The sequence below is a fragment of the Ochotona curzoniae genome, unplaced genomic scaffold, assembly GCF_017591425.1.
Source record: "Ochotona curzoniae isolate NIBS_2020 unplaced genomic scaffold, NIBS_Ocur_1.0 contig_4632, whole genome shotgun sequence".
NCBI classification, from domain to species: Eukaryota; Metazoa; Chordata; class Mammalia; order Lagomorpha; family Ochotonidae; genus Ochotona; species Ochotona curzoniae.
Genome location: NW_024466348.1, coordinates 12,978 through 85,066, shown reverse-complemented (window position 1 = coordinate 85,066; position 72,089 = coordinate 12,978). Strand labels below are relative to the sequence as shown.

At 44.5% G+C, this 72,089-nt stretch overlaps 1 long non-coding RNA gene and 2 pseudogenes across 1 annotated transcript; 1 reads left to right on the top strand and 2 right to left on the bottom strand.

Annotated features, from left to right (window-relative positions):
• Positions 1-19,623: 19,623 nt before the first annotated feature.
• On the bottom strand, positions 19,624-21,425 carry LOC121161117 (annotated as a pseudogene).
• A 2,580-nt stretch (positions 21,426-24,005) lies between these two features.
• LOC121161116 lies at positions 24,006-27,264 on the top strand (annotated as a pseudogene).
• A 9,804-nt stretch (positions 27,265-37,068) lies between these two features.
• On the bottom strand, positions 37,069-55,514 carry LOC121161115. The gene is made up of 3 exons (XR_005884632.1): positions 55,415-55,514; positions 48,669-48,674; positions 37,069-37,079 (listed from the first exon to the last, which is right to left on the bottom strand). It is a non-coding gene; the product is annotated as an uncharacterized LOC121161115 (long non-coding RNA).
• Positions 55,515-72,089: the final 16,575 nt, after the last annotated feature.

Here is a 72,089-nt window from a genome sequence, read left to right as displayed (position 1 = left end):
TTGGCCATGCCCACAATAATGAACAAATGACTATGCATGAAGAACTATGCTATATAGTAATGATACAAGGGAACTCAGCGAGGCAGGAGGGAATTGGGGAGGGGATAGCAGAAATCCCAGGGTAAATGGAACTGCTTCCTAAAATGAAAATGATAAAAAGAAGTAAAAATTTAAAAAAGACAGATCTGAGGCAAACAAACAATCAAATGGAGCATTTACAAATGCATATAGGATTCAGTAGGTAGAGAATGCAAAGAGATGTTTCTTCAAGAAATACAAAATGCAAGTTTAAAATCAGGCAAGACAGTGGGTGCAAATTTGCAAAAGAGGCATAAATGCTAACTACAATTCTAAGGGGCTGACACTTACACCAAAAGCAAAAGCACAGTATACTCATTTTGTATTAATTTTCTGAAGCTATAATAAAATGTACCTGGCTATTTTGTAGGAAGATTTGGAACTCACTCCCTTTGGCATCTATGGCAACTACAAAAATGGGTTTTCATGGGTTATGGATATTCTCCTTGTATTCACGTATTTCACTTTTCTTTTCTGGATTTACCAATTTTGTGTGTTTAATACAGGCTGCTTTATCACAGCCACTCTCCCTGTACTTCACCTTAACCATCAGCATTTAAATAGGAAGTTTCCACTAGATGTCACCCGCAGAAGCCCACAATGTGCTAAATGCACTTAATGAAGCAATCTGTTCATTTGTCCTGTGTATTCAGACTGCTGAATGGAGTTCTCTGAATGTCTTCTCATGTTGAGATTGGTGCGACTCTCAAATCGCTTCATGCTTAACTAAACTCTGTGAAAGAGATTTTCTGGAATGTTTGTGAACAAGAAAGTCTGAGAAATTCTACCCTACCATGTTTCGGTGGAAAGGAGCCCTCTCCCTCACCCTCCGTCAGAGGAAGTGAAATCGGGAGACATTTTCTTTTTGAATCTTTCTGAAAGTTTTCTGGAGGTGCCTTAGGAGCATTTCACAGAATGCTGTTCACGCTGGCATTTTATCTTCCTATCACGGTGCAGGCTGAGCAGATACAGCAGGCCACAGCAGCATACAGCAACTCATTCCCACACCACCATGAAGCCTAGTGGTGCCTTGGATACATGCCAAGCCAGTGGAGACCCCCTAAACATGCCATACCAAACACAAGGAAGACAAGCCACCACAAGGATAATCTGTGTCTTGTGAAAATTAAAAATTCATAATTACAGTCTACTTGAAATTATTCATTATTAATCAATATTCTGCATTTCATTTCAACCTGCCAGTCATGTTCACAGCCCTGGTAACTACGCACCTCTTATCTGCGGAGGACAGCATCCAGTACCCGACTGGGTTTTGACTGTGACTTGGATTAGACAAAGCACCAAGGTACCTCCATCATAGAATAACATCCTATTTTTCTTGGTTTTAATATTACTCTCAATTATCCAATCCTATTTTGTCCTGACTTCCCAGCTAACCGTCCCCCCTCTCCAACTTTGTATTAAACCCAAAGACACTATTTTTTCTTTCACACAGTTTAGGTTCCCACCCAATCAACTAGAAGTCCTAACCTTAGAATTCACAGCAGCATATTGTGAGTCATCTATCAGAGTGATTTGTTCATGGCCTCGGTGGTTGTCCTCCAGTCATCAGCTAGCAGGTGGGCACTAGGAAGCGCCCTGCAAAGAAGCAGGGTGCTCAGGGTCCAGGAGGCGAAGCCTTCTGCCTCCTTATTCCTTTAGCACTCCCAAAGTGCAGTTTCAGAAGCAGGTTCATGCGCCAGAGATGCCCAAGGTGTAACTGATAAGGCAGAGTCGTGACCCTGCTGCCCCACGTAGGTCAGATACCTGCAGGCTGCACCAGGTAAGCAGGAGTCCACCTTTAGGAATGAGGCCTGTGGACACATCGAGCAATCTCGGGTGGTCCTGGCGGCTGCTGACCATTGAGGTCTGATTCTGAGTGGTTGCTGTGAAGCCACAGGCTGTGTGTTCCATAGCTCTTAACCTAGAGACAGGGATTGTGATGCTCGGGAACGGTCACTCGGATGTCCAGTAGCTGGATGCCCAGATCCTGGCTCTGGGAGGACTTGACAGTCCCAGCTCAGCGCACCCGCTTCTGGTCAACCATCCTCTACATTTTGCTGCAATTGGATTCAGATCATGAGAACTGCCATCTCAGGGCAGGATGCAAGCAGTTCGTGTGATTTCCAATTGGACTAAAATTTGGAGTGTGGTTCGGTGGAACCATGTTAAGATGAACGCAGACTTCCCCTCATCGCTAGAATGTCTCTGTGAAAAAAATTAGGATAATCCTGCTTTCCAGTGCCTCAGTAACTTTAACAAAGCTTTGAGCACTCGAAAGGACTTCGGGGCAAGTTTCAAAGTGCTTGCCTCTCTTGACAACGGTGCTGCTGCTTGTCCAATGATTGGCCCATGGGATCCCCGGGGGCTCACAGATTTTTGGAAATGAATTTGAGTAAAATCAAAGTCCGGCTGCCAAATTCTGGGGCTGCAAGTGAAGGTAATTTTAGGGAGGTATAAATTGGGATTACAGGAGCAATATGTATTTCTACAATATGTTATTTTAAAAACCAGTGTGCTGATTTAACTTTTCAGACATAGTAAGTGACAAGCCTATGGTGATTTTTTTGGTGTGAAACTTAAGGGACCGATTTTTAAAAGAACTTCAAAGGCTTTCTACGTGTGTGTGTGTGTGTGTGTGTGTGTCTCTGTGTGTGTGTGTGTGTAGGCATATACTAAAATATGTTACTGACTTTAAACTTAATAGGACAGTTTTGAAAGAAGTTAAAACCTAATCTGATTGTCCTCCTCCTAGACCCCAGGCTGCTTTCAAATTCAATTTGGTTAGTCCTTTTAGTTAGTTATTTATTTTAAACTTACTGTTGACTAATCAGAGGAAATTTGCACTTTACATTGTAAAAGTAAATACAGTTTTCTGAAAGTTGTTCCTTTTACAGTAAAGGGCTATTTTTAAAAATGCGTGCATCTGACATTGTGATTTTTTTTAAAGATTTATTTTTATTATTTTTTCATTGGAAAGGCGGATATACAGAGAGGAGAGACAGATCTTCCATCCGATGATTCACTCCCCAAGTGAGCGCAACGGGCCGATACTATGCCGATCCGAAGCCAGGAGCCTCTTCCGGGTCTCCCACATGGGTGCAGGTTCCCAAAGCTTTGGGCCATCCTCGACTGCTTTCCCAGGCCACAGGCAGGGAGCTGGAAGGGAAGCGGGGCTGCCGGGATTAGAACCGGTGCCCATATGGGATCCCGGGCGTGCAAGGCGAGGACCTTTAACCACTTGCGCCACCGCGCTGGGCCCTGACATTGTGATTTTAAAGCGTCTTTATCACACAAATGGCTCAAGCTTAGAATTTCCAGAGTCTCATTTTTCTGATAAAATGAACCTTTCTGCTTATAACAATTTCAGAAAATAAAATACCCAAAACCTTGTATTATATATGACATCAAAATTAGGAAGTTAATGCAAAAAGTTCTTGAAAACATAGAACTAAATAGTAATTGTGTATTGGTATAAAAGTCTTTTTGCAATCTATATTTTGTTTGGTAATGACGTATGATTTTTTTAAATTTTAATAATTCTTGAAAGTTAAAGAGGGAGAGAGGAAGAAAAAAGAGATGAATAATAAGATATAATGAGAGAGAAATCTTGTTAGTCCCCAAATGGGTGCAAGGACTTGGGCTAGCCCAGGCTGAAGCCAGAAGTCTGAGCTGCTTCCAATTTTCCCACGTGCTTCTGACTCCCAAGAACATGGGCCAGCCTCTCTTGGTTTCCCTGGAACGCTATCACAGAGTTGATCAGTGGTGGAGTAGCTGGACTTGAATCGAGAAGCCAGCTTCGCAATCAGTGGTATTACCTACTACATCAACCACCATGCTGCTCCCTGTCAGCATCTTAAAGAATGTGTCATGGTGATTAATTACTCCTGTCCACTCTTTGGGACAGTGTGGTAGTGCATTGCTTCGAGGTTGCTTTCTTTACATGGCTTAGGCAAGGGTTGCTGAGTTCACGCTGTTTTCCATATGGAAGACACAGCAATGAACATCACTATGAAGGAGGAAGTTTTAGTTATTGCAAAGAGGTGTGATCTGTATTCCGTTTTCTAAAACCACGCGCCTAACTTTCTGTTATTACGTTGTTTCTTTGGGATGCAATTCTTGTCATTTTACACCATGGTAAGCAAGTTTTCCCTGAGTGTGCTCAGTTGGTCCTTCATTCCCTCCTTGATGTTCTCAACTGCTGTTCGCATTTATTCCATGATGGATGAACTGCCATGCGCTGCAAAAAGGACTTAGGAATAGGCAGACATGATCGATCCTCTATTATATCAATAGTAAGTCCTAGAGTAGGAGTGCAAAAGACATATATAGACAAATACCACATTTGCAATAGAGAGTAAAGACCGGGAATGGAGGGAGAAAGTTAGAAGGTGGCGGAAATCCTTCTCCGAGAGACGACTTCTGAGTAGACCTGAAGAGAAATTACAGGCACCCACGTGCAATCCTGGCACATGCAAGGTGAGGGACTTAGCCACTAGGATACCACACAGGGCTCAGAAAAATCTTTTTAAAATTATTTGTTGGGTTTGTTTTCCATTAGACTGTTTTGGGGATATAGTATTTCCCCTGTCCCGATCATGTTACTAGTTCCTATTTTTGATTTGCAATGAACTTCTTCCACAAAAGTAGAGCAACTATTTTGAGAGTCCTCCCCCTTTGATGTATGTAACACACTTCCAGTTTTAATTATATTTTCCATTCCCCTTCATCAGATGAATTTTATGCGTACTAATATTTCCTGCATTTGTTTCTGTCTTTCCCATTATCCATGAATCTTGTCAGCAAATTCAGTGTCCATTTGCTAAAAATTAAAAAATAGTCAGGCAGATTTCTACTGATACATATATTTACATAGCTGATGTTCAGAGAAGAAAGTGAGATTGTATTCTTTTAGAACCCCATGGGATATATAGGAAAATGTCCATGGGGTTTCATAACTGTAATCAATAGTCTTCTACATTGGTGATTGCATTTAAGAAGTGGGAATCTCAGGTTGGTACAATAATGCTTATTATGTCTCCTTTGATAATGAATCAGCAAGAATTCTTAAGAGGAGTGGATTGGTTGCTTAAGAAGATCCAGGTGTGACACTTCGGATATTTCACATCCCTTTCCTGTTTCATATCAAATGTTAATGTCATGTGGCAAATCTTCTTGGAGAAAGCAACTGTTTGGTGTCTGTCAGTCTGGGCGCCCAGGAGCTGAAAGGTTCCAATTTCATTTTCCCTTTTCCAATTCCGGTAGTCCTTTGTTCCCAGCCTGAAAGCCACAAGAGCTGTGAGATCAGCCCCTCAGTGTCTAGCTGTGTCAGCTTTGACTGTTGCGACCTTTCGGATTTCTGCTTCTTTATTGGAACAAGTCCTGACTGCGTTAGGTGACAGCTTCTCAGTTTCTCCAGCTGACCCACATTTCAGGAGATTTTTTCACAGCGATCTGATGTCCCTGGTCATCACGAGATTGTCACTGCCTTGAGGGTGGGCGTTGGATGTTAACAACTTTAGCCCTTTTTTCTCAAGCCTCATATTCTCCATGAAATTACCTGGAAGATTATCTTCACAGCATCACAGATACATTCTTGAATAGCGTGTTTTTTACTGATGTCTACGTTTTACTTTTGAAAAGTTTTAAGGGAAAAAGGCTTGTTTTTTTTTTTAAAGATTTATTTTATTATTTTTATTGGAAAGGCGGATATACAGAGACGAGAGACAGAGAGGAAGGTCTTCTGTCCGATGATTCACTCCCCAAGTGAGCGCAGTGGCCGATGCTATGCCGATCCAAAGCCAGGAGCCTCTTCCGGTCTCCCATGCCAACGGCCGATGCTATGCCGATCCGAAGCCAGGAGCCAGGAACTTCCTCCAGGTCTCCCACGCGGGTGCAGGATCCCAAGGCTTTGGGCGATCCTTGACTGCTTTCCCAGGCCACAAGCAGGGAGCTCGGTGGGAATTAGAGCTGTCAGGATTAGAACCAGCACCCATATGGGATCTCGGGGCATTCAGGGTGAGGACTTTAGCCGCTAGGCCATGCCGCCGGGCCCAATAACCTGAGCTTTTTTTTTTTTTTCATATGTATCAGCCATTTGAATTTGCTCTTTTGAAAAATATCTGTTCTTTTTCTTCGCCCATTCCTTCACAGAGTTATTTGCTTTGCTGTCATGAGTTTCTGAAGCTCTTGGTTGGAAAATTCCCTTTGAGGAGACCTGGACCCAAGGTGTGATGACTGTGCCAAGAAAGATCTGTACGCAGGGGATGCCAGGCAAATGAATCAATATGCACTTTATTGAACTCAACAGGGTATTTAAATATACTAGGCAGGCTCCCTAGGCAACCATGTGAAGCTTTGATGCAAATAGCAAACAAGGAAATGAAGTAACAATTACCGTAGCAGCAAAGGAATAAATATGTTTTTGAGGAATAGATTCTAACAATCAAACCAATTAACTGCGGAGGGGGATACACTTGACTACAAGCAACCAAGGAGGAAGGAGGCATTTGGAGGTGCTACTTGTCCCCAGACCCGGTCCATATACATACTGAGATACACTGCAGTCATGTCCAGCCCAGATCATCACCTCAATGCTGCCTCTCAAGCTCACCAGTGGGATCAACGACCCAACCTGCCCGTCCCCTTATCTTCCCAACTAGGCCTATTCCCAGCTACAGTTCTTACACATGCCAGCGATTGCTCTGACCCAGCTTGGCATTCCTTCTCTTGGCCTTTGCCACCAGAAGCTGCAGCCTGGCCTGGCCTGGCATGGCCTGTCCCCAGTCCCAATTCTTGCTAATAAGTGCTACAACCTACCCCTACGCAATCTGCTCCCATCCCTGGCTCGTGCAAATTGGTAGGTGTAATACCATAGCCCAGCATGACTGCACTCCATCCTGGATGCTGCACTTACCAGTGAGCAAAGGTTGACCTGCCCCTACCCACTCCAACCCCCTCAAGATCCAACTCACACACTTGATAGTTGGAGGAGATGCTATGCCTGGCCTAACCAACACCCAGGCCTGAATCACATGGTCACCAGCAGGATCTATGGTCCACTTGGGGAAGTTACCCTAGTTCCCCCCCTCCCATTTCCAGATCTTATATGTGTTGGCAGGTTTTAGAGCCTTACATGGCATAGTCTGCCCCTTCGAACCTTGCCTTTATACAAGCTGGTGGATATTGTGGTCCAGCCCACCCTATACTCTATTCTTGGGTTTTCCTGCAGGTGCTGCATCCTGAACCTGCCTGGCTTGTTCTCAACCCCATGAGCATCAGAAGGTTTACAGTCAAGACAAATCTGTCCATCACTACCCCCAGCTTTAATCAAACCAGTAGAAACTGCAGATCTACAGGGTTGGGCCCACATATTCCCCCAAAGAATCTATCCCTCAGACATGATTCCCTTACATGTTGGTCAGTGTCATGGCCCATCCCTGTTCTGACTCACTGGCAGGTACTATAATCTAGCCCTGCCAGATAGGCCCCAAGCCCTAGTTTTAATGTGTACCAGTGAGTGGTGTTAGCAGTGATTCATGCTAACTAGCCCAGTTCTTGTCTCCCATATGGACTGGTTATTCACTAAGCCATGAAGATCTTCCTGGTTCCCCCTCTCTAAACCACTCCATGTCAGCCACCCAGCAACCTGTAAGTACAGTGGCCTTGTCAATGTAAGTCCCTCAGAAGTTGTTTCTCACCAACAACATACTCCCTCTGCTGTCCTCCCTCCCACACATCTCCTTACTGCAATCCCTAATCAAACCACATTTCCTAGTTAAGGCTTTCTGAAGCCCAATCTTCCCATTGGGTGGTGTGCTGGCCTGGAGTTCTGGCCGCCCTCTAGGCTGCCCTGCTCCTGGCAGGTGCTCTGGCCTGGGAACTTATCCCTTTGCACATCTGAGATCTAAGCATATTTAAAGTTTTTCAAACCTTTTCTGCCAGCACACCAGGCCAGCATACTAACTCAGGACTCTCCCTTCCCCTCACCGGACCCTGCCCAGAACCAAGCACATGGCAAAACCTCAGAGCTCTCTCTCCACCTGCCTGGATGTGAACACCCTTATCCATTCATGCCCGTGCCAGTCCCATATAAGTCCTACTTCATTCAAAGTTGCCCTAGTGGCACATGCTGCTGGAAAGTTCAAAGGCATCAGGATGATGCATCGCTGGAAAGCACAAAGATCAAGGTTGAGAACATTATCTTTCCTTCGCATTCTACATTGAACTGTTAACCTGAGTCCCCTGGAATGCAATGATACTGGATTGATACATACAGGAAGCATGAAATAATTATCCTCCTTATCACATGTGGTTACCCTGTGCAGGCATTGTTTTCAAGAGTATTGGAAGATATATTGTTTTAATTCCTTGTTCCTATTGTGGAGTTAAACTTGGCAATGCAGAGTAAGCAATAATTCTCTTTGTTGTTTTTACATTTATATGTCTTCTTTCTTTTTTCTTTCTCTTTCTTTCCTTCTTGTTTTATGATGCCGTTTAATATGCAATGCAGTCTCCCCACCCCTCCCCATGTTTCTTCCCCTCCCCTCTGTTCTCCTCTCCAGTTTTTTTTTTTTTTTTTGCTTTATGAAATAATGGGTTTTATGACATCACAAATAGTGTAAGACTATTTCACCCAAGCTAGTGATTAACAGAGAGCTTTGAAAGTCTGGCTTTTGGGATATAAAACTCAGCGTGTTTTGAGACAAGCATGTCATACTGCACATGTGGATGGTGGCCACAGTGAGTTACCAAAATCATTTCTCTATTAAGCATATGCTCATTATTTGTTCAATCCATCATGACAATGCTCCTTACTGTTCCTTCTATTGCTGGCATTTTTGATATGAAAGTGTTGGATTTTGTCAAATGCCTTTTCTGCATCTGTTGAGTGTGTAGTTTTTGTCATATATATAATATATTATTATTATTATTATTATTAATTGCATTGCATTATGTGACACAGTGTTATGGGCACTGGGATTCCCCCCACCCCTCCCTGAACCCTCTCCCCATGGTGGATTTCTCCATCTTGCTGCATTATCACAGTTCAATTCAGTTGAGATTCTTTCCTTGCGAGCATCTACAAAGCATAGAGTCCAGCATCTTATTATCCTAGTGGGCTCAACGATTTCTTGGTGAGTCCATCTCTGGTCTGAAGGTAAAGCTGGCAGAATATCATCCCAATCAATTAAAAGCCCCAACATAGCATCAACAACCATTTACAACCTTATGGCATTAATTGACATGGTATTGATTAACACTATGTTAATAAGAAAATGTGGTTCTTAACTACATCTTGTGACTTCTTCATAGACATTTCAATTTTTGGTTTATATTCAAACAGATTCCATAGACCTCAAAATGGCTATAGATTACTATTCAGCTATCTCGTCTATTTTTATTTTAGTATTTAGCTGTTTATAGTGTTGAAGCATGATTTTTGGATGGTCTGAACTGGCTTATAACTCTAGCAGGACATGTGTCATCAGTTTAGGTACAGAACATTTTTTGTTTGGAGGGGTGTGCAGAGAAATCCCCAATACCCCAGTGAGGCATAACTAATCTTTGTGTCCCATCTAGTGAGATATAAGTGAATCCACGCTGACCCTTTCCTGTCTGATTCTAAGCTTTCCTTGTCGTTGTCTGTCCATTCCAGATTTTTGTTTGTTTGTATGTTTGTTCGTTTGTTTTGAGGGGTTTCTGGAGTGATCCTAATGGTCATCGTGAGAGAGGGTGGGGATCCAGAGCCGGAGCTATCCTCTGTGGAGTCTCTAGATGGGGGTGGGTGACCTCAGAGTTCTCAGCCTCTGAAGGCACTCCTATTCCCCGTGGTCTCCTTGGCAGTTGGGATGTAGTCCTTGGTGTCCGTACTGATAGTCCTTGGTGAGGATCTGGGAGTCTTCAGGGTTAGGATACGAGCCTCCTCCTGACCTCCCGCTCCACTCTGGGGTCTCCCCACTGCTCCATATGCACGAACTCCTGTAAAGAGGCTTTCAGGGTCGCTCCCGATTCTCCCCCTATGCCTGTGTAGCTTTACTATTGTCTAGTGCCAACTTGAGTCTATTGTCTATGAGTTACCAGATTTGATCCTGATAGGCTATATTTCACGGCTTCCTCACACTTTTTGGGGAGATGGAAGATTTCTCTGCATTCCTTCCCCATTACAGAGTAACATAGGGTATTAAGAGTGTTTTAGGTTTTACAGTTCTTTGATGTAAATCATAAGCAGTCTGACTCACATTAATTGTTGTTTTATAGATTACAACGCATTATCTTATTGCATTGGGTACATGTTGTCAGGGATTGCAATAATATTACAATATACAGGTATTATTTTCCAGATTAACATCTTTTCATCTCAGATTAAGGCAAACATGTGGTATTTAATCTTTTGGGATTGGTTCATTTCTCTTAGCATAATGGCTTCCAGTTGGGCCCATTTGGCCACAAAAAACTGCATTTCGTTTTTTTAATAGCTGAGTAGTATTCCATGAACCATAGCTTTCTTATCCAGTCTTCTGTTGATGGACATTTCGGTTGCTTCCAAGTTTTCGCAATTATTGATTGTGCTGCTATAAACATAGGGGTGCATGTTGGTTTCTCGTAAAACATCTCCTCTCCAGTCTTACAATGGGTGTTTTTGGTGAATTTTCACAAGTCCATTCCTTGTAGTGCATACATGAGGACTCTTCTCTCTGTTTACATTTATGAACGTATTCATTTCTGCTACATTTCCATAATGTGTCCCATTGAGTACAATCCACTTCTGGGAGAAAAAAAAAACCAGTGAACAGTCATTCACATGAAGTTAATGAACATATAACAAAGAAATCAATGTGATGCTAGTGTGATGAAATAAGTGTCCAGTGTCTTATCTTAGGATTAAACACATGTGTCCTATGTGGCAGTGATGAAGGTACAAAGAGGACTAGATCCTTGTTACTTATGGGCAGTAGCAATAACAGTGAAAAAAGGGACATAATCTCAGGTGATTACAAGTAATCAGTTTCATAAATAAGGTCTTATTACTAAGAGTACAAATAACTAGAGAGTGCAATAAGGTAGAATTCACAATAAAATCATTACTTTAGGCATCATATTATCTGATATTAGAGCAAACATGATATCTGACCTTTTGGGATTGGTGCATTTCCCTTAGCATAATGGTTTCTAGTTTAGCCCATTCGGCCACAAACAATTGCATTTCATTTTTTTAAAAATAGCGGAGTAGTATTCGATAGTGTAGATGAACCAGTTTCTTTATCCATTCCTCTGTTAATAGGCATTTAAGTTATTTCCATGGGATGTGAGGGTGATCTGGCTGCGACATCTGTCACCCCATTGATCGCCAGGGTTGATTCGGCTGATCTGGCTGGCTAGGCAGGTGTCCCCTTCCTCCCTCACCGCTCCATGTGCATCCCTCCTGAAGCTGCGTGCTCGGTCGAAGAAGACGACCATCCCCGCTAGAGGAGGACCAGTCTTCGGTCAAGGGTATACAAGTAGCTGCGCTCCCCTGCTAGAACCTCCAAACAAGCTCTCAAGTTGCTTCCATGTTTTTGCAAGTATCTATCATGCTGCAGTGAACACTGGGGTGTACATTGCTTTCTTGTTTAACAAGTCTTTTGGATAAATCCCTAGAAGTGGTATTGCTGGGACATATATATGGTAGATAGATTTTTCTGTTGCCTAAATATTCTCAATATTGACTTCCATAGTTGCTGCACCAGTCTGCAATCCCACCGGCAGTGGAGTATGGCTCATTTCCCCCTGCAACCTCACAGTCAGGTGCTGTTGGTGGTTTTATGTCATATTGACCACTCCTAATGGTGTTGGGTGAAACCTCAGTGCATTTTATTTGCATTTCCCTTATCGCTGGAGAGCTTGAGCATTTTTTTCCATATGCCTGTTAGCTATTTGGATGTGTTCCTTTGAAAACTGAGTATTTCCCTTGCCCAGTTCTTGACTGGTTTGTTTGTTTTGATATTATTGTTGTTCCGGAATTCTTTGTGTATTCTGGAAATTAGCCCTGTGTAGTGTGTGTCCTGTGTAGTGTGTGTGATATTATCCTTTGAACCCAGAACATCATTTTCAGGTTCTCCCTATAATTATTTTTGGTGGCCGATTTATTTCCAAGAATTCATTTTGTAGCTTGGATATTCTTTTTAATGCATCATCAAGTGTATTGCTGTTAAGGAGACTTACTGAATTTCCTTCATTTCTTAGATTTCAGTTTGATTTAGCTTCTATATATCTATCTCAGCAAATATTTTTTTACTACCTAATGTCCAATTTTCTTTTGTCTCAGTAGTATGTTTCTGTTTATTTTAAAGTAATCTCATATCACTTTCTGTAACTAATTTTCAGGCATATCATCAACATATTCTTCAAACTCTAATAAAGAATTAACATGTTTTCATTATTTTTGTTTCTCCCATTTCTACACTTAATTTTTAGCATTTGCACAAAGAATTTCTTTGTGTTCTTCTCTGGTAGCTTTCATTTCTTTAACTATGATCCTTCTGTGGATATCCAATGGGAACTCTGGGACATGCTCAGGGTGGAGTGAGAGTCCAGGACGACACCCAAGTTATCTTGTTAGATTTCTGTTTTCAACAGCAGAGTGACAAAGTGATCCATGTCTGATGTTAGTCAACAGCGAATACACATGTACCAAGTCTTGAGTGATTTATTTAAAACCTTGTCCAAGTAAACATACAAGAAAATGGTGTCATAAAAATCCATTCTGATGACAGGTGCCATCATTTTGAAACCGTATTCAGTTATGATAGAACAAACACAAATTAGGGTGGAATAAACATTGTGTCTTTGAAACAAATTATGAGCTCATAAAAACCATTATGTGTTCATCACATGATTGTGATGAGAAAAATCGACATGGTAATGTCAGTTTCAAAATCAATGTGATGTATTATGATATTATAAATAAAATCTGCAATGTCATCCACCAAATATTAAAATGATGCAAAACATTGCTTTTTTATAATGAATTTGATAGCATAAACCATGATTTTGATATAATAAATCAACATTATTACATCATAATCAATTGGTATGTTATAAAATGTCATGAAGTGTCACAATCAATTATTGTGTGAGGTCATAATTTATAATTACTTGAAAATCATACTGATACTATGAACTAAATATTGTGAACTCTAATTTAATAGAATCCTTGGAGTACAGAGTGTGGACCCAGATGCTGAGTTGTGGGAGAGTGCAGAGCCCCAGCTGCACAAAGCAGTGGCAAATCAGCCATAGCATGACTTCCTCTTGCTTGCTCCAGCCACAGCTGTTGGTCCTTGCCCAGTACACCTGCACTTGCCCATGTGCCCCATCTGCTACCTGAAGCAGGCAGATCAGAGAGAAATCCTCCTCAAGAAGTGCCTCGGTAGATGGGAAGTAAAATGAGGGAGCTAGTGCTTCCCTCAAAAATGAACAAAAATTCATATCAATCTTAGAGCTGCAGTATGAAGACATTAGGAGTTTCCAGACAGGAAATAAACACAAATCATCATAAAACTCTTCAGAGATACAGATTAACAGAATGAATCAAAAAGTAGGACCCATCTATGTGTTGCCTGAAAGAGACACTTCTAACCCACAAAGATACAAGGAAGCTGAGAGTGAAAGAATGGAAAAGGACATTTCGTGCCAATGGAAAAGAAAAAGATCTGGTGTGAATTGAAATGCCAGACTCAGAACCCTAACCATGAAAGGACAGAAGATGGAACAAGTTAATCAACCACCTCAGCTATAGGTTGGCAACAAAATACCAGGCAAATAGAGATGCTGTGATGGACAATGTCAATCAATGGATTTTTCAACAACCTCATCATGTTTGGAGAGGCGTGATTGGCAGCAATTTCAAAACTGGTGAACCATTGAAGCCACTTGAGCCAGTATCTCAGAGCATGCAGGACTTGGGGTGGGTGGGAAACTGGGTGGGGCTTCTCCCTCAATATCCCCCTTTACCTCAGATACAAGAAGGAAACAATGTGGAAATAATAGTCTTACCCACTTTCCTGTAGCCCTTGACCCTTTTTTACCCAAATTAACTATGTAAAGATTGTCAAAAATAAATTTTAAAAAAAAAAGATAGATCTGGTGTAGTCATTCTATTATCAGATGATACAATCTTCACTGTGAAAAACATTAAAAGAGATAAAGAGGAACACTACACAATGATACATCCACCAAGAAGAAATAATAACAAATATGTGCATACTAAATAGAAGAACACATAGCTACATGGAACAATTATTGACAGATGTAAGAGGAGAGATACATTGAAACCAATGAAAACTCAAAAACAACATCCCAAAACCTGTGGGATTCTGCCATGTCCGTGTTAAGAAGTAAACTTATCACAATTTGTGTCTACGTTTTGGGAAAAAAGAAAGATATAAGGTAAATGAGCTACATATACACCTGAAGAAACTAGAAAAACAACAGCAAAATAATCCCAAGAAAATAGGAAAAAAGAAACAATTGAAGTAAGAGAAGCAATAAATCAAATAGAGATCCAAAGCATAATAAATTACATCAATGAATCAAATAATTGCTTCTTTGAGAAAACAGAGACATCCCCTATGGTTGAACATACACAAATCTAAAAATGTGAAGCACCTCATCAGGAAACTGAACAAAAATCCTGAGAGTCTCCATAGATGCAGAGACAGCATTTGATAATAATTCATGCTAAACCGTCTAAGCAAGATAGGCATAGAAAGAACATCCAACAACAGAATCAAAGCAATTTATGAAAAGCACAATGCCGACATCATACTGAATCGGGAAAGATTGAATGCTTTCACACTAAGATTTGGAACTAGACAAGGATGTCCACTATCACCACTGCAAATTATCATATTGCTGAAAGTACTCGCAAGTGCTATTAAAAGAAAAAAAAATAGGGGAATTGAAATTGCAAAGAGGAAGTCATACGACCCAGCAAATCCCAATTCTGGAAATATATCCAGATGATCCAAACATGAGAAAGTGACACGCACGCACATATTCATTGTAGTAAAATCAGCCATTGCAAAAACATAGGACTCTGTGTGCGGGTTTAACTTCATTGCCCGTTTTTGGGGGGAGCAACCGAGGGAGACTACTGAAGGAACAAAGTAAGTACAGTCTTCATGAACTTAGCTTATAGCTCTTCAGAGCATAGATATCTTGTCAGTGGTTTTGAATATTTGGTCAAGCATAAAGAGGTTGGTTTTGAGGAACGGGCTGGAAAAAAAATGTGCAGTTGTTCAACTTTTTAAGAATCCAAATAGACGTGCAACATTTTGTCATGTTATTTCATTGCTAAGTGTCTTGAATGAAAGCTTTGACAGTGGGTTTAGAGATTACCTTTGAATAATCATCTGCTTCTATTAGAAGGAACTTGTGTTTGGCAAGTAGCTGTTTATTTTCTAATGCTCTGTTTCACAGGCTCAGGTGAAATGAATTTTAAGATTTCGTGTGATCATGCCAAGAACTGGCCTTGTTCCTCTGCTTGAAACACCATTCTTTTAAACAAAACCTAGATTCAGTCACAGAGATGCAGGCCTAGAGTTCAATAGGCCTGCCACACAGCACAGCCCATGTTCTCTGGGATGATGGTGCTAAGAACCTCTTCCCAGAGATGCCATGTTGACTAGATGCTCTTTGTGCTTGTGTTGTATCGTCAGAATCCAGTCCTCTGAATCAGGGTGGTGCAATAGGAAAGCGCTTTGTCAAGTCAGAATTTCACTCACCTCCAAGATCTTTGCAGTTGTGGACTCTGTCGGTCTAGTGCCTTTGTAGCGAGTATGATTTTCACCTGCAGGTCACGTTGAAGTCCATTTGTCTACTGATTGTGTAGAGCTACTGCTGTCTTCATCGGTGTCCATCTGCGGAACTAAGGCACTCAAATGGAGCCAAGCGATTTAACGCCATTGGGACAAGCATTCCTTGGAGTAAGCACATAGCTTGGCGTTTCCATCACAGTGACGCCTGCCTTCCAGATTGGAGTATTTGATTCAAGCACCAGCGACTCTGCCTCAGATCCAGTTTCCTGATGATGTCCGTACCATGATAGGCAGAAGATGGTGGTTCAGGTGGGTGGGACCTTGCCACCCATGGTTTCAGCCTAGCCCATTCTTGCCTGGTGTAGGCCTTTGGATGTGATCCAATGGGAGGAAGATCTGTGTGTCTGTCTCTGCTTTTCCAGCACAAACTGGAAACAAAAAGAAAAAAGACCACTTGTTCGCATAGACCTGGAAATGAGTAGAGTGCAGTTCGCATAGACCTGGAAATGAGTAGAGTGCAGTTGGATCACATATTTCTGTTGTATTGTTTGAGAGCTTGTAAAAATTGGAAGAAGTATTAGAGTTATGTTTAAGGAGATTTTCTTTTTTCTACAGATTTCTTTATTTTTACTGGAAAGGCAGATGTGCAGAAAGAAGAACCAGAGAGATGTTCCTTCTGCTGGTACACTCGCCAGATGTCTGCTTCAACAGCTGGAGGTGAGCTGATCGGAATCCAGGAACCAGGAACTTCCTCCCAGGCAACTCCATGGGCAGAGGTTCCCAAGACTTTGGGCCATCCTCAACTGCTTTCCCAGGTCATCAGCTTGGAGCTGGATGGGCAGTGGAGCATCCAGACATGGACTGGCACCCATCTGGGATGCCAGCACTGCAAGACTGAGGATAGCCACTTGAGTTGTCACACCAGCCCCTAGACTATTTTTTTTTCCAAAGCAGCATTTTTTGAATGCTAATGGAAAAATGAAAACCCAAATGCCCATGCCCTAGAACATTATGTTATATGCTTGGTATGAACATGTATAAAGCAAGTGTGTGTTAGGGTCAGTATAAAAAGGCTAGGAACTTGTCTTCTGCCGTACCCCCCCCCACACACACACACCCTCTATGCTTAGGTTCTACCCAGTGTCAGGGCTTATTCCTGGATCCCCATCAGAGTGTAACTTGCCAGTTCTGTGTACTCCTAGAGGCAGTCGGTGATGGCTCAAGTCTCTGACTCCTGCCACATTGGTGGGAGAACATCTTGGTTCCTGTCTCCTGACTTCTCCTTGCCCAGTGTGAGCTGTGTCAAGATTTGGGGAGTGAGCCCTCAGCTGCTGAACTCTCTGTTGTGCTTTAGAAATAAGTAGAAGTAATTAAAAAAAAAGGAAAAAAGAAAACAAAAATTAAGCCTAATCTTGTGTTGTCCTACCAAAGCTTTTTTTAGGTTAAATGCAAATAATACAGTTCCATGATGCAAATTTGCTATGCGTAGCTAATAGAAGCTTCTCTTGCTGACATTTATTTTCTTCTATGCAGTACATACTGGTATGTTTCATTTACCATCCATGTACTCCAAATCTTACCTGTAGATGTTTTTAAGCTTGAAAATAGCTATGTAAAATGTGTTTTTTGAAGGTTTTTTTAAGATGATCATCTGTTCCAAAGTCATGTTTACAGAGACAGGTAGGGAGAACAAACCTCCACGTACTGATGTATTCTTACAATGGCTGTAATGACTCTTGCCCATGCCAGTGTGTGCTATGTACTGGCCTATTCCAGCCCAACCCAAGGCCTGATCCACATGTGTGCCAGCAGTTGCTGCAACTTTATAATGCAAAACAGATTGTCCCCTACCTGCCTTCCCAGAATTATACTTAAGAATTTTAGCTGCTACTTCAAATTGATAAACAAGCTAGCATTGATTCTTTGTTTTTTTTTCCCCCCCCTTTCATTTCTAGACTTTCTGTAGACCTGTCCCTGGCATTAACCATTTAATTTTTTGCTTTCTTATCCCTGCCTTGACCCCTACTGAAACCTCTTCACAGAAAGCCTCTTCTTCATAGTTTCTAGGTTTGGGGGGACATAAGTATTGAATTTACATTATTATGGCATTGTTAGCTTGAGCCATGTAAGATTCTGTAAACTGCTTTTTACATGATTCCGAATTGTTTTCTGCAGTTAGTAATTGTGTTTTCCTCAGTAGTTGATCTCTTTTTCTCATCACGTAACTGTAAACTCTAAGAGCTCTAACAATTCCTATTCCTATTCCCTAGTATAGTCACACACCTCGCATCAGGATGAGCTCTGCTTTCTCCCTGTGTCTTCTTGTTCTCACTGGGACCAGTTGCCTTCCAGGGCTGTGCCTGGGAATAGCATTGTGAAGTTATAATTCCTGTCATTCTGGAAGTTCTCTTCCTATATCGAATGTCTGGAATCCCGGTTCCTTTTCCTTGCTGCACCTTCTCCAGGAGCTTTGTAAGGGAGGTTGTGTGGGACACCAACTGTGGAAACACCTCTTCCCTTCACAATTGAGTGTCAGTTTGGCAAAGTACAGATTTCTGGTTTGGAAATCACTTTGCCTCTCTTTCAGAGGCATTGCGTCACTGCTTTCCGGCTTTTAGAGTGGTGGGGGATGCACGGACTGGCCTGATTCCTGGTGCTACAGATGGCCTAATCATTTAATTACTGGAAAGTATATCATTTGAAACTAGAGTGACAGGTGACTTAAAATAACAATGAGTTAATAGCCCGTTTTTCTGTCTTTTCGAAAAGGTCTAGGTATGTCACCTCGAGCAGGTGGAAGAAACTTGATATTCTTCCATCTTGTTCTGCTACGTGTGGTTTTGACCAGTATGGGAATTTCTTTAAAAATTTGGAAAAGCAAAAAAAAGGAGGCAAAATGGATAATGAACATACTTCTATGTAAATGGATAATGAACAACCTTCTATGTAAAAAAAAAAAGTTTCACATAGATTTGTAGAATTGCATTGTGACAACGAAAATAAAATTGAAAATAAAATGAAAATAAATGGGGCATCAAGACAACAGAATAGGGGTAAAGACATTTAAACAGATGGAGAAATATTAGCCAGTGTGAAGCAAAGAGGACACATTTTTAAGAAATAGAAGAGGACAAAACAATAGCAGAGGACTGCCTAGAGACTAACACAGGAAGGCAACAGATACAACGGTGTGGTGTTGCAGTGACTGATACCCCAGTAGCATTCATTGAACAACTATCTGAACTCCATCAGCACACGGAATGCCACCTGCAACAAGGTGGGAAGTGATGTTTACAGAGAGTTCCAGAGCTGAACCCAGACTAGGAACTGCCCGTCCTGCTGATCTGTTTGACCAGAAGCAGAGACAGAGCAGAGACCCAGAAGGGCAGGACAGGAACAGGGTATATTTCACAGCTCTGTCTAGTTATAAGTGGAGCCAGGAGTGCCAGCACACAACTTTGCATGATGTGGGATGAATGATTCAAACATTTTAGCCCAAGGAACCCTGACCCAGCGCATCGCAAGCATTGACTCAATGGCACCACTTTTCAATTCCAACCCAGCCTACTAACTTAGGATTTATATCACCACTCATCAACTCCATTCTAAAACAATCCATTCGACATGACACACCTGAGTATTTCCATGAAAATATCACTGTTACTTTTATTGACACATACGGACACAATGCACAGCAACACAGGACAGAACAGTCTCAGTACAGCAACCAGCGGTTGCAGACAGGTTAATACTCCTCATCTTCATCCTCTCCCTCTCCATAGTCTGCTCCCACCTCCTCATAATCCTTCTCCAGGGCAGCCATGTCCGCACGAGCCTCAGTAAACTCTCCCTCCTCCATGCCCTCATTCACATACCAGTGGACAAATGTACGCGTGGCATACATTAGGTCAAACTAGTGGTTCACACGATCCCAAGGCCTGGGCAATGACTGTGGTGTTGCTGAGCATGTATGCAGCTCGTGGGACCCTGGCCAGTCCTCCACCGGGCACCACAGTGGGAGGCTGGTAATTAATGCCAGTCTTAAAGCCAGTGGGGCACCAGCCCACAAACTGGATGCTCTGCTTGGTCTTGATGGTAGCAATGGCAGCACTGACATCCTTGGAAACTACATCACCACGCTATAAGAGGCTGGAAGCCATGTATTTAGCATGGCGAGGGTCACATTTTACCATCTGGTTAGCTGGCTCCAAGCAAGCATTGGTGAGCTCTGCTACAGAAAGCTGTTCATGCTAAGCTTTCTCAACAGAGATGAATGGGGTGTAAGCAGCCACATGAAAGTGGAGGCGGGGATGGGGGACAAAATTGGTCTGAATCTCCTTCAGATTAACATTCAGGGCTCCCTGAAACCGCAGAGAGGCTGTGATGAAGGATACCACCTGGCTCATAAGGCGTTTTTAGGTTAGTATAATGGGAGCACCCAATATCAAGGTTTCTCCTACAGATATCATAGATAGCCTCGTGTCCACCATGAAGACACAGAGTGTTTCACGGTTGTGTGGGTGGAGAGGATGGTTTTGTATGCTGGGGTCCATGTGATGGATGTGGAAGACAGGAAGGTGTGAAGAGTATCGTTCCTTTGCAGGCAAGGCCGCAAGGAACTTCCCGCTGTGTGGCAAGGCCAGGCGGATGTCTCTACAACACCTGAATGCAGCTCTGCCTCCCTTTGCATGGACACTGGACAACACCATTGAGATTTCTGTAATCTATTTAGGCATTGTCTGCCTCTGCGGAGTTACTGTTAAATATCAATAGGAGCTGATTTTGCTGTTGCTGTTTTTAGCCAAAAAACTGTTATTGCTGTTATGGCTGCATCCTGTGGCAATATGCTAATCAAGGGTGCTAACTCCCCTTTTGATCCTATGCTAATCAAGGGTGTTCTGTCTTCAGGTGTAGTGGGAATCTATTCTTTCCCTCTTTCTTTGATCTTTTAGGGCCCTTCCTTCCTTGACTGTCTCAAGACCAAGCTGTAGAGTAATTGTGGCAAAAATGTGTTAGTGATTGATATCACCATCCATTGAGAACTTTTTCCTAGCCAGGTGCCAGGTGCCAGGCACCAGGTGAATACCATCCTAGCCTTAGGTGAAACAAATGGCAGAGTTATCTTTAGAAACACTCACTTGACCATGACGTAAAAAGTCTGAGCCAGAGTTTGACTGATTTTGTATAAATAAAGTGGACAGCTTTTGTGCATTGTCCATTATGATGATGCAGTCCTAGTGGTCCGTCTCTTTCTTTCTTTGCACCTCATCCACGCACGCTTCGTGAGTTCCGAACTCAGCTGGAGCTGGACTCCGGCAGTTGTAGGATTCCACCACAGCTGTGGAGACTTGGGGAGCCACGTAGATGAACTCCAGCTTGGACTTCTTGCCGTGGTCGACAGAGCTGTTCCATCAGAAGCGAGGTGAACCCGGAACCAGTACCTCCACCAAAGCTGCAGAAAACCAGGAGACCCTCTAAGCACGTGCACTGCTCAGCCTGCAAAAGAGGTTTATAGATTTTAATGTGGAGACCTTTGATAAAACTCATAGTGCATTTCCATGAACCCCTGACTATGCACACAGGGACTTAAATTCTGCTGACCATTTGCCAAGAGCAGCCAAAGAGCTTCTAGGTGCTATACATCAAAACTCAGTCACTCCTGGGAAGGAGGGCAGGCAGAGGAAGGGCCTGCTTCAAAGCCGGTTTCAACATGAAGTTAACTCTTCATTGCTTCAGGCAGAAGAATCACAAGTCCTGCAAGAGTACCTGAGAGACTCCTCTGGTGCCCCTGCTGTGCCCACAGACTAAGGGCACCTACTTGTCAGCTGCCAAGCCACTGCATGGCAGGCATGGGACTCACAGCCTTGTCCCTGAACCTCACCAGCTCTTGGCAATTTTCTTCCCGGTCCAGGGAATAGAGGTGCCCCACACCTGGACCCTGTTGCTGGGTCTAGATCCATCTCTGCCAGTTCCTTACTATGCAACTGTGACCAAACTCACTCTGCACCTCAATGCTCATTCAGTGAGAACTGCAATCTCCCTTCCTCAGGATTTGAGAAATTAAATGTGGCCTTAGCATAGCAGGTAGCCTGGTCCTGAGGAGCCTACTAATGCTGGAAAGCTGGCAAAGAAAGTAATTAGCATTGAGGCCCTGAGACCGCAGGGGGGCTGCTCTGCTGCAAGCACAGCACCTGACCCCTCACAGGAGAGTCATGTCAGTGAATGAACGTGACCAGAGAGTCAATAGATAAATACCTATTACTAAATATCTGTAGTAGAATAAATAGATAAAAATAAGTATAGCAGTGCCTCCAGGGAGGTCCTGGTTTCCAAGTCAATCTTGTGGCTGAAGCTTTTTCCAAGCATAGGAACCAAGAGCCCATGGCATCCAAGTTGCTGAGAAATATCTGGGAAAAGCAGGACGCTGTGAACTTGTGATCTGCATGTTTTTGGGAACTGACTGGCTGCCCCTGGGCCTGGTCCAATATGCTTCCCAGGCCTGGCTTTACATGTGATTTTGGTGAATTGCTTCCAAGCTGATCACATACCCCCAGGAGCATGGAGTCATTGAATTGCAAAGCTCTTAATGAGCATGATCCTAACTGTAAGTTCATATGATTGAGACTGCCTGCAACAGTCGGCCTCAGCCAGGTCACCCTGCCTGGAGCTCCGGAAGAGGAGCCAGGCCATATTTCTGGAAGAAGTTTCAGTGACACACTTTCTCCTATCCAGAGAAGGTGTCTGACTCCACTCCCGACTTACTTAGAGTGAGTGAAAGTTTTGGGCTCTTGCTGTTTCTAATGAGGGCTGTGCCATGTCTGTAAGCCTGGGACTTTCTGCTGAACCGACACAAGCCCAGATTCTTTTAATGAGCTTGATCAACAAATTAAAGTGTAGAAGTCAGGCACCCCCCCCCCCCAAAACACAAGCAATAACAAAGACGCTCCATAAAGGAGCATCTCATGGTCACACTTCTCAGGAAAATTTAAGGGCTCCTTGGATCTCCCCTTGATTCCAAGTAAGGCAGAAGGGACTGGGGGCCTGCACAATGGCTCAACTGGTTGACCCTCCGCCCTGCAACTGCCTGCATCCTATATGAGCATCAGTTTGGGTCCTAACTGTTTTACTTCTCCTCCAACTCCCTGCACATCTGCAGGGATCTTGCTCAGAAGTGGAGTAGCCAGGAACTGGCTCCCATCTGGGTTGCCATACCACAGCACTGGGTCCCTCTCAAAGCACATGTCTTGTGTAGCAGCTGTTGCACATTTCTTAGGCAGCTTTTAACAGCCTGAAATCTCATTATTTAGGAATGTAATGAGACCTTTTCTGGTGTTGATGCAATGCAGTGAGCGTGCCTTTGTTTTCCCTCCTAAGTCTGCAGTTGGTGGTGATTGTCTTTCTTTACTAAACTGGAGGGGATTTGGTAACTTTGGGCTGCTCGGCAGGAAGTCAATGAAACAGGGTTTGTTTTCCAATGCCCCCATCCTCCCATGTTGTGGAAATGGCTCCTGGCTTACACTACCAGTGTGGACAGCTGGTACACTTGGCCTCTGCTAAAACATGCCCCTCCCTTCTTCACCCTTTGCAGAATAAAACTGCTCTTCCCTGAGAGTTTAGAAAGCTGGCTAGCACCACAGTTAGTTTCAGGCCAGTGCTAATTGCTGCGGTGTGGAGTTTTCTCCATTGAACTCCTTTGTGTTGGTTTAAGCTGCCTCTTCCAAGGAGAAGGGAACTGTTGTCTTTCCAAAGAACAGGCTTCAAGAGGGCAGTGAGTTGAATGGGAGTGAATCAGCTGGCCAGAAGGGGAATGGTGCCTTAGGAACTAGGGGAACCCTACCGATGGCAGAAGAGTTTGTGGTCTCCTAAGATAATGGAAATCCCACCCTGGATACCTATGGTGACTAGCAAGCAAAGTCCTGTCAGCCTGGCAGCTCATTAGCAGAGCTTTGGTCTCCCAAAGCAGCTTCTCCTCATTATGTCTTCAGCAACATCTTGTGAAGGAAGTGGAGCCTGGGCAGGAGAAGTCTCCGGGAAGGTGACCATCTGCCTGGAAGATTGACGAGTCAATAGGGCATGGGTCACTCACCATTGTCTCAGCTGAGGTGTCCTTTTCTTTCTCCTCTTTCCTTCCCACAGCGTGAGTGCATCTCCATCCATATTGGTCAGGCTGGTGTCCAGATCGGCAATGCCTGCTGGGAGCTCTACTGCCTGGAACACGGGATCCAACCCGATGGCCAGATGTCAAATGACAAAGCAATTGGAGTCTTAGACCAGTCCCTCGACACCTTCTTCAGCGACACAGGCACTGGCAAGCATGTGGCCAGAGCCGTGTTTGCGGACCTGGAGCCCACGGTCATTGGTGAGCTGGCACTGGGTACCAGGAGCAGGGCCAGGAGCTCTGTGCTGGGGGAGCCCCTGGTACCTTGGTGAGGGTCAAGGTCGGTGACAGGTGACCCAACTGCTTCCCCTCTTCAGATGAAGTTCGCACTGGCACCTACCGCCAGCTGTTCCACGCTGAGCAGCTCATCATTGGCAAGGAAGATGCTGCAAACAACTATGCCCGTGGCTACTACACTGTTGGCGGGGATATTATTGGACCTGTGCAAGAGCGTATCCACAAGCTGGTGAGTGCAGTGGCTTGAGTGAGGTGGGGTGGGTGCTTGCCTTGGGGTTTTTAGAGGAACCAGACTGTCAGAATGATTGCTGCCACCTGAAGAAGATTCTGGTAGCCTATTTGACTGATTGGGCTCCTTGGACCCCCTAGGCCTGGGTGATGAGCAGGAGCAACAGCTGCTTCCCCTACTTCCCCATCTTCTCAGGCTGCCTCAGGCCCCCATGTCCAGTGATGTCAGCTTACTTGGAGTCAAGGGGAGATCCAAGGAGCCCTCAGTTTTGCTGACAAGTGTGACCATGAGATGCTCCATTATAAGCACATCTTTGTAATGGGTCATGTGGGGGTGCTCAACTCCTGTTCTTTAACTTGTTGATCAAGCTCATTAGAAGCAGCTGGGCTGGTGTCTGTTCCACAGCAAGTCCCAAGCTCACAGAGCAGGTACAAACCTGATTAGAAACAGCCAGGGCCCAGAACTTTGACTTACACTAAGCTGAGAGTGGGGTCAGGTGCCTCCTCAGGATAACAGCAAGTGTGTCACTGAGACTTCCAGAAATATGGCCTGGCTCCTCCCTTGGAGCTTCCAACTGTGGCAGACTGTTGCAGGCAGCCTCATTCAGGAGTACACGCTGTTAAGATTGTAGTCATTAGGAGCTTCACAATTAGATGGCTCCATGTTCTTTGGGGTATGTGATCAGCTCGTGAGCAACTGACATAAATCACGTGTAAAGCCAGGCCAGGGAAGCATATTACAGCAGGCCCAGCTCAGCCAGTCAGTTCCCAAAAGGACACAAGTTCAGAGCCTCCTGCTTTTCCCAGATATTTCTCAGCAACTTGGGCAGCATGGGTACTTGGTTCCTATGCTTGGACATCAAGCTTCAGCCACAAGAGTGACTTGGAAACCAGCACCTGCCTAGGGGGACCGATATACTTTACAAAGATATGTATTTAAGGCTTGTGTGAGTGTTTCCATAAGTGGATGATACTGGGCAGACCATGGTCAGCCCTGCACCTTGTGTGCTCCTGTCTAGTGCTCAGCCAGCTGAGGGTGGGTTCAGAGTGTCCCTGGCTGTGAGCACCAAGGATGGCTGCCAGTGAGGGGTCAGGTGCTGTGCTTGCAGCAGAGCAGCGCCCCCTGCGGTCTCAGGGCCTCAGTGCTAATTACTTTCTTTGCCAGCTTTCCAGCATTAGTAGGCTCCCCAGGACCAGGCTATATGCTATGCTAAGGCCTCATTTGATTTCTCAAATCCTCAGGGAGGGAGATTGCAGTTCTCACTGAATGAGCACTGAGGTGCAGAGTGAGTTTGGTCACAGTTGCATAGTAAGGAACTGGCAGAGCTGGATCTAGACCCAGCAACAGGGTCCAGGTGTGGGGCACCTCTATTCCCTGGACCGGGAAGAAAATTACCAAGAGCTGGTGAGGTTCAGGGACAAGGCTGTGAGTCCCATGCCTGGCATGCAGTGGCTTGGCAACTGACAAGTAGGTGCCCTTAGTCTGTGGGCACAGCAGGGGCACCAGAGGAGTCTCTCAGGTACTCTTGCAGGACTTGTGATTCTTCTGCCTGAAGCAATGAAGAGTTAACTTCATGTTGAAACAGGCTTTGGAGCAGGCCCTTCCTCTCCCTGCCCCTCCTTCCCAGGAGTGACTGAAGGTTGATGTATAGCACCTAGAAGCTCTTTGGCTGCTCTTGGCAAATGGTCAGCAGAATTTAAGTCCCTGTGTGCATAGTCAGGGGTTCATAGAAGTCCTCTGTGACTTGGAGCAGGGGAATCCACACTAAAATGTATAAACCTCTTTTGCAGGCTGAGCAGTGCTCAGGCCTGCAGGGTTTCCTGGTGTTCCACAGCTTTGGAGGTACCAGTTCTGGGTTCACCTCACTTCTGATGGAACGCCTCTCCGTTGATCATGGCATGAAGTCCAAGCTGGGGTTCTCCATCTACCCAGCCCCTCAGGTCTCCACATCTGTGGTGGAGCCCTACAACTCCATCCTCACCACCCACACCACCATGGAACACTCTGACCGTGTCTTCATGGTGGACAATCAGGCCATCCATGACATCTGCCGGAGAAACCTCAACATTGGGTGCCCCCATTACACTAACCTGAACTGCCTTATAAGCCAGGTGGTATCCTCCATCACAGCCTCTCTGCGGTTTCAGGGAGCCCTGAATGTTGATCTGACAGAATTCCAGACCAATTTGGTCCCCTACCCCTGCATCCACTTCCCTCTGGCCACTTACGCCCCAGTCGTGTCCACAGAGAAAGCTTATCACCAACAGCTTTCTGTAGCAGAGCTCACCAATGCTTGCTTGCAGCCAGCTAACCAGATGGTAAAATGTGACCCTCGCCATGCTAAATACATGGCTTCCAGCCTCTTATAGCATGGTGATGTAGTTTCCAAGGATGTCAGTGCTGCCATTACTACCATCAAGACCAAGCAGAGCATCCAGTTTGTGGACTGGTGCCCCACTGGCTTTAAGACTGGCATTAATTACCAGCCTCCCACTGTGGTGCCCGGTGGAGGACTGGCCAAGGTCCCACGAGCTGCATACATGCTCAGTAATACCACAGTCACTGCCCAAACCTAGGCTCGTCTGAACCACTAGTTTGACCTAATGTATGCCAAGCGTGCATTTGTCCACTGGTATGTGAATGAGGGCATGGAGGAGGGAGAGTTTACTGAGACTCGTGCGGACATGGCTGCCCTGGAGAAGGATTATGAGAAGGTGGGAGCAGACTATGGAGAGGGAGAGGATGAAGATGAGGCGTATTAGTCTGTGTGCAACTGCCGGTTGCTCTACTGTTCTGTCCTGTGTTGCTGTCCATTGTGTCCCTATATGTCAATAACGGTAATAGTTTTACTTTCATATAAAAATCTCTCAGATGTGCCATGTCAGATGGATTGTTTTAGAAGGGAGTTGATGACTCGTGGTAAAATCTGAATTTGGCAGGCTAAGTGCATATGCTGGATTTGAAAAGTGGTGCCATTGAGTCAATGGGTCTGGTACACTGGGCCGGGGCTGCTTGGGCTAAAATACGTTTGCGTCTGTCATCTCACAGCAGGCAAAGTTGTGTGATGGCACTCCTGGCTCCCCCTATAATCTCGGTTCCTACTGATACATATGGCAAGGTCGCAGGTGGTGGCCTAGGCACTTTGGTCCCTGCCACCCACGTGGGAGATCTGCCTGAACTTCCAGGAATCTGACTTCAGCTTGGCCCTGCTGCTTTCCTGGGACCATGTGGAGGGTTGGGCTGATGGGCAGAGGACTGCTGTTGCATTTCCTTCCAGTTAAAGCTTTCACAAGTGATTATGAAACCCAGAGGTATTAACATGCAACGATTCTAATCCTGTAAGTTTGAAGTGAGTTTCATATCCTATGTTTTCCAAAATATGGATGTTATTGGAAATACAGAGTCAGGAGGGATTTTTCTGTCCATCTGTACATTTTCCCGGTGGCTGTAATGTTTGGGACTGAACTGATCAGATGCTGTGTTTGTGTGTCCCACATGGGTACAACGCCCTAAGGCTTTGGACCATCCTGTGCTGCTTTCCCAGTGCACCAGCAGGAAGCTGGATGGGAAGTGGAAGAGCCAGGACAGGACCCAGCATCTATATGGGATGCTGGTGCTTTCAAGGAAGGATTTAGCCACTAGCCTATTGCACTGGGTCCCCTTCCTAAGCCTTGTGCACCTGCTTCCTCTGCATTTACATGAGAGTCATGACTTTAACTTTCAGAAGATTACATTTTAGTGAGGAAGACAGCATGGGGAGCCTGTGGGATTCTTGTTAGATTGATTCTTTTTTCTCTGTGAATAAGGAAGTGAAGCCATGACCCGAGAGTAAGACCAGGAAGATGTTTTGGGTGGGTTGAGGGCACTGAGGAGCTTTTCAAAGCCTCAAGGAGAGTGGGAAAAGAAGAAATGAATGAGAATGCAATCTGACTGCCATGTCACATAATCCCACTGGAGATGGGTGTCCTGAATTTGCAGCAGATTTGTGAGTGCCATAGGCCTGGGCAGGCCAAACTCGATTCAACCAGAACCAAGGTTTCACTTAGTGAGCATCATCAGAAACTGGAGCAAGGCAGTCCCAGGTGTGAACAGGAACAGGAGAGATGTGAGGACACAATGAGCAAAAACAATGGCAGGGTGCTAGGATCAGGGGCTGGCAGTCCCTGCTCGGGCAGTGCGGCTGCGGGTCTTGGGTGTGCAGAGCCAGAAAATGGGAAGCATGAGTGAGATAACAGGAGGCTTCAAATCCAGGCCATGAAGGAGTGTGGGTGAGGTTGCTCATTCCCGGGAAATTGGCCAGCATCAGGGTAGAAAGAGGCCACAGTGTGGATGATGGAGTGGACACTTAGGGCACCAAGTGGATAGGAATGGTCTTAAGGTGAGGGTTGGGACTAGATAAGGGAAGAGATAGATGAGGAAATAGACCGAGATGTTTCTTTTTTTTTTTAAAGATTTATTTTTTTTATTATTTTTTCATTGGAAAGGCGGATATACAGAGAGGAGAGACAGAGAGGAAGATCCTCTGTCCGATGATTCACTCCCCAAGTGAGCGCAATGGGCCGATACTATGCCGATCCGAAGCCAGGAGCCTCCTCCGGGTCTCCCACGCGGGTGCAGGGTCCCAAAGCTTTGGGCCGTCCTCGACTGCTTTCCCAGGCCACAGGCAGGGAGCTGGAAGGGAAGCGGGGCTGCGGGGACCAGAACCGGCGCCCATACGGGATCCCGGGCGTGCAAGGCGAGGACCTTTAACCACTTGCGCCACCGCGCCGGGCCCAAGATGTTTCTTTGATAGGATCAGATCAGAGTTGTTCCAGGGCAGGCTAGGTCCCTGGTCCCTACTTAGGGATCCAGGTTATCTGCTCACGGTGAACAGGTAGGTGCAGGGGAGAACCCTGAAGAGTGAAGAGAAGGGAGTCACGGTGGGTCTTTGAAAGTGAGAAGGAAAGGATTGCAACAGCTGGTGGCAGGCTGGGAGAGGCTGACACCTGCTCTCCCAAAACAAGGAAGAGCACGAGCTCCTGGTGCGCATTGACTCCAGTCCTGTACCATGAGTAGAATGCACAGAGGACAGAGGTGAGCACACGGGGGCTTGGCAGGTGTCTCCTGTAGTGTCTAGCATGATGCTAATACCCACACCTCTACGCCCCTAGACCTGCCCCCCCACATGCATTCTGGATGCTGAGAGCAAGACCAAAAATGGTCTCACCTCAGCCATAGATGGAAAAAAATATATAAGCAGAACTAGCCTTTCCCCTCAGGTGTTTTCTCACATGGTGACCAGCAAGCTCGCAAGAGAAAAACCTGACTTTTCATGTTTCACTGGGCAAGCAGACTGTGAGACACCTGTTGATCTCCATCCCTGCACTGTGAAAATCTTAGAGTCTTCCTTCCGTCTGTGAGGATCTCCATAGAACTGTCCAGAAGGCTGACACCTTCCAATCAGGTCATGAGCTGTCTGGTTGTGTCCCACTCTGAGCTCAGAATGAAGGCAAATGGTTTCTCTGACCTCAGCTGTGTGGCTTCCCCCCCTCACACAAGCAGCTGCAAACATAATTGATTGATTGATTGATTGATTGATTGATTGATTGATTGATTCTGACCTGAAATGACCCACAGTTAACACAGACATCACGGTCACAAGTGCCTCTGTTCAACATGGGGACAAATCCAGGCTTCTCCTAACCCTGTTTGAAGTCCAGTGATTTGCTATAATGGATCACAAAACTCAGGGAAACATATTGCTACTGATTTCTCATAAGGAGTATTTTTTTAAAGATTTGTTGGAAAGGCAGATCTGATTTACAGGGAGAAAAAGAGTCAGAGAAAGATCTTCCATCTTCTGGTTCACTCGCCAAATGGCTACAATGACCAGAGCTGAGCTGATGCAAAGCCAGGAGCTTCTTTCAGTTTCCCATGTTGGTACAAGGTCCCAAGGCTTTGGGCAATCCTCTACTGCTTTCCTAGGTCACAGGAAGGGAGCTAAATGGGAATTGAGGAAGCCTGAACATGACCCAGCACCCATTTGGGACACCTGTGGTTACAAGGTAAGGATTTAGTCATTGAGCCTTTGCACTGGGCCTGATGCAGGATATTGTTGAGGACAGAGATACAGGGGCATGATGGGTGAGATCTGGAAGCAGGAGCTCCTGTCCTTGGTGCTTTCCAGGCACATGGGCTCCACCTGGAACTCTTGGAGCTTTGTATTGCAGCAATTTTTTTTTTTACAAAGAATTGTTTATTTAATAAGTAGAGGTTGCGGCAGCAGATAGTCTATCCACTGGTTCAGTCCTGGAACGGCCACAACTGAGCCAGGCTAGAGCCAGGAGCCAGGAATTCCATCCAGGTCTCCCACGTGGGTTTCAGGAACCCACGCTTAAGGCCATCTCCTGCTGCCTCTCAGCCATTCCCAAAGAGCTGGATTAGAGTCTCAAGAGCCAGGACTGGAACAGGCACTCCAATAGGGGATGCAGGTGGCCCATGTATGATCCTATGAGCTGAACATTGCCCCGGAGTCTCTTTGTTCTGGGAACTCATGTTCAGTTATCTGAGACTCAAGTTTGTCTACCCTCTGCCTCCCTACTGTCCCCACAGGCCTCCCACACACCTTACCCACTGTCTCTCACGGGTCTCCTATCTATCCTCACCTGCCCTACTCTTTCCCATGGGCCTCCAACCCACCCACATCTTCCCCACTAACCCCCCATTCCTCCCATCTACCTCCTGCCATGTTTGTTGCAGTTGCTGCTTACGGACCACCTGCCTCCATCCTGCTGCTCTCACACCTGTTCCCTGTGAAAGCACAGTCTGATCCCATCAGCAGTTTAGTCACATGATAGCATCCAGTGTCCCACAGACAAAAGGATGATGCTTAGGGTGGCCTATTAAAACCCGCTCCTCCTCTGACCTTTGCTATTGCTTTCATCTGCTGCCGCAGCCCCTGAGCTGCTACGGGCCAAACCTCTACCTAGACATCCACGTGGCTCAGTGGTTCCTTCCTTCAGAAAATGATGTGGATTAGAAGACATCAGCCAGCATTCCTGGCTACCCTAGCCTCACCATAGCTTCAGTATTCATTTTGTGCAGGCTCTTCCCCAAGAAGAAACAGAGTCTGCCCAGCGGGATTTGATATGTTACTGGCACATTGCCTAGCACATGGCAGCTGAATAACATAATTGCACATTTCTCAGGGTGCTATAGAGAATGACTGAGCCATATTTGAATGCATAAGAGATGTGTTGAGTTTCACTAAGCCACTTGTCTTAAATTTGGAATCCGGATTTCCAGATCCCAATCTAGTGAGAGCAGGTGCTTCCCTCAATGTTAGCGGAATGCAGCTGGGGACCTTGTTTGCCAAAGGTTACTGATCATAGTAGAAGCCAGCGCTCCCCACAGCTAGATGCCACCGTGGCTCTGACATAATAGCAACACGTGGCACTGAGCATCAGAGTCCTTACTTCAGTGTTGTGTCATTCCATTTTTAAAATTTCATTTATTTTCTTTTTTATTTGAAAGGTTGGCTCACTGCTCAGATGCCTTCAGGAACCAGGACTGGGTCAAGCTGAAACCAGAATACCAGAGCTCTATCCAGGTCCCCTAAATGGTGGCAGGACCCAAACACATGAGCCATTGTCTGCTGTCTCCCAAGGAGCACGTTAGCAGGAGTCAGAGCTGAGACTAGAATGAGGCACTCCCCCTGACCAGGGAAGCAGGTATCCCAGGCTGGGACCTAGCTGCTGAGCCACAGCCCACCTCTTTCTATACTTCGAATCTATACCCGCTGTGTCTCAGGGAGTCCTCCCCGTCCTGTTTGGCCTTCAGATTTCAGAAGGATTCTGTTTCACCAAGAAACTGCTTTTTCTCTGGCTTGCATAAGGACTGGCTGTTTCAGCCTGTGTTGTGGAGCAGTATCCTGCGTCCCTGCGAGGGACACCTGCCTTCCGTGTCACAGTGCCAGCATTCCAGCTCCTAGATGCTTCCATCCCAGCATTTCTTCTATGGGCCTGGGGGGAGGCAGCAGATGATGGTCCCCAATACTGTGGCCCCTGCCACCCATGCAGGAGACCCGGGGAGAGATCCTGGCTGTTGGCTTTGGGTGAGTATAGTTCCATCCTGGGCATTTGGGGAGTGAGCCAGCAGAGACAAGTTTCGTCTTTCACTCTCTCCTCACCCTCAACTTTCTGTTTCCTTTCTGTCTGTTACTCTGAAGAAAGAAAGGAAGAAAAGAAGAAAAAGGAGAAAAACAATAAATTTAGAGCAACCAGTTTAAATACAGAGAATTAATTATTTAATTAACTTTAAAATGTATTCTTCTTTGATCTGGTGCAATGGCTGTGTAGCTAAATCCTTCCCTGGCATGTGCCCAGACCTATATGGGCACCACCTTATGTTCTGGCTGCTCCACTTCCCACCTAGCTCCTTGCTGTGCCCCGGGAAAGCAGTAGAGGATACCCCAAAGCCTTGGCACCTTGCACCCACATGGGAGATCCGGAAGAAACCCCTGGCTTCAGATCAGCTCAGCCCTGACCATTGTGGCCAGCTGAGGAGTGAACCAGTCAGTAGAATATCATTCTCTGTTTTTTTATTCTCTTTGTAATGTGGCCTTTAAATAAAAATATCGTTTTAACCCTGGAATTCGACTACCTGCACTTTAACATACTCTAAGAATTCCTCTATTGCCATTGAGGAAATCTACATGGGGAACAGATTTCATAACTTGTTAGGTGACCTCTCTTTCAAGTTAATTTTTGAAAATCAGAAGCAACCTTTCGCTTATTGTCAACAATTATTGGCTTATTTTCAATGTAAAGAGGAAGAGCAGCCAGAATTTAAACTTTGCTTTTTGAGTTCAAACACCACCAATTCTCCTTTTCTTGTGCACAGTGTGTGAGCCAGTGACATCCCTCCATACCTGGACAGGTGAGGAGGGAGTGGATGAGTGGATTGGATCAAGGCTCATGACCATGCAAGTCCTCAGTATAGAGCTGAGTAATTCAAAACGGGGAATCTGGACCTACCAGAAGCATGCAAAGATGTTCCAGGCTTTCTAAGTGACTTACATCCTTACTGCCCTGGAACTACACAAAGAGGAAGTTAAGGAAAGAAGTACATTCACTGGAGGATTCCCAAGGGCAAGCACTGGAGAGGTGGAGACCTGGAGTGTAGCCTGCCTCTGGGCCAGCACCCTTCCTTCTGGATGTGTGCTAACTCAGGATGCTGGCAGCTTGTCCACAAACCAGGAAAACGCACAGAAAATTCAAGCTGTGGACGTGAGCGTGTCCTTGAACTGATGGTTGTGGGGAAAGGCAGTAACGCAGAATGTGGGCCTAAAAGCTGACTGAGAGCTAGGGCACAGTGGGCAGAGATTCAGAGAGCAAGTCAGCACAGAGGACAGCGTGGGCAGGGGCATGGCCCCAGGTTTCTTACCTGACTCGGGAGCCTCTCTCTCAAGAGGAAGGAGCACCAGGTCCTGTGGTTCCATGCAGTTCAGGGCAGAGGAAGCAGGTCAGCTGTCTATCCAGAGGGCAGAGCAGCAGGGAAGTGTGGGCCTCATGGGAGGTTCTGTGGGTGGGGAGCAGGGCAGTAAAGAAGATGGTGCCATGGGCCTGGTGCAGTAGCCTAGTGGCTAAAGTCCTCAACTCGCATGTGCTGGGATCCCATCACATCTGAGTGCCAGTTTGTGTCCTGACTGGTGCACCTCCCTTCCATCTACCTGCCTGTGTCCTGGGAAGCCAGCAGAGGAGGGCCAAAGCCTCTGAGGAACCTAAAGACCAAAATGTTATCCATTGGCCCAGTGCTCATTGCTAACTGCTATGTATTTCTGCTTCTGTAACTTCTACTTTGCTTGCTGTGCTAAGAAATTGTGTGAACCCAGTCCTGACAACGTGACAATTTGCTCAGGCACCCTGATGGCAACATCCAGCCTACATGACACTTGCCCCCTCTCCCTGATAGAAACCTCCTACCTATTTTTGAATTAACCAATATTATATCTTAAAGATAAGCTCCCATGCAAATAGAGAATATCAAATACTAACCCTCCGATGGGCTGATTTCTGTATAAAAACCCTAAAATTGGGGGCCTAGAGGTCTTCCTCCTCTCTGGAGACCCGGGCATATTTGAATAAATGTTCCTGTCAACATCTGGCTCTGGTGATTCTTCCAGCAAGCCCGGAACAGTGATGAAAGGGGTGGCATCAACGACAAAAGTGACCGTGACCATGACTGTGGGGGCAGAAGCAGCTGGAAAGGCAGAGGCTGCAGGAGCGGGGTGACCACAGCAGCAGATGCTTGCTCCTACTCGAAGCTGTGACAGCCACTGGACATCTCTGGCTGCTGAGCTGTAACGCTGACCCTGTGACAACGGGACACCTGCAGAGCTGTGACGCTGAATGGCCCAACAACTCAGCAGTGCCCACTGATCTGAAGCACTGTCCCGGAATTTGCGACCTGTGCCAACCCACAGAGCTGAAACCTGAACCCTGCCTGCCTACTTACTGTCTGTCTGCTTACTGCCCACCTGTGGGGTAACAGCCTCAGCTAACTGAGCTGCAGTCCATGGGACCGAGGCCTTCTTGCTGCCTTAGAGCTGGTTTTGGTACAACACCTCGGGGCCCTGTGCTCATGCAGGAGGACTTGGTTGGAGCAGCTCTTAGCTCTTGGCTCTTGGCTCCTCTCTCTAGCTTCAGATCAGCTCAGCTCCAGTGGTTGTGACCATCTGGGGAGTGAAGAAGAAGCTGGAAGATTTTTCTCTATGTCTTTCCTTCTCTCCATAAACCTGCCTTTATAAGAAAAACAAATGAATCTTTAAAGAAGCAAACACTAGGAATTAAAAAAAAAAGCAGTGATGAACTGTGTTGGAAAATGAAGACTAGGAGGGAAATTAAGGCATCTGCGTGCAGTGCAGATATTATCAACTCCTGCTCCACTGCATGGCACCGTTCTTGATGTTTGCTTCACAGAAAACTCATGCCCAGCTCTCCCCAAGTCCACTTGTCATCGTAAAATCAACATTACATCATTGTTTTGCGAGACAAATCCATCTTAATCTCTGTTTTAATTCTACTTTTATTGTACGTCGTAAAGAATGATACAAGCATCCAGAAAAGTATGTCCTTTAATGGATGACGGCTTTGTCATTGCACATGCTCACCCACGTGCAGCACTCACAGTCCAGCACAGAAGGACAAAGTCACCTTGGAACAGGAAATGTCCAGGTGATTAGCACCTGCACATGGGATTAAATTCATACTTTTTGCTTTATTTTTTATGGTTTATATTTTTTTTTAAATGGAGAACTCTAGAGTTCCCTAAGACCTTCGATTTTCTCCTCAGGAAAGCACCCTTATGCATGCTGCTATGGTACACATCTGGCCAGAGTGATCAAGAAGTCAGGGGTGTGTATGTATGTGTGCAAATTAAACACTAGGAACTGTGTGTATGTGCGTGTGTTTATCCATAGAGATGCACACATATGCCAATATATTTCAAAAACTAAAGAAAATATAAGTTTGTTTCAATGCAAAAAAAATTGAAATTCATGTTTTTTTCGGAGTACATATTTCCACAACCTTTTTCAGATTCTGTGTATGAGTGTATGTCTGTGTGTGTGTGTGTGTGTGTGTATTCCTTGGCTGACACATCTAGTTTTTTGTCCTAGTAGCCCATAAAGACTGAACACATTGGAAAATGAGATTTACTCTTAAGCTACAGATAAGTCATCATATTTCGCTGTTCAGAGTATGAACTTTAGAGACTCATGTCTCCATTTTAGGAGCACTGGTTATAAATGTCCATGTATCATTTCCCTTGGCCTTCACAGAGATGATACTGCTGATTTTAGAGCATTGCTATTGGGATAAGCCAAATAATGACTAGTAGAATGACACCTTGGAATAAGCATGTTGTACTCAGGATTTTAATTTTGTTTCATTGAAAGACAGAGGCAAGGAAACGGAGACAGAGATCTTTCATCCTAAGTTACTCCCCCATGCTAACAATAGCCAGGCCTGGGTCAGATCAGGGCCACGGGGCAGGAATTCTATCTGAGTCTCCCATGGGCATGGCAGGTGCCTTGTCCCTTGAGCCATCCTTTGCTGCCTCCCAGGGTGTGCATAAGCAGGAAGCTGGAATCAGAAGCAGAGCCAGGACTGAAACCCAGTCATTCCAACATGGGGAACTGTTGTCTCAACTGCCTTCCTAACTCTTGTGCCAAAGATCGCTCCAATTACTTATTTAAAGGAACACAATTTGCATTTCTTTCATTTCTGATGTCTGTGATATGTAAACATGCATTTAGGATTAGGTGGTGTCTAACAGGATACTATGCAAGCAATCCTTGCATAGAGAACAGGACTGGGTGCTGACTTAGAGTTAACAGTGGGGTAAGTGTGGATGGGCTTGACTGAGACAGTTGCCTCAGAATGGTACAAATGGCAAACATCAAGTCAGGATGATAACTCTTTTTTTTCCCTGAGGTTTGTTTTTCTTCATTCTCAAGGATTTGGAACCTGAAGGAGCCAGCTGCTTTGAAAACAGAATAGTCACCATGAGGACAAATACCAAGAAACATGAAGAGGAACTGAAAAAGGCAACAATTCATTGGATGCAGCTGGATCCAGACAGGGTAGTGACAAGCAGTTAGGAATGTTTTTCAGTTTCCCATGAAATGGAACTGATTTATTCAGCTTGTGTGAGAGATGGCAGGACGGGACAGCCTGTGTGGGTGAGAGCGGGGCGGGGCAGTGTGGCTCTGTGTGTGTGTGTGTCTAGTGAGTCAGCAAGCTGAAGGTTTTCCTCCAGGGTGACAACCAATCACCAAGAAGAGTGGGTCAGATTCCTGGAGTGGTGTTGGCAGAATTGCATGCTGAACTCCTGGTCCTGTGGTATGCATAGTAGAGACTTCTCAGAAAGCGTTGTTGGGACACTGGTCTATGGTCTTGGCAAGGGCAGTGAAGGTAAAGCAGGATGTGGGGGGAAGGGAGCTTTCAGGCTGTGGATGCCTGTGGCAGGAGGGTCACGTGTGCTTTGGATGTGGGGTCAGTAAACTCAGGCCTGTGGTCTTCTGGAAATGCAGTCTGCAACAGGGGACAGTGAGCAGTGGTGGAGAAGTGCAGGTTTTGTCCTTGGTGCTGGTGAGGCGCAGGTCTGCTTGAGAGCAGAGACGAAGCACAGCTCTGCACGGGAGGAAGGCGTGGGTGAGTGGTGACTGTTGCGAAGTCCAGGTCTTTCTGGGAGAGGGAGGCAAGTGCTGTCGGGGTCAGGGTCAGAGTCAAGATCATTGAGGAAGTGCATTCTGTGTCGGGGTTGATGATGGAGAAACATGGGTAGGTTTCCAAGTAAGTTGAAGATGATGATTTGTGACCTCCAGGATTTCTTTGGGCGCGTTCCAGAAGCTGATTCTGAGTTGGGTTGGTGGGAAACTGGGTCCAAAACACCTTGGTTTGGTAAGGAAGCACAGGTCTGATCAGAAAGTGGTGTGGTGTGGTGTGGTGTGGTGTGGAAACTGTAGGTCTTCCTCAGGGGCGGGAAAGAAGTGAGGGGACAGTAGGAAAGCAGGGGTTCTGTATGGTGCAGAGAAGAAAGCTCAGCCTGAAGTGGGGTCAGCTGGGAACCCATGTTAGGAAGTGAACTCTGGAGCAGCTGAGGTGAAGAGGGACTCTGTAGTTGGGCTGTGTGGTGCCGGGGTCTTGTAGTGCTGCGGGTTATTGTTGGGGGTCTGTGTGGTGCAGGAAGCTGTGTGATCTTGGGGTTCAGCTATGCTGGGGACCGTGAGGTGCTGGGGCCTATTTGTTGTTGGATAACTGTGTGATGCTGGGAGGTATGTAATACTGGGGGCATTGTGGTGCTGGGCACTGTGTGGTACAGGGGGCCTGTGTGGTGTGGCAGGGCTGTGTGATGCTGGGAGCTGTGTGATCCTAACAGTTGTTTGGTGCTGAGGGCTGCCTGCCATTGTGGCTTGTGTGATTTTGTGGAAGTTTGTAGAACTCATTGCTGTGAGGTGTTCAGGAGTTGTGTGATGGAGATGATTTGTGGTGCTCAGACTGTGTGTTATTTGGAGGCTGTGTGGTCCTGGGGCACTGTGTGGTGCTGGGAACTGAGTGGTGCTGGGCATTACGTGCTGCTGAGGGACTGTGTGGTGCTTGGGAATGTGTGGTTCTGGAAGACTATACGGTAGTTGATGTCTTTGTGGAACCGAGGCACTACATGTTGCTGGGGCTTGAGGAGCTGTGGGCTCTGCAGCGCCTGGAGATCAGGTGCCGCTGGGAGGCTGTGTAGTACTGACAGTGTGTTTTGGTGCTTTGTGATATTCGTGGCTCTGTGGTACTGGAACATTGTGGTACAGGTGGTTGTGTGTTCCAGGAGCTGTGTGTTGATGGGAGGCCATGTGGTCCCAAGAATTGTGTGAACCTGGGCATATCGTGATATTTGGTGCTGTGCTGGGCTCTGTGGTTCTGGAACTTTTTTTGTTGCTGAGGGCTGTATGGTGCTGTGAGTGGTTTATTATTGGCTTTGCATGGTGCTGGAAGATGTGCATTTTGGGGCGTTATATGGTGTTGAGGCCTGTGTGGTCCTGGGGTCAATATATTGCTGGGCATTATTGGTTCTGGGGCCTGTGTTTTGTTGGGGACCTGTACAATGCTGGATGCTGTGTGTCCCTGTGGCTGTGTGGTCCTAGGGACACTGGTGCTATAGATTAGAGTGTCCCTTGGGGCTGTGCGTTGGGGAGTGTTGTGGTTCTGGAGACTGCATGGTGTTGTGGGGCTTTGCAGTGGTTGGGGCTGTGTGGTCTAAGGGGTTGTGGTTTTAGGTGCTGTGTGGTACTGGGTACTTGTGGTGTTTGGGCACTGTGTGGCACATTGGTGATTGTATGATGTGTGATACTGGGGACTGCTGTGTTGTGCTGCAGGCTGTGTGGTGCTGAGTCCTTTTCAACGTCTTGGGGTGTGGTGTTGTGGGCCTTTTTGTTTTGGGGAGCGCTCGTTTCTGAGAACTACATGTTTGGCTCTGCATCGTGTCGATGGCTCTGTGTTGATGGGAGCTGTGTTATGCTTACCGGCTCTGTGGTGCAGAGACTGCATGGTGTTAGGGGAGGTTTCCTGAGTGGTGCTTGGGTTGGTTGTGTGTGAGGTGTTGGGGGCTGTGTTGTGTTTAGGGCCTGTGTGGTGCTAGAGGCAGTCTGTTGTCCGCATGCTGTGCAGCGCTGAGATGTTTGCGTGCCTAGGGCCTTGTGTTTCTGGGAACTGTGTAGTTCAGTACTGTGAGTGTTGGGAGCTGTGTGGTCCTGTGAGCAGTGTGCTCCTGGGGCATTTTGGTGCTAGGGAAGTGTGTGATTCTGTGGTCTCTGTGTGTGTGTGTGTGTGTGTTTTAACTTCGCAGACTGTGTGGTCTTCAGCAGTTGTGTATTGTGTGATGGTGTTGTGATGCTTGAGGCTGTGTGGTTTAGGGAAAATGCATAGTAGTGAGGTAAGGTGTGGTGCTGAGAACTATGTGGTACTGTGGCCTGTGTTATCCCAATGGTGGTGTGGTGCTAAGGAGCTGAGTGATGCTGGGGACTCTATGTTGTTGCGGCATACACTAGAGGCTTGTGGAACTTTGGGGCTGTGTGACATTGATGGGCTGTGTAGTCCTGGGGTGAACTGTTTGCTGCTGCGTGTCTGTCATATTGGGGCTGTGTACTACCATGGAGCTGTGTGGTGTGGGTCTCATGTGGTACTGGGTGATGGTGTGGTGTTGGGGTTATTGTGATGTGATGGTGTGATGGGGATGATATGGAGCTGAGTCTTTCTGGGGTCTGTGTGCCTCTGTGGACTCTGTGCTCTGGGGGGGGGGGGCTTTAAGGTGCTTGCATGCTGTGTGACATGTGGGTGTCTTTTGGGTACTGGCATGGCCTTGGGTTACAGGGGCCTTTGTGTGTAGAGAGGGACTCACAAGAGAAAGATCTGTGTGTGTAGGATGGCCTTGAACAGCTGGAGCTTTGGGTGCAAGAGAACCTGGTGTAACCGTGTCTGTAGGAACAGAGAAGGCCTCACATGACAGCAGCCTTTGGGCACAAGGAAGGCCTTGTGTTTGGGGTCCTGTGGGTGCGGGGATGCCCTCCTGTAGCAAGGGCCTTTGGGTGCTAATATGTTTTCACACATCCAAGATCTGAGTGCACAAGGACACGTTAGCATGTCCAGGGCCTGTGGATTCAGGGATCATCTCTCATGCCAGGGGTCTGTGGGTGCATGGACAACCTCACGCTCCTGGATGCTGTCAGTGCAGGGATGGCCTCATGTGTAAGGAGCATGTGGGTGAGCAGCAGTCTTGCCAGTTAGGGACCTGTTGGTGCTGGGACAGCCTTGCCTAACACAGGTCTGTGGGTGCACAGATGACTTCACTTAACAGGTGCCTGTCATTGTGTGGATGGCCTTGAGGGGGTGTTCCGTGTTGTGGGGTGCTCTTGCATATCAGTGGCTTGTGGTTGTGGGAATGGCTTCCCACATCCTGGAAGACTTGCTAGAAAAGTCAGATCTGGAGCCAGGTACGGGGGTCTCCTGGGCAGCCGAAGTTGAGCCAAGTACAGAGAGGGGAAAGCACATGGTCAGGCCATGAGCAGACTCCTGTTTTGGTTTGCTGCAAAGTCCTGCTCCTTAGCGCAGAACCAGCCTGTTGCGTTTCTTGTTGGACTCTACAGTTCGGGCTTATCCTGTGTGTCAGGGTTCATCGATGGCACAGAGGCTCTCTGAATCATCCCTGTGTGCCCTGAGAGGTTTTCCTAAAATGCACAGCACATTAGGACAACTGACTGGGAGTGGGTGTCATTCAGAGTTGTCCTAAAGATTGGGCTGTATTCTGTGATATAAACGGCCATGACAACTGACACTGTTGGGGGTCCCATAAAGGACTTACTGCGTCATTTACGTCGAGTGAAATGTGACCCCAGGAAGGTGCAGAATAATCCACGTTCCATGTCTCTCCTGGAAGAAAACAACTCTGGAAGTGGGAAAAGGGTCTTTAGAGGGAATGAAGTTAACAGAAGTTCATTAGGGTGGCCACAGTCTGCTAGGGTGGGGAACATCTGCACAAAGACATACATAGGGAATGCGGTGGGAAGAGACGGGGAGAATGTGAAGCTGGAATATTGATTGTTTGGGAGATGCTGTCACAGAGGAGGAGGGGCTGCAGCTTCCAGGAGGTGGCGAGGCAGCGAGCATCACCAGAAGAGCCCTTTAGTGTTGAGTCTGTGGCTTCAGGCCTGTGGGAATACATCGCTCCGTTGTTCTCAGCCACCTGGCCTGTGGCCCTCTGTATTCCTGTATGGGGCAGGTTTGTGTCCTGGATGCTGCACTTGCAATCTAGTTCTTTGCTAACAGCCTAGGAAAAGCAATGGAGGATGGCCCAAGGGGTTTGGCCCCTCTGGCCCCTCTGGGAGTTTTGCAGTTTGGGTTGTTTTGTCCAATTAGAAACAAATGCAGTTCTGGGTGTTTTCTTCAGCTGGGAAGTGAACTAACAGAGGGAAGATCTCTCTGTGTAACTGAGTTTAAGATAAAGTAAATAATCTTGAGGAGTAAATGGAGAAGAAATATGTAATGAAGTGAAATTCATCCGTGTGCCTACTCTATTCCATGTGGTTTTCTAGGCTTTTGGGTTGTGGCATAAAACAAAGCCAATGAGGGCTGAAACGGCGGCATAGTAGGCTAAGCCTCCACCTGTGGTGCCAGAATTTCAAATGGGCCTGGGTTTGGGTCCTGCCTCCTCCACTTCCTTTTTTTTTAATTGCATTTAATTTTATAACAATGTTTCATAGGCTCTGATGTTCACCCTTCCCCTCCTCTTGCCCTCCCCTCATGGTGGATTGCTCCACCTTATTGCAGTATTACAGATCAAATCTAGTCTTATTTCTTTCAATGCAAGCATGTGCCTTGCATAGAGTCCAGTATCTTGTTGCCCAGCTGAATTCAACAGTTACTTGTGGAGACTAACTCTGGTCCGGAGACATAGCTGGCAGATTGTCGTTCCGATCAATTAAATGCCATAACATAACATCCACAACAGTTTCCAGCATTATGGGGTTAATTAACAATGTAATACTACATTTCACAGGTGCCCTTTTACAAATTGACAGCATTTCAACTTAAATTAAGGCAAACATGGTATCTGACCTTTTGGGATTGACTCATTTCCCTTAGCATGATGGTTTCCAGTTGGGCCGATTTGGCCACAAAGAACTGCATTTCATTTTTTTTAATAGCTGAGTAGTATTCCATGGAGTAAATAAACCATAGCTTTCTTATCCAGTCTTCTGTTGATGGGCATTTTGGTTGCTTCCAAGTTTTTGCAATTATTGATTGTGCTGCTATGAATGTGGGGTGCATGTAAGTTTCTCGTGTAACAGGTGTTTTGGATGTATTCCTAGGAGTGCTATTGCTGGATCATATGGTATGCAGATTTTGAGTTGATTGAGTGTTCTCCATACTGGTTTCCATAGAGGCTGCACCAACCTGCAGCCCCACCAGCAATGGGGAAGGGTTCCCTTTTCCCCACAACCTCGCCAGCAAGTGTCATTGGCGGTTTCTGTATATGAGCCATTCTTACTGGTGTTAGGTGGTACCTCATTGATGTCTTCATTTGGATTTCCCTTATTGCAAGGGAACTTGAGCATTTTTTCATGTTTGTTTGCCATTTGGGTTTGTTCCTTTGTGAAATGTCTGCCCATTTCCCGTGCCCATTTTTTGAGTGGTTTGTTTGTTTTGGTGTTTTGGTTTCTCTGGAGGTCTTTGTATATTCTGGAGATTAGGCCCCTATCACCTATGTAGTGTGCAAAGATCTTCTCCCATTCTGTGGGTTGTTTTTTTTTTTACTTTGTTGATAGCTTCCTTTGCTGTGCAGAAGCTTCTTAGTTTGATAAGGTCCCATTTGTTTATTTTGGTCTTGATTGCTATTGCTTTTGGTGTTGTATTTAGGAAGTCATGGCCTACACCTAGCTCTTGCAGAGTGTTTCCTACATTTTCCTCCAAAAGTTTGAAGGTTTCTGGGTGTAGGTTTAGGTCTTTTATCCATTTAGATTTGATCTTAGTGTATGGTGAGCAGTATGGGTCTATCTTCTGGTTTCTGCAGGCTATTAGCCAGTTGTCCCAACAGCATTTATTGCAGAGACCTCCCCATTTGTATGGGTTGTTGTCTGTTTTATTGTCAAAGATTATTTGGTTGTATCCGTGTGGATTCCCATCTGTTGTTTCTATTCTGCTCCATTGGTCCTCCTCTCTATCTCTGTGCCAATACCAAGCTGTTTTGATGACCACCGCTCTGTAGTATGTCCAGAGGTCTGGAATTGTGATTCCCCCTGATAACTGCCTATTCTTCAGGATGTTTCTGGCTATTCGTGGTCTTTTGTGTTTCCAGATGAATCTTTGTATCATTTTTTCGAGTTCTATGAAGAATGTTTTGGGTACTTTGATTGGGATTGTGTTGAATGTGTATATTGCTTTTGGTAGTATGGACATTTTAAAGATATTGATTTTGCCTTCCAGGAACATGGGATGTTGCTTCATCTTTTTAGGTCCTCCTCAATTTCTTTCTTAAGCTTACTGTAGTTTTCTTCAAAGTGGTCTCCTACGTTTTTGGTGAGGTTAATTCCTAGGTATCTCATACTCTTCTGTGTTATTTTGAATGGTATTGTGTTGGTAAGATCTTTTTCCAATTTTGGGCTGTTTGCTTACACTATGGCTGTTGATTTTCGTTCATTTACTTTGTACCCTGCCACTCTACCCAACTCTTGAATAAGTTCTAGCAGTCTCTGTATTGAGTCTCTTGGTTCTTCTATGTAAAGGATCATGTCATCCGCGAATAGTGAAAGCTTGACTTCTTCATTTCACATTTGAATTCCTTTGATTTCTTTGTCTTGTCTTATGGCCTCAATGAGTACCTCTAGGACTATGTTGAATAGTAGTGGTGATAGCTGACATCCTTGTCTTGTTCCAGATCTCAGTGGGAAGGGATCCAGTTTTTCTCCATTCAGTATAATGCTGGCATTGGGTTTTTCGTATATTGCTTTGATTATGTTATGGATTGTTCCTTCTATGCCTACCCTGGCTAGGGTTTTTAGCATGAAGTGGTGCTGGATTTTGTCGAAAGCCTTTTCTGCATCTATTGATACTATTATATGATTTTTGTTCTTCAGTTTTTGAATGTGGTGAATTGCCTTTATGGATTTCCGAATGTTGAACCATCCCTGCATGCCAGGGATGAATCCTACTTGGTCCGAATGAATGATCTGTCTGATGTTTTCTTGGATTCTATTGGCTAAGATTTTGTTGAGAATCTTAGCATCAATGTTCATCAGGGAGATTGGTCTGTAGTTTTCCTTCTCTGTTAGTTCTCTATCAGGTTTGGGGATTGAGGTGATGTTGGCTTCATAGAATGAGTTTGGAAGGGATGCTTCCTTTTCTATTGTTTTGAAGAGCTTGTAGAGGATTGGGGTTAGCTGTGCTTGGAATGTTTTGTAGAATTCTGGAGTGAAACCGTCTGGGCCTGGACTTTTCTTTGTTGGGAGATCTTTGATTCGATCTCTGCCTCAGTTATGCGTTTATTCAGGTCTTCTGTTGCCTCAGGGCTAAGTTTTGGTAAGTGATGGGAATCCAAGAACCTTTCCATTTCCTGGTGGTCTTCTGATTTGTTGGAGTATGGTTGTTCACAGTAGTTTCTGATTATTTTCTTAATGGTTGCGGTGTCAGTTGTTATGTTGCCTTTTTCATCTTTGATGCTGTTAATTCTCGTTTTCGCTTGTTTTCTCTTTGTCAGTTGGGCCAGTGGGGTGTCTATTTTGTTTATCTTCTCAAAGAACCAGCTTTTTGATTCATTGATTTTGTGTATAGTTTTTTTGATTTCTATCTGGTTTATCTCCTTCCTTGTTTTGATGATTTCTTGTTTCCTTTTGTTTGAAGGTCCTTTTGTTGCTGTTTCTCTAATTTCTGGAGGTGGGTGTTTAATTCTTGTAATTGGCATCTTTCTTGGGCTATAGCTAGGGCCATGATAGGTTTAGGAGTTGTGCTAGAACTAGATGGTGTCTCCTGTGGGACAGACCCATCGACCTTAGTGGTGGATATGGAAGTTGGGGACTGTGGGGCATAATGTATAATTGGTTGATCTGGAACCCAAGTCAGTAAGTTCAAGTCATGTGGAAAAACAAATCATACGCTCCTCCAAAAGTTAAGGGGAGATTGGGTGCTTCCATTGGCCTGTAAGGGCATCTTTCCATTGTACTAGAGGTTTAGGGGGAGCTCCAGTATGAGAATAATGCTGAGAGAATGAGTTCTCATTGTGTTGATCCAAATAAGATGATTACGCACAAAGCATGATTTAAAATATGATGAGGTAACAAATGTTTGAATTCAACCTGTTGCTGTTTGGATACGAGGAGTTTTTTTGTTGTTAGACACAAACATATGAAAAAATGTTCCAGCTCCCTAGCAATAAGGGAAATCCAAATTAAAACATCGATGAGGTACCACCTAACACCAGCAAGATTGGCCCACATAAACAAGAACACCAACGACGCTTGCTGGCGAGGATGCGGGGAAAAGGGAACCCTACTCCACTGCTGGTGGAGCTGCAAATTGGTACAGCCTTTATGGAAATCAGTCTGGAGAACACTCAAACAACTCAAAATCTGCATACCATATGACCCAGCAATAGCACTCCTAGGAATATATCCAAAACACCTGTTTTACGACAAACCAACATGCATCCCTATGTTCATTGCAGCACAATCAGTAATTGCAAAAACATGGAAGCAACCGAAATGCCCATCAGCAGAAGATTGGATAAGAAAGCTTTGGTTCATCTACTCCATGGAATACTACTCAGCTATTAAAAAAAACAAAATGCAGTTCTTTGTGGCTAAATGGGCCCAACTGGAAACTATAATGCTAAGGGAAATGAGTGCTCAACTATGGCTTGTCCTGTGGGTGATAAGCAATCCCAGTAGCGCATGAAATGCTTAAATGTCTCTATAACAGCACAGAACTCTACTCTCTGGAGAGAATTTTCCTCTTCTTTAAAAGGACATTTTTTCAAAGTCTATTATTAGACAAGATATCCTGTTAGATGACCCATCTGTAAAGGTTAAAGAAGCAGGTTGGGGCACAGCGGTTAAAGAACAAATCTTTTGAATTAAGTTGTTTTGAATGCTAGCTGAAAATCTGTTTGGCTCCGATGTTCTCTCTACATAAGGAGTTGTTGACATGTTGAAGAAGTAACTGCAACATTGGGTTGTGGTGGCCTCAACAAGGTTCATTTCAATACAATGTGCTTTTTGGGCATTAGCCACAAAGTTTCAAAACTAGGTTTCCATGAGAACTGTTCTTGTGCATAATGATGGGCGAAGAGTGTCCCAAATGGAGTTGTTGTACCATAAATACTACGCTATGGTTTCATCTTGACTATGCCAACCACCAATACGCTGCATTCCCAATGTGTACTCTGCACATGCAGGAGCTTTTGTCAGAGCAATTGTATTGAATTCGAGCTGAAATTCATTACAGCACCGAAGTTCTCTCAGGATATGGAGTTGGTAGCGTGTCAATCGAGTATCTACAACATTCAGTTGTGTGCAATGCTGAAGAAATTTCATTTCAATTCAGTGCCATCTTTGGGCATTAGATGCAAAATGAAAAAAAAAATGGGCTTACCTCAAAACTGCTTATATGGTGCGTGAAGTTTGTGACTCAAATGGAGTTGTCTATCATAAGAACCACTCTGCTGACTGACCCTGAGTATGTAATTCACCACCAGGTTGCGTTCCACATGTGTAACATGCACATTGATTACTATGTGTTGCCAGAGCAGTCGCTTTGAATGCTAGCTGAAAATCGTTTGATGCCAAAGTTCTACCTTGATGTGGAGTTAATGACAAGCTCAGCATTTAGCTACAACATTCGGTTTTGTGAGGTGCTCAGTAACTTCATTTTCATGCAATGTGCTCTTTGGGATTTAAAGGAAAAGTGACAATGGTTTCCACGAGAACTGCTTGTGTGACTATGCCGTGTGAAATTCACAACCAAATGTAATTGTTCTACCATAACCATAACTCGGCTGATTCATCTTGACCACATCGTTCACCAAAAATGTGTGTTCTCCATGTATAATATGCACATTGAAGAAGCAGTATGCAGTGTCAGAACTCTTGCTTTGAATACTAGCTGAAAATTTCTTTGGCTCTGAATGTGAGCTGGCAGTGCATTAAGTAGCATCAATATTTGATTTTGAGGGATGCTCAACAAGCTTCATTGCAATACAATGAGTTCTATGGACACTGGATGCAAAGTGACTAAACTGTGTTTTCATGAGAGCTGTGTGAAGTTGGTGACCTCAATGGAGTTTTACTACCATTAAGAATGACTCTGTTGGGCCCGGCATGATGGCGCAGTGGTTAAGGTCCTCGCCTTGCATGCCCGGGATCCCATATGGGTGCCGGTTCTAATCCCGGTAGCCCCACTTCCCATCCAGCTCCCTGCCTGTGGCCTGGGAAAGCAGTCGAGGACGGCCCAAAGCCTTGGCACCCTGCACCCATGTGGGAGACTGGGAAGAGGCTCTTGGCTTCGGATTGGTTCAGCTCCAGCCATTGCGGCCACCTGGGGAGTGAATCATCGGACGGAAGATCTTCCTCTCTATCTCTCCTCTCTGTATATCCGCCTTTCCAATAAAAAAAAAAAAGAATGACTCTGTTGATTCGTCTTGACTGCCATTCACCAACATGCTGCATTCCCCATATGTAATATGCACATTCAGCAGTGTGTGGTGCCAGAAAAGTTGTTTTAAATTCTAGCTGTAAATCGCTTTAGTGCTGAATTTCTCTCTAGATGTAGAGTTGGTAGTGTGTCAAACGAGTACTTACATCATTCAGTTGTTTGCGATGCTCAAAAAACTTCATTTCAACATAGTGCACTTTATGGGCAGTCGACATTAAGTGACAAAACTGGGTTTCCATGAGTGCTGCTTGTATGCCTGATATTGTAGAATACAATATAATGTCAAATGTAGTGATATTATATGTGAATCTTACTCTGTTAATCAATGCTACTTCATACTTACTTGTACCTAATACAACAAGAACTTGTGATGTAATTCCTTAATTAACCATCCACAACAAGTGGATTGTTTATAACCACCTGAGATTGTCAGTGTCCACATATAACTGTTATTTGATCCATAAACAATGAAGGTCTGATCCTCACTGTGCCTACATTAGGGTCCCAGGATAAAGAATTAACCTACAACAAAAAGTTATTCTCCTGCATGGCTGGGAGATACTCCAGCAGAAGCATGATGGACTTGGGAAATTCACAATGGACACACATTATGAACTTAGCAGGCAGAACAGAGAGAAGGGGAGGGATTTGGAGGGAAGGGGGAGAACCCACCACCAACTAAATTGTTCAAAAAATAAATAAATAAAATTGCACTCTCACCAGTATGCAGTGCAAAAGCAGTTGTTTTGAATACTAGCTGAAAATCACTCAGTGTGGAGTTCAAAGTGTATTCTCTGAATAGATTCAAGTTTCTGATTTGTGGAATGCTCAACAAACCACATTTCAATATTGTGAGCTCTATGGGCATTAAATGCAAGGAGACAACAATGGGTTTCCTTGAGGGTAGCTTGTAAGCCGTATATTGTAGAAGTTAGTGTCTAACAAGGAATCATACCACGTAAACAACTTTGCTGTTTCTTCCTGACAATACCATGCAGCAAGTAGCTGAGTTCTCCTTGTGTAATATGCACATTCAGCAAGCAGTATGTGGTAACAGAGCAATCGATTTAAGTGCTAGCTGAAAATCAGTTTGGCACCAATGAACTCTGTCAATATTAAGTTGGTAGCTTGTTGAACATTTTTGTTTTGTTTTGTTTTGACGTGTTCAACAAGAAACATTTCAATACAGTGCATTCTATGGGCATTAGATGCAAAGTGACAAAATTGTTTTCCCCTAACAGCTTCTTGTAAGCCTAATGATTTGAAAAGTTAGTGACAGAACAGAACGGGGGGGGAGGGGGTGGCCAGAGTGGATCAGGGGGACAGGAGGAGGCTTGTATCCCAACCTTGGAGACTCCCAGATCCCCACCAAGGACTATCAGTACAGGCACCAAGGACAACATCCCAACTGCCAAAGAGACCACGGGGAAATGGAGTGCCTTCAGAGGCCGAGAACTCAGAGGACATCCCCCCCACCTTTGGACCTACCACATGGGATGGAAGAAGCCCAAATCTTTCCTCGCAGGATCCAGGGTTTCGGAACAACAGCCAGGAACCCTGAGCGGTCCTCAAAATCAGAAGAACAGTAAACTCCCTTCGGGACTAGGGAGAGGAGCTTTCTCTGGTCCTTACTTAGTTCCAACTTTGGGTCCCTACCCTCTCTGCAATGACCATCAGGGTCACTCCAGAGCACTCCCCAAACACACACACACACACACACACACACACACACACACACACAAACTCACAAATTAGAATAGATAGGCAGAGAACAACAAGGAAAGCTTGGTCAGCATGGACTCACACACACCTTACTAATAGGACACAAAGATTAAGTACTCCTCACTAAGGTATTGAAGAATTCTCTGCACACCCTTCCTAAAACTGTTTTGCACCTCAATTGTTAAAAGGTCTTGAAGGGCCCGGCGCAGTGGTGCAGTGGTTAAGGTCCTCACCTTGCACGCCCGCGATCCCATATTGGCGCCGGTTCTAATCCCGGCAGCCCTGCTTCCCTTCCAGCTCCCTGCCTGTGGCCTGGGAAAGCAGTCGAGGACGGCCCAAAGCTTTGGGACCCTGCACCTGCGTGGGAGACCCGGAAAAGTATCCTGACTTCGGATCCGCATAGCATCGGCCGTTGCACTCACTTGGGGAGTGAATCATCGGACGGAAGATCTTCCTCTCTCTTTCTCCTCTCTGTATATCCGCCTTTCCAATAAAAAAATAATAAAAATAAATCTTTAAAAATAAATAAATAAATAAATAAAAGGTCATTGAAGTAGTCACAGGAGGCTGTTAAGAACTTGCATTTAATTTTTTTATTGTATTTTTGACAATCTTTACATAGTTAATTGGGGTAAAACTTGCATTTAATTTTAACACATTGTTTACTCAATACTATGTCAATTAATTCCATAACGTTATATATTGTTGCTGATGCTAACTTGGGGCTTTTAATTGATCGGGATTTTACTCTGTTGGCTCTGTTGGCTCTACCTTCAGACCAAAGAAGGTCTCCCCAAGAAGCCGTTGAACTTATCGGGACAATAAGATGCTGGACTCTATGCTTGGTATATGCTTGCAATGAAGGAATCTCAACTGAACTTGAACTATGGTTACACAATAAGGGGAGGAATCCACCATGGGGGGAGGGTTAGGGGAGGGGTGGAGGGAATCCCAGTACCTATAAAACTGTGTCACATGATACGATATAATAAAAAAAAAATTAAAAAATGAAGAAAAAAGAAAAGTTAGTGCCAGAAATGGAATGATTCTGTGACAGTTAAACCTGTGCTGTTTCTTCATACGCCCACACACTGTATTCTGCAGTTGTCACATGCATATTCAGTAGCATGTGGTGCTGGAGCAGTTGTTTTCAAATCTAGCTTAAAATTGCTTGGGTGCTGAAGCTCTCTCTGAACAAGCAGTTCTTATTGTGTTGAAAGTGAGTCTACTTCTTGATTTCTGTGGGATGCTCAACATGATTCATTTCAATACAGTGCGCTGTGTGGCCATTAGATGAAAACCTACAAGACTATTTCAGGGATTGGTGCTTGTAAAGCTGATGATATGTGAAGTTAGTGAACCCAGTGCAGTAATTCTAACACTGGAACACCTGTGCTATTTCTTTAGGAAAACGCCATTCACCATTATACATAGTTTCCGAGTTTTCACATGCACATTCAGCAGTGTGTGGTGCTGGAGCAGCTGTTTGAAATGCGAATTCTTAGAGCATTCATTGAGAATCCACAACATTGGATTTTATGGGTTGCTTAACATGCTTCATTTCAACACAGTGTATACCGTGGGCATTAAATGAAAAGTGACAAAGCTGGGTTTCTAGGAGAACTGCTGGTAAGCTTAATGGGATGTGAAGTTAGTGACCCAAATAGAGTAGCTCTGCCAGCCGAACACCTGTGCGGCTCCTTCATCTATGCCATTCACCGACATATTGAGTTCCCTAGTTGGCACATGCACATTCAGAGGTTGTGATGCCTAAGGATTTGTTTACACTGCTAGCAGAAGTTCACTCTGGATGGACTTCTTAGAATATTGTCCAACAATAAGATGCTGGACTTTATGCTAGGTATATGCTTGCAGTGAAGGAATCTCAACTGAACTTGAACTGAGGTTATGCAGCAAGGTGGAGGAATCCACTATGGGGGGAGGGATGTGGGAGGGGTGGGGGGAATCCCCAGTGCCTATAAAACTGTATCACATAATACAATGTTAATAACAATAAAAAAATAAATCAATAAAAAAGAATATTGTCCAAGAATCTATAACTTTCCTCAGTTCAATGCAGTTCCCTCTATGGGAATTAGAAAAAAGTGACCATGTTTGATTTCCGGGAGAGTGGCCTGTAAGCTTGATGGTATGAGAAGTCAGTGAATGAGGACCGATTCTGCCAGCCGAACACCTGTGCTGTTTCTTCAGGATTATGCCCATCACCAACATACATGGTTTCCTAGCTGCCGTGTGCATATTCAACACTTTCTGGTGCCAGAGCAGTTGTTTTCAATGCTAGAGTGAAATAGCTTTGGCAAAGTTCTCTGTGATTTGGAGTGATTTGGAGTGAGAAGAGCAAGAATTTACAACTCTAGTTTTTCTGGAGTGCTCAACATATTTCATTTCACTACAGTGTTCTCTATGGGCATTAGATGAATGGTTCACTCGAAAGCCTGATGATTTGGGAGGGAATCAAGATGGTGGCAAAAGGTGCAGACATGTTTGAGATGACAGAGAATCATTAGGGTAAAGAACAGAGAGCAAATTACAGGAAAACATAAGGGTCAGGAAGTCAACAGGGAGTTACCTGGAGACACCCTGGATACAGAGAAGCAGCAACAGCAGAGCTGTGTTACAGGGAGCAGAAAACCATCAGCCACTGGTGAGCTGTGATCCGGACTCCAGCAACAACCAGGGATCCAGCAGCAGCCACAGATCAGCCCTTGCGACAGCCAGGTCGGGGCTTGGGTTCACCTGTGGAGCGTCAGAGGTGAAGACAGGCTGGGACTGGCCAATCCTGCTGAAGAGTTTGGCCCAGCAATGAAGGGAAAGGGAGCTGCGGACTCCAGGGGGCAGACGTGGTGGGTCAGAGCTGACAGCACAGGCATCAAACACCAGAGTGAGTGCGTTTGCAGCTAGTCACACCCAGCTGATCTCATGGTGAGGACAGCGCCAGCTTCGCATCCTGCAGGATCTATCTGCTCCCCGGATCGGAAAGCCAACAGCCCCGGCTCTCCAGCAGTGCTCCTCCAGGTGCCATCTTGTGTGTTTACACAAGATCAGTGCTGCTGATGAACCAGTTATCTGGGACAGTTGGCGTCTTCCTAATCCAGGACATTGATTGAACATAAGAACTGACTTGTAGACCTGTAGGTAATACATGTTAGAAATCTGCACTAAGGAGAAAAATACACCAAACAGGATTGCAATGTCAAAAGTTAAAAGAAGAGACAGAGGCACAATGAATGTTACTGAAGACTCCCGGTAGAGGAACAAAAGCCTCTACCACCCTTAGAGTGAACTGAGGAAGACACTGAAAAAACGAGGGACAAAGAATTCAGAAAACCTATTATAAAGCTTCTGACCAACAGCGAGAAGCACATAATATGAGAGTTCAAATAATTTAAAGAATTGGTTACACAGGAAATGAATCAAATGAAAGCTGACATTTCAGAAGTTAGGAATACAGTGGAACAAACTCAAAATACAATGAAAAAAGTCTAAAAAAATAGAATGAATGAAGCAGAAGAAAGAATCTCAGAATCGGAAGATATTTCCTGTCATCAGGGGGAAACAAACAAAAAGCTGGAAGAAAAGCTAGGCCAAGCTAAAAAAAAAAAAAACTATCCAGGAATTAAAACATATAATTCAAAGACCCAATAAGAATTATGAGAGTCCCAGAAGGTGCAGAAAGAGCAACTGGAATTAAAGATGTGTTCAATGAAATAATACATGAAAACTTCCCTAATCTAGAGAAAGAATTGGGAAATAACACACAGGAGGGGTACAGGACTCCCAATAGGGTTGATAAAAAGCGACCTTCACCAAGACACATGATAATCAAGCTCTCGTCAGTTGAACATAAGGACAAAATCCTTAAATGTACACATGAAAAAAATCAAGTGACCTATACAAGAGCCCCAATCAAACTCACAGGTGACCTCTCAGAGGAAATACTACAGACCAGGAGAGAATGGAGTGACATATCCCAGACTCTAAAAGGGGAAAATGTTCAGCCCAGAATAGCATGTCCTGCAAAGCTCTCCTTTGTCTTTGAAAATAAAATAAAATTCTTCCACAATAAAGAAGAACTCCAAGAATTCATGTCCTCCAAACCAGCTCTACAGCTAATACTCAAAGATGTTCTCATGAAAGAGAAAAGGAAGAGCAGCTACCAAACCCCAAGGCATATGTGGAGAACATCCCACTAAAAGGCCAACAGAAGACTCAACCAAAGAACACCACATTACCAAGATGACAGAACCGAACTGCCACCTATCCATATTAACATTGAGTGAAAATGGTTTAAATTAATCAAATGCCATAGATTAGAGGACTGGATCACAAAACAAAACCCACCGATCTGCCTCTTACAGGTGATACATCTCATTAACAAAGATCAGAGGAAACTGAAAGTGAAAGGATGGAAAAAGATATTCCAAGCGAATGGTAAGGAAAAATGTGCAGGGGTAGCCATTCTTATATCAGATGACATAGACTTTGATGTAAAGAGCATCAAAAGAGATGAAGAAGGATACCATATAATGATCAAAGGATCCATTCAGCAAGAAGAAATCACCATAATAAAAAAAAAAATATATATATATATATATATATACCAAATGCCAAGGCATCTAGCTAAGTGGGAAAAAAACAAAAAACATTAATGGACTTGAAGGGAGAGGGAGAGATAGACTCCAATACAATCATAGTGGGTGACCTTAATACTTTTAACATCAATGGACAGATAAAAACAGAAACTCAGCAAAGAAACAATAGAACTCACCCAAACTCTAGAGCAAATGGACTTAGTTGATATCTACCGAACCTATCATCCTGAAGACAGAGAATACACTTTTTTTCATCAGTTCATGGAAACTTCTCCAGAATTTACCATGTCTCAGCAAATTTTTAAAAATCAAAATTATACCATGCATCTTCTCAGACCATCATGCAGTAGAGTTAGAGACCAAGAAGTCAAAACACCCAAGAAGACTTGCAAACACATGGAGACTGAATAGTATGTTACTAAATGAGTAATGGATTAGAGAGGAAATCAACAGGGAAATTTAAAAAGTTGCTTGAAACAAATGAAGGCATCAACACAACATATCAAAACTTGTGGGGCGCAATCAAGGAAGTGTTAAGAAGAAAGTTCATCTCAATCAATGCTTCTAGTAAGAAATTAGAAAGACATCAAGTAAATCAGCTAACCTTACATTTGAAGGAACTAGAAAAGCAACAGCAAAGCAAATCCAAGATTAGTAGGAAAAAAGAAATCATCAATATAAGGGAGGAAATAAAGACAAACCAAGAGAACTGTACATAACATCAATGAATCAGAAAGCTGGTTCTTTGAGAAAATCAACAAAATAGAATCCCCACTAGCCCAACTAAACAAAAAATTTAAAAAAAGGAGGGAGAAGATATGCATCAATAACATCACAGACGAGAACGGAACCAACAAATACCTCAGACATACAGAAAATTATTAGGAACTATTACAAGCAACTATATGCAAACAAATCAGAAGGCCTAGAAGAGATGGATGTATTTTTGGACACATACAATCCACCAAAATTGAATCAAGAGGCAATTAACAATCTAAATAGACCAATAACAAGCAATGAGTTTGAATCAGTAACTAAAGCCCTCCCAACCAAGAAAAGGCCTGGACAAGATGGCTTCATTGCTGAATTCTATCCAACGTTTCAAGAACTTACCCCAATCCTACACAAGATTTTCCAAGCAACAGAGAGGCAATTCTTTCAAACTGTTTCTATGAAGCCAGCATCACCTTAATACTAATGCCAGCTAGAGAAACAACAGAAAGAGAGAACTACAGATTGATATCCTTGATGAACACAGACACAAAGATCCTCAACAAAATACTAGCTAACAGGATCCAACAGCGCATCAGGCAGATCATTCACCCAAACCAGGTGAGATTCATCTGCAAATCAATAAATGTGATACATCACATTAATAAAATGAAAAATAAAAACCATATGATCATCAATAGATGCAGAGAAAGCATTTGATAAAGTCCAACGCGACTTCATGCTGAAAACCCTAAGCAAGATAGGAATAGAAGGAACATTCTACAACACAATCAAAGCAATTTACGAAAAACCCAATGCCAGCATCATACTAAATGGAGAAAGACTGGAAGCCTTTCCACTGAAATCTGGAACCAGACAGTGATGTCCACTGTCACTACTACTCTTCAATATAGTATTGGAGACCTTGCAAGAGCTATTAGGCAAGAAAAAAGGAATTAAAGGAATACAAACTGGAAGTGAGGAATTGAAATTATCTCTATTTGCAGATGACATGATTCTCTACATAGAAAAATCAAAAAAAATCAGTCAAGACACGACTAAAACTCATAAGAGACTTTGGCACGGTAGCAGGATACAAAATTAATGAACACAAATTGATGGCACTAGTGCACACAAATAATTCCATGAGCTATCAAGAAATTGTAAGTACAGTCTCTTTTAAAATAGTGGAGTTGAATCTTAAATACCAAGGAATTAAGCTAACTAAATATGTGGAAGACCTCTATGATGAAAACTATACAACATTTTTAAAGGAAATAGAAGAAGATATTTAAAAACAGAGACACCATGTTTCTGGATTGGCAGGCTCAACATCATTAAAATATCCATATTACCAAAAGTAATACACAGGTTCAATACAATCTCAATCAAAATGCCAACAACATTCTTCTCAGAAATAGAAAAGATGATACAAAAGTTCAGCTGGAAATACAAGAGACCATGAATAGCTAAAGCTATCCAAAAAAATAGAAATCAAACTGGAGGAATCACACTTCCAGACCTCAAGACATACTACAGAGCAGTAGTCATCAAAACAGTCTGGTACTGGTACAGAAACAGAGAAGATCAGTGGAGCAGAACAGAAACACCAGAAGGGAGCCCACACATGTATACTCACCTAATCTTTGACAAGAAAACTGAAAACAATCCAGGTAAAAATCCTGGTCTCTTCAACAAATCCTGTTGGGACAAGTGGATAGCAGCTTGCAGAATAAAGAAGCAAGACCTGCACCTGTCACAGAATACAAAAAAAAAAAAAAAATCAGCTCTAAATGGCTCAAGGGTCTGAATCTACACCCAGAAACCATCAAACTATTAAAGAAAAACATAGGAAGCACTCTCCAAGAAATGGGAATGGGGAAATCTTAGAAAATATGCCAAAAGCATGGGCAGTCAAAGATAAAATAAAGAAATGGGGCTATATCAAACTAAAAAGCTTCTGTACAGCTAAGGAAATAATTAACAAAGTGAAGAAGCAACCAACAGACTGGGAGAAAGCTTTTGCACTGTACACAAGTGACAGGGGACTAACATCCAGGTTTTACAAAGAGCTTCAAAAACCTAGGGAAAGTTTTAAAAAAAAAAAACCTTGGGAAAAATGAGAAATGGGCAACAGAAATGAACAGACGTTTTTCAAAAGAACAGGTTCAAATGGCTAACAGACATATGAAAAGATGCTCAGGCTCCCTAGTTATCAGAGAGATACAAATGAAAAACAACATTGAGGTGACACCTAATTTCAGTCACATTGGCCTACTTTCAGAGCTGAACTAACAACACCTGCTGGCGTGGGTGTGGGGAGAAAGGTACCCTCCTTCACTGCATGTGGGAGTGTAGGCTAGTAAAAATAATATGGAAATCAGTATGGAGAGTGCTTAGAGAATTGCAAATAAACCTGCCATACAATCCAACTATCCTGCTCCTAGGAGTATACCCAAAAGAAATTAAAACTACATGCAAGAAGGGGATCTGTAATCCTTTATTTACAGCAGCACAATAGCAAAGACATGGAAACAACCCAGATGCTCATCCAAAGAAAGTGGCTAAAAAGCTGTGGTACGTCTACTCCATGGAATATTATTCAGCCATTGAAAAGAATGAAAGTATACAATTTGCAACTAGATGGTCCCAACTACAGACCACGATACTCAATGAAATACATCAGTCACAAAAAGAGAAATACCATATGTTTTAGCTAATACAAGGAATCCATCATGCAAATTGGAATGTATAGCGACGGAGCAATACAGACTACCTTATCCAGAAGTGAAGACACAATGCAACATGCATCTCTGCTTCCAAACAAAAGATGGACTCCCAACGAAAGTGTTGGAGATACCTAGACAATGGGATGATGGACTGTCTGACACTGTACCAGTATTGTCGGGGCACACTTACATAGCACACTGATGGACTTGTGACTCCTTTTGAAGAGTGAAGACATCATGGGAAAAAATCAATCAGGGGGTGGAATCCCATACTATACAGAGTTGTATGATAAATTTCAAAAATAAAAATTTTAAGAAGAAAACAATTCTTCTGGAACCACACACTGCTGAACGTGCAGGGGACACCTTGGGAAATCAGTGTGTTGGTGAATGGCACAGTTCCGATGCAGCAGCATGGGAGCTCCAGTGGCACAACCTCTCCATTTTGGTCTCTAATTTCACATAGCACCAGGCTTACTAGCAGCACTTCCGGAAACCAGGATTTGTCACTTCTTGTCTAAAGGCATTGGAGAGCCCGCTATTTAAATGAAGCATGCTGAGCACCCACAAAAACACCGATGTAGATCCTCACTCCAGGCGCTAACAACTCCACATCCAGACAGAATTTCAGCACCCAAGCCATGGTCAGCCACCATGGAAGACAACTGCTCTGGCAGCACATACTATTAAGTCTGATAATGCTCCAGTTTATCATAGTAGTTCTTTTCAACAGTTTTTACATTGTTTTAACATCAAACATGTTACTGGTATTCCTTACAATTCTCAAGGACAAGCCATAGTAGAACAGTCACATCACACATGAAAAACTATGTTGTTCAAACTAAAAGGAAGAGACAGGAAAGCAAGTATGATTCTTTTTTTTTTTTTTTAGATTTATTTATTTTTACAAGAAAGGCGGGTATACAGAGAGGAGGAGAGACAGAGAGGAAGATCTTCCATCTGATGGTTCACTCCCCAAGCAGCTGCAATGGCTGAAGCTGAACCAATCCGAAGCCAGGAGCCAGGAGCTTCTTCTGGGTCTCCAAAGTCAGTGCAGGGTCCCAACTCTTTGGGCCGTCCTCGACTGCTTTCCCAGACCACAGGCAGGGAGCCGGATGCGAAGTGGAGTTGCCGGGATTAGAACTGGTGCCCATATGGGATCCTGGTGCATGCAAGGCAAGGACTTTAACCGCTACGCTATCATGCCAGGCCCAGGATGATTCTAAATAAGGCTCTATTCACTCCAAATTTTTAAAATAAAAATTCAGAAAACCTTTCCCCTGCAGGCATCCACTTCAATCTTGAAACTAAATAGCCTCAAACAGATGCACAACCTATTTGGTATCCTACTGGAGATCGCCAGTGGAAAGGAAATGTCAAGGTTTGGGGCCTAGGCTATGCTCTTATCTTTTCACATTCTCAGGAGCAGTGGTTACCAGTTCAGTGACTGCAACATCAACATGAGCAAGAGCAAAAGGCACACACTCAGATTCCAAAAGAGCACTTAGATCAGTGCCATACCAATACCCAGCAACCCACTGGGAAACCCAGCAGCAGAGAATACAGATTCCGGGGCAAACAAAGCCACCCGACCCACCACTGTCACTTGCCCTTTCTTGGCTAGAGAAGGTGCAGTGCCCCACAGAGCACAGAGAACCATGCTGCTGTCTGCACGCCAAGTGGCGGTGGCTGGACCATACGCACGCTGGGCAACTGCACAGCAAGCAGAGGCTGTGGAGGCACCAAGCAACAAGGGGCGGACACGAGAACCTGTGCAAAGGCCTGCGCCCGCCTAAGGCTGGGAAATGCAACCACTGAGGAGGAAAAAAACCACTAGTCGCCCACAAGCTGGCAGCAGCTGACAAACACCCTGGTAACCAGGAAGACTGAAGGGCCCCAACAACCCACAGAACAGACAGACGCAGTGGTCCCAGAAACCCCCAAAAGCACATCGGAGGCAAAAACTTCAAAATCACAAGAAATAACAACACAATGGAGACAAGTATCAGAAAAAGCAATTATTCAGAGGAAAGTGCCAGTATTCACCCCAAAAATGACCAAAAAAAAACCCACACCTCAGTCTGAGAGTTGCAAGGCAAAGACACCGAGGAGCTACCAGATAAGGAATATAAAAAAACAATCATAAAACTCTTCAGAGAGAACAAGAAGTCCTGGGAAGAGCTCAAGAAATTCAAAAATAACGTTATCTCAGAAATTAAGCAGGTCCAACATGAAATTTCACAATTTCAAAAACATGGTAGCGAACTTGACCAACAGAATAAATGCTGCAGAGGAAAGAATTTCAGACATGGAAGATACCCAAATTGAGAGCACACAACAAATAAAATATCTGGAAGAAAATCTGATCAAAACCAAGAAATCTATACAACAAATAAACTATACCATCAGAAAGTCAAGTATCAGATTTATAGGAATTCCGGAAGGTGTGGAGAGAGAGACAGGATTACAGGAGGTGTTCAACAAAAGTATAAAGGAAAACTTCCCAAACTCGGGGAATATTAAAGCAAGCCACATTCAAGAAGGAGAGAACACCAAGCAGATTTGACCCCAAAAGACCCTCACCCAGACACATTGTAATCAAGCTCCCCTGAAAGGAATACAAAGAAAGGATATTGCAACAAGCACAAAAACAGACAAAATAACATTTACAGGAAAACCGATCAGAATCACCACTGACTTCTCAGAAGAAATCCTTCAAGCAAGAAGGGAATGGGGTAACATCTTTCAGACTTTAAAGCAGCATAACTGTCAACCAAGAATATGGTACCCAGCAAAGTTTTCACTTCTATTTGAACATAAAGTTAGATACGTCCACATTAAACAGAAGTTAGAAGAATTTGTCCACACCAAACCATCCCTAGAAACACTCCTTAGAAATGTGTTGAAGTCAAAAAGAAATGGACCGTAATCAAAGATAGCAAAGGAGATCTTCAAATAAAACTCATAAAAGGAAATGCTAGACAGAGACACCAACACACACACACACACACGCAGTCATGGCAGGGCTAAATAGCAACCTATCGATACTAACTCTGAACATAAATGGCTAAAATCCTCAATCAAAAGATATACATTAGCAGAATGGATCAAAACACAAGACCAAGAGAATCAGGATGGTGGACTAGAGTGAGAACACATTTAAAAATATGGAGAAACATTAGCCAGTCTGAAGCAGAGAAGGCTCGTTCCAGGAAATACAAGAGGACAGAACAAGAGCAGAAGGGTACCTGGAAACTGACACACAGGAAAGCAGCAAACACAATGGTGTGGTGTTGCAGGGACTGAAATCCTAGCAGCACTCAGCAAATGACGATCTGAACTCCACCAGCAGCCAGAACCCCAATCTGGTGGGAAGGGATGCTTACCGGGAGCTCAGGAGGTGAACCCAGAAAAAGAACCACACATCCTGCTGGTCTGTTTGATTTGACCATGAGCAGAGACAAAACAGCAGGTCCCAGACATGCAGTGTGGGAACAGAGTGCATTTCACAACCCAGGGTGCCCCCTAGAGCTCAATTGGGCGTCATTTTGTTTAAGGAGAGAAGGGCTATGGGCCAGGACTGCTCATGCACTGAGCTGGGAGTGAACTTATTTCTGCGTCAATGTGGCATTCTACAGGTTCCACCCAAGACAGGTGGGTAGCCCTTACACCTGATGGCCAGCAGATCAAGAACTCTAGTAGTAGCACATCAGGTGCCGTTTTGTACAGTGTGGAAAAACATGAAGACTACAGGGACAACAGTGAACTGCCTCATGCACTGAACTCATTGCATTGCATTGGTCCCACAGTAAAATAATACCAACTGTGGCATCGTACTGGTCAAAATAGGTCCATGTGGCCCTCAGACCTAACAGCTAACATGTTCCAGCAAGATCAGCAACACCAACAACCTAGCTATATAGGACTCCTGGTGTCTCTCTTATCCTGGGACCTGTTCCAACCAAAAGTGCAAGAAGGTTTGCAGAGACAACGGTGCAGCCTCAGCACAATATCACAGGAGGTGGAGAGTGGTGAACCAGGAACTGGGGCTGTGGAGACTGTGGTGGAAACCTAACATAAGAACCCAGACCCAGAACTTACTGGAGGAAGTGGCATAATTGGCTGCAAAGAGCTGTGTACCAACTGCAATAAGTAAAATCGAACTGTAGACCTGTGGGTGACACAGCTTAGAAACCTGCCCCAAGGAGAAGAATCTGATAACCAGAAGTACAATGACCAAGAGTAAAAAAAGAGACAGAGGCACAATGAATATTACTGAAGACTCCCCTGCAAAGTGGCAAAAGCCTATACCAACCTCAGAGTTAAGGAAGACATCAAGAAGATGGAAGATACAGAATTCAAAACACTTGCTATAAAACTTCTTATCAACAATGAGAAGCACATAAAGCAGGCATTCAAGGAATTCAAGGAATATGTAACACTGAAAATGAATCAAATGAAAGCTGATATATCAGAAATGAAGAACACAGTGAAGTAAATGAAAAGTACAGTGGACAGTCTCCAAAATCAAATGAAGCAAGCAGAAGAAAGAATCTCAGAATTGGAAGATATTTCCTGTCATCAGGGGGAAGCAAACAAAAAGCTGGAAGCAGACCTGGATCAGGCCAAAAAAAGTATTCAAGAATTGAAAGACACTACTAAGAGGCCAAATATAAGTTATGGAAGTCCCAGAAGGTGCAGAAACAGAAACTGGGTTTAAAATGTGTTTAATGAAATAATAAGGGAAAATTTCCCTAGTCTAGAGAAAGAATTGGGAAACAAGATCCAGGAGGGTCACTGAACTCCAAACAGGATTGACCAAAAGCAATCTCCACCAAGCCACATGATCATCAAGCTCTCTTCAATTGAACATTGAACAATTGAAAAAGATCCTTAAATGTGCACGTGAAAAAAATCAACTGACATATAAAGGAATGCCAATTAAACTCACAGGAGACCTCACACAGCAAACTCTACAGGCAGAAGAGAATGGAGCAACATATTTAGATTCTGAAAGAAAAAAAAAAATTGATGGCCCAGGATAACATATCCAGCAAAGCTTTCTTTCGTCTTTGAAAATGAAATCAAATTCTTTCAGAGTAAAGAAAAGTTAAAAGAATTTGCCTCTTCCAAACCTGCCCTACAAATAACACTTCAAGACGTTCTCTTGGCAGAGAAGAGGAATAACACCTACCAAAACCAAAGGCAAATGCAAAGAACATCCAAGTAAAATGACAACAGAAGACTAAATCAATGAACAACTCATTGCTAAAATGACAGAACCAAATTACGACCGATTTTTATTAACCCTGAACGTAAATGGCTTGAACTCATTAATCAAATGTCAAGGATTAGGAGACTGGATTAAAAAAACAAAATTCATCTATATGTTGACTATAGGAGAAACATTTCAAAAACAAAGATAAGTGGAAATTATATCTCAAGGGTATTGATTTTATTTTAAGGTTCATCTCTTCAAAACACTTTCTTCTGATTAAATTCTTCAATGAAAAATAGATCATAGAATATCATTTTCTTGAAGTTTCCTGATTTTATTTTTCATTTCTTCAGTGACACATTAGTCATTTAGTGGCATGTTATTTAACTACATGGTGTTGTTAATTTCTTTTTACTTCCTGTTATTTTGTTTCGGGGCTTTTCATTTAAGGATATGTATAGTAATTGTGTAATGAAAACTATCAGACCTAGTAGCATGCTATATAACTTCATGGCATTGTAAATTTCTATTTTTCTTCCTGTGGTTGATTTTGTATTGCGGCTTTACATTTTTTTATTTATTTACTTTTTAAATAATCTTCCTTAGTTGACTAGGCTACAAAGGGTCAAGGGCTACAGGAAAGTGGGTAATACCATTGTTTCCACACTAATATCATCACTTTTTTCCCCTTTATCTGGGGTCAGGGGAGAAACGAAGCGAAGGGCCCAGCGCAATAATGCAATGGTTAATGTCCTCACCTTGAACACGCCAGGATCTTACATGGGCGCCGATTCTAATCCCAGCAGCTCCCTGCCTTCCCATCCAGCTCCCTGCCTGTGGCCTACGAAAGCAGTCGAGGATGGCCCAAAGCCTTGGGACCCTGCACCCCTGTGGGAGACCCGGAAAGAAGTTCCTGGCTCCTAGCTTCAGATCGACGTAGCACCGGTCATTGCGGTCACTTGGGGAGTGAACCATCGAACGGAAAATCTTCCTCTCTGTCTCTCCTCTTGTCTGTATATCTGCCTTTCCAATAAATAAATAAATAAATTTTTTTAAAAAATTAAAAAGAAACAAAGGGAAAAGCCCCACCCAGCCTCCCACCCATCCCAGATCCCCAATGTGAGGCATGCTCTGATGGTCCAGCTCAAATGGTTTTGATAGTTCAACAGCTCTTAATTGCTGCCAATCTCGCCATTCCAAGCACGATGAAATCTATTCAGAATCCACTGGCTGACAGTTTCTTCTTGGTTGGGGTTCTGAGATCAGCAGTTCAGTTGGAGGGATCCCCAAAGAAACTTCATCTGAGATGATCCCACACCTGATTCTTCTGTGTGCTTGCCAGTAAGGGTCTGGCACAGTCCGTCACCCCAATCAGCTTATGCACATGCTGGTTGTTGCAATTGCTGGGTCAGTTCTGTTTCCCGCCATGTCTTCCGCATGAACCAATGGGTGTTGTAGTCCAGCCCGATCCTGCCCACTTCATGCTTGGTCCTCATGCAAACCAGTGGGAGCTGCAGCCTAGTCAGGGCATCTCCCCATAACCCCCACCAGGCCTGCCCCCTACCCTGGTTCCCATGCTTGCCAGTATGTACCGCAGACTTGTTCAGTCTGTCCCACATCCCATTCAGCTCTCATACATGTCAATGGCACTGAAGCCTAGTTCAACCCAACCAACCCTACTACCCATCCCACACACATGCTGACAGGTGCCATTCTGTCTAGCCATCCCTGCCCCAATCCTGGTTTTCGTGCTCTCCAGTTGGAGTGGTAACCCAAGAGAGAGGTGCCCACTACTTTCCTCCTAGGCCACTCCCACTCCCAGATCATGCACTCTCCAGGTGGTTCTGGAGTTCAACCTAACAGATTAAGCCCCCAGTGCCAGCCTCTGCCAACTGATTCTGCGGCAAAGTCCAACCCTCACCCACTCTAATTTTTGCTTGCACCAGTTGGAACAGTCAGTGTGGCTTTTCATTTAAGGGGATGTATAGTAACTGTGTAATAGAGACTATCATATCCAGATGTGAGGATACAATGGAGTATGCATCTCTACTTCCAGACAAAGATGGACTCCCAACGAAACTGTTTACTATATATATCTTGACAGTAGGATGCTGGACTCTCTGCCATTGTCCATGCCCACAATGACGGACATATGACTGTGTATGAAGAACTATACTATAGTAACATTATAGGGGAACTCAGTGAGAAGTGAGGGAATTTGGAGGGGATAAGGCAAATCCCAGAGCCTATGGAACTGTATCGTTAAATTATAATAATAATAAAAAGAAGTAAAATTTTGAAAATAATAAAAATAAATGGATAAAAATAAATCTACACCCAGAACCCTTCAAACTTTTTGAAGAAAAAGTTGGAAACACTGCATGATACAGGCATGGACATAAACTTCCTAGAAAAAACACCAAGAGCAAAAGAAGTCAAGACAAAATTAAATAAATGGGAGTACATCAAACTAAGAAGGAAGCAATCAACAAAGTTAAAAAAAAAAACAACAACCAATAGAATGGGAGATCTATGCACACTACATAGGATACAAAGGACTAATTTCTAGAATATACAAAGAACTCCAGAACAACAATAACATCAAAACAAATCAGTCAAGAAATGGGCACAGGACATGGTCAGACACTTTACAAAGGAACAAACTGAATGGCTAACAGACACATGAAAAAATGCTCAAGCTCTCTGGCAATAAGGGAAATTCAAATAAAACCAACACTGAGGTTCCACTTAACACCAGAAAGAACTGCCCACATACAGAAAACTACCAACCACACCTGCTGGTGAGGTTGCAGAGAAAAGGGAACCCTACTCCACTGCTGGTGGGAATGCAGGCTAGTGCAGCCACTATGGAAGTCAATATGGAGCACACTTAGGCAAGCAAAAATTCACCTACCATATGACCCAGCAACACCACTTCTAGGAACATATCCAAAAGATTTGTTACACGACAGAGCAACATGCACCCCAATGTTCACCGCAGCACAATCAACAATCACAAGAACATGGAAGCAACCTAAATGCCCATCAACAGGACTGGATAAAGAAACTGTGGTTCATCTACACCATGGAATACTACTCAGCAATTAAAAAAAAAATGAAATACATCACTTTGTGGCCAAGCTAGAGACCATTATGCTAAGCGAAATGAGTCAATCCCAAAAGGTCAGATATCATATGTTTGCTCTAACATAATATAATAAAATGTAAAATCTAGAGATATTATATGTGAATCTTACTCTATGTTAATTCATACTTATCTGTACCTTAGGTAACAAGAACTTGTGATGTAACTCATTAATCAACCATTTATAAGAGGTTGATTATTCATAATCACCTGAGATGATCAAATCCCCTTATCACTGCTATTGGTACTGCCCATAAACAACAAAGATCTATCCTCACTGTACCTACATGAGGGCCTCAGGATACAAGAATGAACCCACAATGAACTGACAATCTCCTACATGGCTGGGAGACAATCCAGTGGCATCACGATAGACTTGGGAAAATTCACAAAAGACACACATTATGAACCTGAAGGGGAGAAGAGAGTGGAGGTGAAGGAACTTGGGGAGCGGGAAGGGAGAGTCCAGTGCCAACTAAATTGTATCAAAGTACAACAAAAAATAAAATAATAAAATGGAACAAAACTATGGGACTTTGGCCATGTGTTAACTGTGCCTTGTTTACCTGTCTTAATAATTCTATTCCTGCCAGTTTCTCGCATGAGTCCATCTACATTTTGAGAGCCCGTGTAGGTGTGTGGATTCCTGACTGGCAAGGCCTTGGGAAGAACTTCCCTCCTCCCTGATGTTGCACACCCTTATTACAGAACTGAAAAGAAGAACGAAAAGATTCATTGGAGTGCTGATAACCACCATTCTAGGAATCACTTCCACAGCGGCAGCAGCAGGACTCACCGTCCACCAAGAAGTTCAAACCACGCATTTTGCCAACAGTGGCAAGAGCACTGGGAACATTTACAGGTGACTCAACGACACACCGACTCTCAGTTACATGCTGAGGCTGCTGATCTTGAATCTGCTGTTTTGCTACTGGGTGATGAGTTACAATCTATCACAAAGTGATTAGGCTTTAAATGTGATAGAATTTCATTTCAGTTTGTGTAACATCTGTCTCATGGAATACAACTTTTTCCCCTTGGGGATACAGTTAAACACATTTAAAAATCATGGCAATGTCTCAGCTGACAATGCACAATGATAGGCTTCAATTTCTGAAACTTTTTGATAAACAATTAAAAGAGATTTCAGGGGCTCATTTCCCAGAAAACATTGCCAACAGTGTTTCGGTCTTAGATCCCTTTAATAAAGTTACTTATTAGGGTTCGGGACTGCTACACATGTTGTGACTAGTTTTTGTTTGCTTATGTTGTCTTTGTCTAGTTTGGAGGCAGGTCACTCAAATTCAAACCATAACTCATTATCAACATGCAGTCAATGGAATCATGCTTCAAAATATAAAGAACAGGGAAAAATGAAGGAGGTGAGTGCCATCAGTGGACAAGGGAGCGATTCAAAAGCCAGGAACACCTCGGCTTGTGTCTAACCTTGGAACACCAAGTGACAGACCAAACTCCACAGTTCTATCTCTCCTTTGTACCTCCCTCTGGTTAAAAATGGCAGAAGAGACCATACCTGGCCAAAACACTATCTTTTTCTATGCTTTCCTTGAGTTGTAAAAAAAACAGACCGAAGCGTACCAAGATGCTATGCTCATGTCTTCTCTCTTACTTTTTTCAGTTTTGCAAACATAAGAATAATTATTAAAAGAATTGGTAACTTCACACAAGAAACGAATTCATGAAAGGTTTTGTGTGACATCTGCATTCTTTTGGGGTATAACTGTCTCTGCATTCTCAAATAAAATGTGTCATCCTGAGAGTGTGGATGATGACTGCGGTGCCTGAGTTTAATCCGACCACTCAGCCCAATCCGTTTTACTTGTTGTGTGCCCACTCCTGGTTTAGTGCAAGCACTCAGCCCAGTCCTTACTTCTTGCTGTGTGCTCGCTCCTGGTTTAGTACAAGCACTCAGCCCAGTTTTTTATTATTGTTTACTTTGATAATCTTTGCAGAGTTGATTAGGAAACAAAGGGTCAAGAGCTACAGGAAAGTGGGTAATATGATCGTTTCCACATTAAATGTTCTGTATCTGAGGTAACAGAGGAGATAAAGGGAGAAGCCCCACCCAGCCGCCCACCCATCCCAGGGTCCCTGACATGGGGCATGCTCCAAGGGCACTGCTCAAGTGGTTTAAGGACAGGTCAACAGTTCTGAATTGCTGCCAGTCTCAACATTCCAAGCACGATGCAATCTCTCCAGAATCCAATGGCTGACACAGTCCACCTTACAGTCTCCGTTTGCCAGGATTTTCACTGCCTACACATGGCTGGGGTAGTAGGTAAATTTGTTCTGTTACCCGTCTGCTGCTGTGGTACTGGCAAGTTCCTCTGCAAGTTCCAATGGTCTGCCCAGCCCCCATGTGCACCTGGATATGCTGTCCACTGCTCCGTCTGAGCCTCTGAGGATGCTCAGCTTTGACACTTGCACTCTTAGTCAGACCATGGAACCTGCACTGCTCCTCACGACTGGGGTTGTGAGATCAGCAGCTCAGTTGGAGAGATCCCCAAATTTCATCTGAGGTGATCCCACACCTGATTCTTGTGTGTGCATTGTCTGGTATAGGTTCGCCCCAATCAGCTTATGCACATGCTGGTCGTTGCTATTGCTGGGTCAGTTCTGTTTCCAGCCCTGTCTTTTACACAAACCAATGGGTGTTGCCTGATTCTGCCCAGCACACACTTGGCCCTCAAGCAAACAAGTGGGAGCTGCAACCTAGTCAGAGAGACCCACAATAACCCCCACCAGGCTCGCCCTCTGCCCTGGTTCCCATGCTTGTCAGTATGTACAGCAGACTGGCCCAGTCTGTCCCATTCAGCTCTCATACTTGTCAGTGAACACTGAAGCCTGGTTCAATCCAACCAGCCCCACTACCCAGCCCTCACACATGCTGGCAGGTGCTGTTCTGTCTAGCCACCCTTGCCCCAGTCCTGGTTTTCATTCTTCATAGAAGTTGCTGTGTTCTCACCTCTTGTTTGGTACAAGCACAAAGCCCGGTTCTTACTGTGTGCTGTGTGTGCACACCTGGTGTAGTATAAGCACTCAGCCCAGCCCTTAGTACTTGCTCTGTGCTCACATCTGGTTTAGTACAAGCGCTCAGTCAGCCCTTTAGTTCTTTCTCTGGGCTCACTCCTGGTTTAGTCCTACAACTCAGTCCAGTACCTAGCAATTGCTGTGTGCTCACTCTGGCTTTAGTCCAGCACTCAGCCAAGTCTTTAGTACTTGCTTTTTGTTCACTCCTAGTTTAGTCCGAGCACTCAGCCCAGGCCTTAGCACTTGCTGTGTGCTGTCTCTGGGTTGAGTAAGAACATTCATCGCAGCCTTCAGTACTTGCTGTGTGCCCACTCCTGGGTTAGCACGAGCACACATTCCAGGCCTTCTTAGTTCCTCTGTGCGCCCACTCCTGGTACAGCATGACTACTCAGAAAAGTGCTCAGGATTTGCTCTATGCTCACATCTGGTTTAGTACAAGCACTCAGTCGAGGCCTTAGTACTTGCTCTGGGCTCATTCCTGCTTTAGCAGGAGCACTCAGCCCAGTACTTAGTTCTTGCTGTGTGTTCACTCCTGGCTTAGTACGAGCACTCAGTCCAGTCCTTGGTATTTACTCTGTGATCACCCCTGGTTATGTCCCAGCTCTCAGTCCACTGCTTACCATTCACTCTGTGCTCAGTATTGGTTTAGTACCTACTCAGCCCAGTCTGTAACAGTTGCTCTGTGCTCACTCCTGCTGTAGTCCCAGAACTCAGCTCAGTCATTAGTACTTGCTGTGTGCTCAGTCCTGGCTTAGTCCGAGCACTCAGCCCAGGCCTTAGTACTTATTGTGTGCCCAGGCATTAGTAGTTGTTCTCTGCTCACTCCTGGTTCAGTAGGAGCACTCAGCCCAGGCATTAGTAGTTGTTCTCTGCTCACTCCTGGGTTTAATCCTAGCACTCGGCCAAGCACTTAGAAATTCCTCTGCTCCCATTTCCTGAAAGAACATGCCCATTCTCCCCACCATGCTGTTTGTTATCAGTAACATATAAACGACAAATCTACTGTGCAAGGCACTCCATTACCTGGCAAACGGGACCCACAGATGGCAGATATCGGCCCTTGTCTTCAACTGATGGTCCTTGATAGCTCAGGCACAAATGGAACAGAGCAATATCTGTGGCAAGAGAGCTGGGATGGTGGCACTGATGTTTCACACTGGAGAAAGCATGGCTACTGTAGTCAGACTATTTCACACCTGCACCAACTACCTGGTATTACAGAGCTTGTTATTTAAACTTTATACGCAAGTTTCTTTCTGTAAAGCAAGGATGAAAGCTGTGGCACATGAATGAGATATTGACGTGCTCAGAATGAACACCATTGTAATTCAGAGGACAAGATGCATCTCTAACAGGCCTGGGGAAAAGCTTCTAGGAAACATTGCTGCCTCTGACTCAGCAGAGTGGTGGTGATGAGAAGACACCAGCCATTCAGAGAAATAAAGGCAGATTTTAAAGTCCCTTTTGCCATGGAACATTCTAACATCATTGAGCCTTGAAAAAGTCTTGAGAAATCAAAAAGAAAAGGACAAGTGGAAAAGAAAGGAGGCAGGGCTGGGGACAGACCAGACTGGACAAGCAGCAGGGCCCATCAGCGTGCATGTGGGTCAAGTCCAAGCATGCATTAGGATGCGTTAAACTGCAGCACCCAGGAGTGTGTATGAGAGTCAGACAGAAAGCAGGCTGGGCTGGGCCACACCACATGCTAACACATGCAAAAGCTGGAGCTGCGAGTAGGCCTGGTGGGGGTTACTGGAGCTGGGAGTTGGTCCAGTTGTGGTTACTGGGAGTGGATATGGTTTGGGTTACTGGGGTTGCCCCAACTAGGGCACAGTATCCACTGGTATGCATAAGGACCAGACCTTGGTAGGCTGGGCTAGGCTGGACCACAGCATCCATCAGTTCACACGAGAGACAGCCGGGGGATGGGGGGTGGAATTGACCAGGCAGCTGCACCCGCCAGTATTTACTGGCCGATTCAGATGATAGGCTGAACCTGACCCTGCACTGGCTGGCACACACAAAAATCAAGTCTGAGGTCACCCAAGGCAATCCTGCCTGGGAGACTGCCAAACTAGATCACTGGACTCAAACCCTAGCCACAGAGAAAATCACAAAATATGTGCTCCAACCCTGGAGTGCATGTATCAGGACCGGGTCTCCTCAGTTGCTTGGACAGTGGACAGCACACCCAGATGCACATGGGGGACATGAGAGCCAGCTCATCTAGGCCAGCAGAGGATGTGGAATGCTTGGTCAGAAGATGAAAAGGTAGAAACAAGTAGGACCACTCTCCTGGCCAAGCTTTACAGCAAGTATCAGGGTCTGTGGATGCACTAAGGTGGACTTAGTCAGCCAATAGCCTTGGCAAAACTTTTTTCAACCCTGGTGCGATGAATCTGACAATGTCTTAGAACTGTCAAAGCCACTGAGGAAATACCCATAGAATATTCTTCCCCACAATGGGGTCTGTAGGTCATCACAGAGGACCGTTCCCCATCCCCAGGTGCTGATGGAGTTTGACAGCAAGGAGTGGCCCGCTCCCCTTCCCCACTGCAGACACGGGAGGGGGAAAAAAAGAGACTGAAACGTTTACCCAACGCACCTTCCTTCATGCCTCAACTCTCCACACCCAAATCAGAGGCCCTCAGAAACATGCACCCCTCACAACT